We start from the raw sequence: 72,089 nt of genomic DNA on the forward strand, positions 1-72,089 counted from the left end.
CTTCTCCTTGTTTTGAAACACCGGGATACGTCCCTATGTTTTTTCTTTTTTTCCGAAACACTGGGATACATCCCTATGTTTCTCTTTCCTTCCGAAACACCGAGATACGTCCCTATGTTTCTCCTACCATTCCAAAACACCGGGATACGTCCCTATGTTTCTCCCTCTTCGGTTAAAAGTGTTCAGAATACGTTCCAATGCTCACACCATTCCGAAACACCGGGATACGTCCCTATGTTTCTCACTCAATTCGAAACACCGAGATATGTCCCTATGTTTCTCCCCCCTTGGTTAAAAGCGTTTGGAATACGTTCCAATGCTCACACCATTCCGAAACACCGGGATACGTCCCTATGTTTCTCACTCAATCCGAAACAGCGGGATATGTCCTAATGTTTCTCCTTCTTTGGTGACGAGCATTTGGAATACGTTCCAATGCTTATACCTTTTCGAAACACGGAGATATGTCCCTATGTTTCTCCCTCTTTGGTTAAGAGCATTTGGAATACGTTCCAATACTTGAACCACTCTGAAGCACCGGGATACGTCTCTATGTTTCTTCTCCTTTTCTGAAACACTGGGATATGTCCCTATGTTTCTCTCTTTGTTCCTTCCTCACACAATTTCGACGTGTTTGGAATTTGACTTAGGTTGCGTTGTATGCACTCCTAATTGTTTGTTTTGGACCTCCTCTCATGATTCCGGCATGGTTGGAGTTTGTCACCCTTTGCATCTTTACTATCATAGCATTTCATTCGCGCTATCTTGCGCATCTCACCTGTACTTGTTAGTACATTGCATTGTTTTGAATACAAGCCGGCTTCACGAAAACGTATAAGTCCAATTACAAACCGGCTTCGCGTCAGCGTATAAGTCCAATTACAAACCGGCTTCGCGTAGCATATAAGTCCAATTTTCAAACCGGCTTCGCGTAGCGTATAAGTCTAATTTTCAAACTGGCTTCGCGTAGCGTATAAGTCCAATTTTCAAACAGGCTTCGCATAGCGTATAAGTCCAATTTTCAAATCGGCTTCGCGTAGCGTATAAGGCCAATTCTCAAAGTCTTCTTGCATATCATTTGCATCCTGCCCCTAAACTACGCTGGTTTGATTCCTTGCAAAGGGATACGTAGGCAGCCTGCGGGCACAACCATTTATTTATCGGTAGCTTGTACGCTTTGTCTAAGTCTTCGGCCTTGGGAAAAATGGGTCGTCTCTGGGCTTTGACACTCACTCCCGTCATTTTTATGACTTTCGAGTTCTGTCAAAGAGGGGCAACTGTAGACACCCCATTTTTGACCGTCCTCAAGACTTGGACGTCATCGTTTGAACACTCGATGATCATCCCTGTTCGTGTTCATCTTGAGTTCTCGGAGGTTTCGGCTACGCGCCTTGCCTCAAGACCTCTCGACTTGTTTGTTTTGCATTTGGTTTTATATCAAACACTTATTGTTTTGCTTCTGAGGGTGGGAAATAGCTTGTAGGCCATCCCCACACCTCACCGGCCATGGCTTAAGGCCACTGGCCTTGTTTCCTTGCCACCGGCCACTGGTGATGGCCGGTCGGCACTGTTGATGGTCGGTCGGCACATTTTGTGGTCGGTCGGCCAACTTTGTTGGCCGATTAGCCACTTTTTCTGGCCGAGACCTTTTCTTGAGGGGGGTTTGAACCTTTTGAACCCCCTGTTTTAGCTTCTTGAAGAAGCTTGAACCTTTTGAACTCTTGGTTTTAGCTTCGTGAAGAAGCTTGACCTTTTGAACCCTTTTTTAACTTCTTGAAGAAGCTTGAACCTTTTGACCCTTTTTAGCTTCTCCAAGAAGCTTGACCATTTTTTTAGCTTCTCCAAGAAGCTTGATCCTTTTTTAGCTTCTTGAAGAAGCTTGAACCCCTTGACCCCTTTGCCTAGCTTCTCCAAGAAGCTTGGCCCTTTTGCTCCAAGCTTCTAAGAGAAGCTTGGCCTCTTTGCTCAAAGCTTCTAAGAGAAGCTTTGCCCCCTTGGTTTCTCTATAAAAAGAGGGCCTCTCCTCCCCTTTAAGGGGTTATAAAATCTGATATATATCATATATATATCACTCTCTCTCTGTATCTCCCTCTTTCTCTACATTTGTGTGGGTTAGAGGGTGCAAAAGGGTCTAGTTCTTGGCCATTTGAACTACACCTCCTAGCACAACACCTCCATCATCAACCTAAGGAGCTTGGAGGCCATTTTCAGAGGCTAAGGGACTATTTTTTTGGATCAAGAGGCTGCTGTCCCCTTTTGGCTACAAAGGTAACTCCTTTTCCCTCTTTATTCCCCATTGTTCCACACACTTTTAGCCTATCTTTCTTGCTGATTTGAGATTTGTGTATAACATAAAAAAGTTATTATTTTTTGTGTTTAAGTTACTCAATTAAGGTCACTTTTGTGTTTGAGGTTGTTTACCCCCTCTTAGGCCTTATTTGGCCCCATTTTTGTGTGTTTTTGGTGAGCTTCGGGACCACCTTGTTTGGGCCTCCTCACCACTGAAATCTTGAGGGATTTCAGTGGTGAGGATGGTCTCTTAAGGTTCTAAGAAGGAGAGGGCCATCCCCTCTCCTTGTTGTCTTCAAAAAGTGCCATTTTAGCCTCATGTGTGAGCACCATTTTTAAGTTCATGTTGGCCATGTCTTAAGTGCTATTTGTGCTTATTTTGCCATGATATAGCACTATTTTTACTAGGTTTAGACACACCATGCTTAGCTTGTATACATGTCTTGTAATGCCATGATTTGCCTTAACATGTGCCTAGCATTTATACTACCATGATCATGTGTTTTGGCCTAGCTTTGTGAAGCTTTTATGCTTGTTTTAGTATGCTAAGGGACTGTTTTTGGTCATTTGAGTCATCCATGCTTGGCTTTGTATAGCTACCATGCAAACTCTCTTGTATGCCTTGAGCATTGACCCCTCTAGCATTCAATCCTTGCATTATTTCAGTGGTTTGGAACCACTTGTCATGTTATTTCACTCCTTGTGGCATGCCTATATGCTTGCATTTGATATCCCTTTAATGTGTTAAAAGGTTATTCTCTTATGCTCCTTGTTTGGGCCCTTGTGCATGCTTCCATACTTAAGCCATTTAGATGCCATTTAGGTGGGTTTTGAGGCTCATTTTAGCATGTCACATCTCTGTTTTCAGTCACTTAACTCATGCCATGTGTGGTTGCACTAAGTGTAGTTCAATGCTTCTTTGGTGAGCCTCAGGCTTTAGATCATTTGTTGTATGGTATGCTTGTCTTGTTTGCTTGTTTTGGCACCATCATTAACATGATTTTCAGAGCTTACATTGCATGCCATATGCCCATGTTGTTCCTCTTTTAAGTGTGCTTAAAAGTTGTCACTATGTGCCTAAGTGTTGGACCCTGCATGCATGCCTATTTGTTTGTGTTTTGGCTTCCATTCTTGAGCATGTTGGCCACTGTTTTGGACCTAGTAGAGGGCTGTCCAAATTAGTTTAAGTCCATCCTTTTGGCATGTTGTTGCATGCCATACATGTTTGTATTTTTAGGTACTTAGCCTGTTAACATGTTGCCTGTTTAAGTGTCATTGCATTTGGCATGCTTCTTGTGTTAAGTCGCTTTGCATATTTACATGTGTTATGCCTTTCATGTTGTTGCATGTGTGTCATTAACATTGATGTTATATGCCTTGCATGCTTACTTGTTTAGTTCATGTGCCTATTGCACATGGTTTTGTTGTTTGCATGATCATGTTGCACACTTAGCTCACATGCCTAGGTTGCATTACATTGGCATGCATGCTTTGCCTCTTGAATTGAGTATGATAGAGGTTGAGTTCATTGTGTGTTTATGTGCATTATATTTGACATTAAAATGCACAACTTGGTTTCTTGGGCCATCACGCATTGAAATGCGCGATTGGTGGTCCTAGAATCGAGAACCATACCCCTTTGAGTCATAAACATGATAAGGGGTGTGTTGGTGCACACATTTGCTTGAAATGCATTGCCATGCCTTGTTTTGCCCTCTGCTGCTGTCAAAATAGGTTCTGCAGGAAGAATTGGCCGGTCGACTACATACAGTGCTGACCGACCATGTATTGCTGGCCGAGAGTCACACCAATGGCCGATGACCACATCCCCTTAGCCGGTGATCATTTACCTTGGCCGGTGGCACTCCACAGTGTGCAGAGAGCATACCTTGGGACTTGTGTAGTCTTCAAAGGTGCCAAACAGTGAAAACAGAGACAACATGTGTCATGGCAATGGATTTCTGAGCGAAGCCAATCCGAGCATGCATTCATCCCTCTTCCAGAGGCTGTTTTACTGCTTTAGTAGCTTAGTTAATTTGTTTAATTAATTCAGGGTTTGTAATATTTAATTAGCTAGAGTAGTTAATTACTTATTCGGTTTGTATTATTCTTTTGGTCCCTCCGAGAGAGGGCGAATTTGTAATAAGCGTGGGTGCGTGTGTGCATGTCTTCCAACCCCCACTTCTTTCTCCCTTTTACTTACCTGCTTTTGATGGCTAGTATTAGGTCATATTTAAATTAGCATACCTTATGCTATGCATGCGTGCATCCATACATTTGTCTTACATGCACCGGGCTCGGCGCATCATGCTAACTGCATTGTATTTCAATTCCAAGTTGAATACATGCTAGTTGTAGCATCATCATATGCCATCCATAGATTAGCCGAGCCTATTGTAGCTGCATCTTGCATGAGTTGCATTAGCCATCTTAACACGAACCAGGATCATGCACATGATTACTAACTAGTTTCTGTTTTGGCTTGGTGTGCTCGGTAAGCATTTATGTTTTAGCATCCTTACATGCGTGTGAGTGTTGCCACGACAGCATGCTTACCATGAGGCTACTTGCTTATGTGATACAACTGCTTGAATGCCTGTAAGTGGAGGTTAAATTACCTAAATTGGAATAATGCATTAAAACTGTGAGTTTTAAGCCCACTAGATAGTGGCAAAACCATCTTTTCTAAAGCCCATTTGAGGGTGGCAAAACCTGCATTTTAGCCTACTTGCGAGTAGCAAAACCATTTTCAAAACAAACATGCAATGTTTTGTTCCAATTTAGGCGATTTGGCCTGTACTTGTTTGTTGTGCGCATAACATAGTAATTCTAGGCTAATAACCGGAATAAGAACACATAATGCTTTCAAAACAAGATGTCATGGTTTGTAGAGGCCAATCTTTGATCGGGCGAGCGGGGGTGCTCATAGTTGACCTTCCCCAATCGTACCCAAGTTCCCGAGCCGAGGCAACTTTGGTGATGACGGACACGTGGCCTTAGGCAAACGAGTCAGGGTTTCCTAAATTCCCCCAAAATAAAATATTTAGGTGGCGACTCTGTCTCTGGCAAAGCAATCCATGTTTGGCACTTCTTTTCTAAAAATCTGTTTTGTCAAAACGATTTGCCGGATTTGGACTCTTTAGTTCAGATTAAGAACCGACAACAAATCGAGTCCGAACTGTAGAGTGAGACCCTCCCGGGGCGCGTCTACAAACCTACATATGCTTTGCCTAGATACTCTAAACCAAACCTTGAGGGATCTTTGCTGAGGTGCTTAAGCTTTCATTTTAGCACTTGAGAGTGTGAAATTAGTGGTTTGAGAATTCAAGCGATCATTCATCTTCAAGAGGTATACATTCTAGTTCTTTTGTACCATCTATTTCTCATCTTTTCTTGTTGTTTTTGAGTTGTTTCTCACCTATATTTTTGGGCTGAAACTAGTGGTTTAAAGCCATTAAAGGTAAAAGGGGTGGATCACCCTTCTTTGAACCTTGTTTCATAGACTTTTACCCTTATGTTTCCCACATTTTTATCATCTTTTGTTAAGCTTTTTACCACTAATTTTCAGAGGTTTTCAAAGGCTAAAAATCATGTTTTGAAGTCCCAAAAATAGAGGGGGTAACCTCCCCTCCTTGTGCTTGTTTACTAGCTTAATTGCTCATGTTTTTAGCTTACTCTTTTAGCTGTTTTTACTTTAATCCCAACACTGTTTTTGTGTAAATTAGGACTGTTTTTAGGAGTTAGCTTCATTTATGCTTTGTATAGTATGCTTGTTGTGTAATAGTCCTCATAGACTTTGTGGTTTAGGCCTTAGCCACCAACATATTTGAGTTGATAGTATTAATTTCTTGCTTTCCATACTTGTGTTCACCTCTAAGCATCTCTACAATCTCCCTCCTTTATTGGCTTTTTCTCTTTGTTTTAAGAGTTGCTCCGAAAGGAGTGTTGTTTAAGCTTGAAGGGTGATACTGTGCTTAATGGTTTAATCGCTTTGGAGGTCCATTACCAACAGCATGATCTCCCTCTCATGCCTAAAACAACATTTGGTTTGGTACTTCTCTCCTTTAGTGGACTTAAAGCTCATTATTGGACTTAATTGACTAATGAATGGAAGGTAATTTAAAAAGGGGTTATCAATGGTTTAAAAATGGAACAAGATAATAAAATGGTTTGGGTTCAATCGGACGTTAATTGAACCCATTGAGTCTTGAGTCGTTTCATACTTGTTAGTGATGAAAACGGTTCAAGAATCAATGCAAACCTTTTTCCCGTGATCAATCTATGATAGGGAGGAGGTTTTGAGAGTCTTTTATTGTGCATTTATCGAAATTGTATCCCTTGGTTCATAAGTCATCACGCAATGAAATTGCACTGATTGATGGCTTGTGAATCGAGCCTACCTCTCCTTTGAGCTGTTTGATGATAAGGAGAGGCAGTGTGGACAAACATCCCCTGAGAATGCTCTGCTTGTGCTCTGTTTATTTTCTATTGCAGCAGGAGAAATCCAACATCAATGACCGGCAGACCACCTTTACTGGGCGGCAAGCCACTACTTCTGGCCCGCCGATCACTTTTTCCATCGAGGCAATGTACTGTTTCCTGCAGAATAGAGCAGAAACTGAGGTGAAAAATCATTGCAATCTCCTGACTGTGCAACAGAAGCATTCTAGTAGCAAAACGGAGAGCATTTTTGGGCAGAAATCCACATCCATGCATAAACAGTTCCTTGATTCTCAGGATCCGTTAAAATAATGTTGTAATAGTAGTATGTTGTACTTAAAGTAGCAGAATTGTAACTAATTTGTTAGTTTAGTTAGAATAGCTAGTTAGTGTTGTGTTATACTTAATTAATTAGTTAAAGTAATTAGTTAATTTATGGTGTTGTAATAATTAGCTAGTATAGTTATTTTATTTCATTTGGGTTGTAATAGATTAGTAAATTCGTAGTGATTAGCTAGGCATTCATTTGGACCCTCATGTGCGAGGGCCAATATGTAATATTTGTGTATGTCTTCCAACCCCATGTCTTTCTCCCTTTTATTTATTTGCTTATGATGGATAAAATAGAACATTGTGTTTCATTTAGCATATTCTATGATTTGCATCCACTCGTCTTGCATGCATCGAGACTCGGTTCATCATTCTAACAAGCATTGTTGTTTATTACTTCGTTGAATACGTGTTTAAACCGCATGCTATCAAATTGATTCACATGTCATAATTAGTGGCCGAGCCTATTAATTACGTTTTTGCATATGTTGCATTAGGCATCTTTCATTAGTTAGGATCATGCATTTTTCTAACTAGTTTCTCTTTTGGCTCGCCTCGAGAATTGGGGTAAGCTTTTATTTGCTTTAACATATTGCATGAGTGTGATTGTTGCTATGTCAAGCATGATTACTATGAGGCTAATTGCTTAAGTGATAAATTGTTTGAATGCCTGTGGATGAAGGCTAATTGCTTGAATTGGGATGATTTGATCAAATGTACATATGAGATCATTTTTTCAAGTGGTACATATTCAAACAATTTTCAAACAAACATAAAATCAAAGTGTTCTAATTTTTGCAAATTAGCCTATACTTATGTGTAACACATAGTAAATTAGTCTAATAATTGGAACAAGAGCATATGATATAAATAAGAATCACATCATGATTAGTAGATGCCAATCTTTGATCGGGTGTGTGGGGTGCTCAATTCATGACCTTTATCTCTCGTACCTAAGTTCTCGAGCCGAGATAATCTTGGTGATGACGAACAAGTGGCCTTTGGCACGAGTCATGAGTTTCCTAAATTTTTCAAAAATATTTAGGTGACAATTCTGTATCTGGCAAAGCAGTCTATTTTTGGCACTTTGATTCAAAATTGATTTTCCAAAAGAATTACTGGATTTGGACTCATTTATGTTTATCTATTTCACAGTACACTTGTGGAATCAGATTTCGAACCACAGGAGTCCGAACTATAGGGCTAGTCATATCCGAAAGGAGCACAAAAAGTCAAGCTACAAGGACCATCCACGAGGACATGTTAGCAACAGAATCATTGTGAGTAATATCTTAGTAAAGATATTTTCTTGCTACTCTATTTTCTAAATGTCCTAATGTAGTAAGTTTTCTGAATTCGTGATTTTGCAAATGTGAATGAGTTCCTATTTGTCTGATCAACATGATAATTGTAAATGTGATTAATGTGACACAAATGTATATGATGGACCTAAGGTCGTTCTGGATATCTAAATTGGACCCAAGGTCGTTCCGTATATTTGACAAGACAAACCCATGGTCATTCTTGATATCTGATAAGTCTGATTATCTATTATGAGTTGACCAAATAATCATTATATAGCTGTAAATGATTATACTCGAGGTCGTTCTATCACAATTCGGACCTGAGGTCATTTTGTCACATGTTAGACCTGAGGTCATTGTGTAACATGTTGGGCTCAACGTTGTTCTGTCATACATTGGAGCCGAGGTCATTTCGTTATGATACGAAACTATACGAGAATGAGTTTGTTTAATATTAGAACTCATTCGTATAACCCATTTACTTTGATGTTATTTGCTGGGCTTTTGCTCACTCCGTATTTATATGTATGTAGGTGAGCAGCGAGATACACAGCCTTAGTAAACCTGTAAAGGAATCCTGAGTTTTTATGGAGTCAGCCAATGACGCCTCACACACGAAGCTTTTGTCTTTTGACTGTCTTTTACTTTCTTTTGTTGGTTATGTTTGACCATGTTTGTATATAGTTTTGGTTTTGTATGGTTATGATATATGTATGATCTTAGACATGTAAGATCTTTTATATATATGCATGGGTGTGAGTTATTAATATACAAAAATATTTTTGTTCATGTCATTTATGCACAAGCTCATTGGACAAATTTTACATTTTTGCTTATGCTTTTGGCCCCATATAATTAACTACAATTTGATTTATGTCTGAGGTCGTAAGTAATCTCATGATTATTGGCTGGTTATGATCCAAACCTCTAAGGGCGGGTTTAGGTCATGACAAAGTGGTATCAGAGCACGAGTTAATAACTTACACACTTGTCTAATTGAGCGTTAAGGTGTTTAAAAAAGACTTAGAACTGCATTCCAATTCTACAAATATGTGAATATGTGAAAAAATGTATATGAGAATATGTGCTTACGTACAACTACGTCTATGTGTATCTGTGTATATCTCTATACTCGCCATGATATGAGTTCATGTAGAACACGGAGAGAACAAGGATAGATGGGTTGGAAGAATCTTCCACAACCCGACTTGATAGACTGGAAAAAATAGTACAAGAAATGGCAGAGACCTTAAGACGACAACAACAACAGCTACCACTACGGCAAGAACCTCCACCACCACCGGTGCAGGAGCATCAAGTGAATGTTTTGAAAGTAACAAAATATGTTGAGGTGTTAGATCGAGCACTGATATCTGAAGCTAACATGAACCGATCTTTTGAATATAAAAGAAAGAGACAAAGCTCTGATGTGAACAAGGAATTCTTGAAGAATAAGAAATCGAAGTTAGAAACATCTAGGCAAGATGAACTCACTCAAAGAAATGATTCAGCACCAATCTGTTCAGAATGTGGAAAAAAGCACCAAAGAATTTGTTATCAAATTTCTAAGGCTTGTTATAGATGTGTTAAAATAGGTCATACGATACAGAACTGTCCCTAGACTGAACAAAATATGAATAGACCCACTACCTTAGTTGGTTTTGTACCAATGGCAAGACTTGTTACGACAAGAGGAACTACTAGCAATGGTAGTGTAATTGCACTCGTCCCAGAAAACACGCAAAACACTAGGACTGTTGTCCTAGGTACCTTTACTGTTTATAAACGAATGCCTATGTGTTGATTCATTCTGGACTCTTATATATATACACATTTGCTTGGTACGTTAATTGATTCCAAACACACACACACACACACACACACACACACACACACACATATATATACCTATGCTCAAGATGATTTGTTATATTACTTGTTCCCACTAACTAGACCATCAAGACTTGACTCTGTGATTATGTGACTGGGTTGGGCACCCCAAATAATGAACTCTATATTATGTGTGATTGTGTACCTTGCTTGTTTAAGGTTGACTGGACTATTTGATTAGACTATTAGAACCATGATTTTGTGATTATATAACTTGTTTGAAACTCCAGTATAACGAACTCTATATTATGTGCCACCGAGGAACTCTATGTTATGAACAATTGCATACCTATATACGTACATGTGAACTTATTTGGATAATGCCATACTGTATATGACCTGAAACGCTTTGATATGAACCATTATGATGTATGATCTTGAGAACAGATGAAATTAGAACACTGCGAAACTATTGACTATGTACCTAAGTGAATTAATTGTGACCCTCGGAACCAAATGTAGCTTGTTTGAGAATGATGTGGCAGAACCTTTATTTGATTTGATCTGATAGAACCTTTATCTAATTGGATTTAATAGAACCTCTATTTGACTTGATTTCGTTTACGGGGGATTATGAATTGTACCAGATTATATTGCTAAAAGAAATTGAATTATCTAAACGTTTACCTTATGATAAGAATTGCATGTGGATTGCCAACAACAAACCGATCTAATCATGAACACTATTAAGAACCAACCTTCAACTATAGGGGATATATCTATTATAGATGAATTGAATTGTGCAAGTTTAGTAATTGATTGTTTTAGAGAATGACTGCTTCCGTGTTACCGTGTTTTAAACCCGATGCTATGGGAATTGTTAACAACAAACTATTTTGATTATAAACACTGCTTGGGATTGAAAACCTCGACTATCTAGAAGTATATGAATTTAGTACATCTTGTGATTGACTACTTCAGTATTATCATACTTTATAATTAGTGCTATGGGAATATGTGAATTATGTACGTCATGTGATTGATTGCTTTGTTGTTAGCTTTACTGACTTGAGAATTAGTACCTGGATCCACTTTATGTTCCTGATGACTTCCGAATAACCTTGGATGACTGTGATGAATCACTGAACCGAATACTGAATTGAATCGTGAACTATGGGATGATTAAGGAATTGAACTTCTATGACAAAAGGGAAATAAATCGAATAAAGTTAGATGAGATCTGAAGCAAATGTATTGGTGGCCTAACATGAAAAAGGGAATTGTTGAATTGTGTCTGCAATGTCAACAGGTCAAAACTGAACATTAGAGACTGGCAGGGCCACTTTGGACACCTAGAGGTATGAACTCTATCTAGATTATTGTAGATAGACTGACTAAATCTACACATTTCCTACCTAAGAGGACTGGTTATGATGTCTACAGATTGGCTACAATTTACATTAATGAAATTGTTCATTTATATAGAGTACCGGTACCCATTGTTTCGGATAGAGATCCCAAAATTTGTGTCAAGATTTTGGAAGAGCCTTCAAAGGGAAATGGGAACAAAATTGAGGTTTAGTACCGCATTTCATCCGCAAACCGATGGGCAATCAGAAAGAACTATTCAGACTTTAGGGGATATGCGCCAAATGTGTGCCTTGGATTTTCAGGGACGTTGGGAAACCAAATTATTGTTGGCAGAGTTTTCTTACAACAACAGTTTCAATTCTAGTATTGGCATGGCACCATACGAAGCCTTGTATGGCAAGAAATGTAGATCTTCGGTCTGTTGGACAGAAGTTGAGGACAGAGTTTTGCTTGGTCCCAAGATTGTACAAATGACTACCGAAAAGATCAAAATTATTTAGCAAAGGCTTAAAACTGCACAAAGCTGACAAAAGAGTTATGTACATCATAGAAGAAAGGCTCTTGAGTATGAATCCGGTGATCATGTGTTCATTCGTGTGATTCCGATGAAAGGTCAATCAAGGTTTGGCAAGAAAAGTAAATTATCACCTTAATACATTGGGTCGTTTTAGATTCTGGAAAGACTTGGTGAAGATGCATACCAAATTGCTCTACCGCCAAGGATGGGGCAAATGTATAATGTGTTTCACGTATCGATGTTGAGAAGCTACCTCAGAGATTCGTCCCATATTATTGACCATCACCGGATAGCTCTCAATGAGAATATAGAATATGAAGAGAAGTCGATCCAAATTCTTGACCGATAAGAGAAACAGTTGAGAAATAGAGAAATTCCTATAGTAAAAGTAGAATGGAAAGACCATTATAGCCCAAAAGCAACTTGGGAGAAAGAAGATGAAATGAGGCAAAGGTATCCCGAGTTATTTCTGACTCAAGGAAATGCAAGTTTGGAGGACCAAACTTCTTAAAGGAGGAAAGAATGTGACAACCCCGTCACGTATTATGCCTTAATCCTTTAATGTTGCATGTGCTTATGTGCTTAGGGTGAATTTGAATGCTAATTATATGTTTAATGTGATTTTTGGATTCATATCTATTAACTGTAGGAATATCTATTGAGATTTATGTTATAATCTAAAATTGAAAGCCTTAATGGCATCAGAAACCAAAATTGGTTAGCTTATTGAAATGGCATAATTTTTAAAGACTAATGAGAAGTATGGTTAAAATTTGATTCAAATTAAATTAATTAGATTAAACTAATTATAACTAAGTGTGATTAATTAATGCTTAAGTCTAATTAACACCTTAATCTAATTACATGTATATACATGGGTAAGTGAAGTGAATTAGCTCATTTTCAGCTCAACAATTCTGCTAAAAGTCTAAAGGGACAGGGAGAAACTTCATTCTAGAGAGAGAGGAGGCTAGAGGACTTGGAATTTGACAAGGAAATTGGAGAATTGGGTAGAACAAGTCAAGTTCTTGCTAGAATTATTGTTCTTAAAGGCCTTAGATAAGTGTTTAACTCCTAGTTTATGAATCTAAACTATCAAATATGTGAATTCAAAAAGATTAATGTGATTAAATGTAAGAATTGAGCTAGGATTGCTAGAATTAAAGTTAAGTCATACATGCATGCATGATTTTGAAGAGTTCTATCATTTTTTAACATAATTTTGCTATCTCAGGTTGAATTGAAGGTTATTTCATACATGCATCTTTAATTTATAAAGGATTAAAGTTGGATTTCATGTTTTTGAAGTCTTGGTAAAGTATTTGAACTCTATTGACACATGCATGAGAATTTGCGGTTCATTTTGAAGAATTCTTGAAGTTTTGAGCTAAAGATTTGAAATTGAGTACATGATTGGGTTTTTGAAAGAGCTTATAAGTGTTTTTTAAGTTGTGAATGAGCCATGCAGGTTCATGATTTGAAACTATGTGTTAGAAGCTTAACTCTGTTCTGGAAATTCCAGAATTCTGCTTTACCGCTCAAGCAAATAATCTGTAGCTCGAGCACACATTTCATGCATCCAGTATTTTTACAGACAGTACAATTGGCTCAAGCGACGAACTCACCACTCGAACGACCACCTTTTATTTTGCACCTTGGCTCGAGCAAACATCGAGCCTAGATTTGAACCATCCAGCACTTTTGCAGACCATATGGTCCGCTCAAGCGACCAATGTTGCACTCGAGCAAACTGTCCTGTTTCAACATATTTTGAAAAGTCATGTTTTACCCATTTTGGCATTCCCATCCCTCTCTAAACAGTCTTAGACATGAATTGAACCCCCTTAATGAATCTATGAGTTAGAATGAGGCTTAAAAGAATTGAATAAGTTAAAGAACCATCCGGTTAAGTAATGTAATTCAATGTGTATATGTTCATGAATTGTATAGGACCAACCGTAAGGATGTGTCATCAACCAAATCATTGTCAGTAATATCTTAGTTATGATATTTTCCTCTTACTCTATTTTCTGAATGTCTTAATGTAGTAAGTTTTCTGAATTCGTGATTTTGCAAATGTGAATGAGTTCCTATCTGTATGATCAACTTGATAACTGTAAATGTGCTTAATGTGACACGAATGTGTATGATGGACCTAAGGTCGTTCTGTATATCTGAATTGGACCCCAAGGTCATTCTGTATATTTGACAAGATGAACCCAAGGTCGTTCTGAATATCTTATAAGTTTGATTATCTGTTATGAGTTGACTGAATGGTCATTATACGGCTGTAAATGATTGGACCCAAGGTCGTTTTATCACATGTTGGACCTGTGGTCATTCTGTCACATGTTAGACCCCATGTCATTCTATCGCATGTTAGACCCGAGGTCGTTCTGTCACATGTTAGACCCGAGGTCGTTCTATCATATGTTGGACCCGAGGTCATTCCATTATGATACAAAACTATTACGAGAATTATTTTGTTTAAATTAGAACTCATTCATATTAATGTTATTCATTGGGTTTTCGCTCACTCCGTATTTATATGTATGTAGGTGAGCAGTGGAATACCCAGCCTTAGTGAACCCATAAAGGAATACCATGTTTTTATGGAGTTAGCCAAGGATGCCTCATCCACGAGGCTTTTGTCTTCTGATTTTCTTTTGCCTTCTTTTGTTGGTCATGTTTGACCATGTCTGTATATAATTCTTGATTTTCGTATGGTTGTGATATATGTATGACCTTGGACATGTGAGATCTTTTATATATATGCATGGGTGTGAGTTATTATTGTACAAAAATACTTTTGTTCATGCCATTTATGCAAAAGCTCATTGGACAAATTTTATATTTTTGTTTCCACTCCTAGGCCCATATAATTAAATACGATTTGATTTCTGTCTAAGACCGTAGGTAATCTCATAATTACTGGCTAATTATGATCCAAATGTCTAGGGGCGGGTTCAGGTCATGACAATCGTCGTTGTTTGTTTTTCTTACAATGGTATCAGAGAAGTGTTAAACTGAGTATGCAAGTGTCGAACTATAATTCCTAGGAGAGAAAATTTTCAAACTTAATTTTGTCCAACATTAAGAGAGGAAATTGATAGACAGTGTCTTGCTTTGGTGACTTCCATTCGATTGTTCAATTACTACCAACGCATAAACAACCCAATAGTGCATCCAAAGTTATTGTGGTTTGAAACGACAGAAGATCAATTGCCGAAATCAAGTTTAAATACCGTCAAGTAGAAGAAGTTTTACAAATCAATTTTTTTTTTTTTCCAAGTTGTGAAAACGCGTCTCCATCTCCTTTATCTTGTTCATTTCAAAATTTCAGTAGAGACATTGATTTTTCTAATGAAAAACGACAAGAACAAATTGTTGTTGCAAAACCCATTTCTATTTTTTGTTACCCACCCTGTCACCAGAGAAGAAGAAGCCAACGGTTGTACTAATGTTGCAAAGGTTCTATTTTTGTTTTTTTTTTAATTTGTTTTTGGTCCAGATATTAAGTTAAAAAGAAAAAAGAAAAAAAAAAGAAAAAGAAAAAAAAGGCCCAATAATCAAGTAGCAGCCCACATGCGTGTGGTCTTCCTCTGCTGACCCAGGCGTCCCAATACTTATATTCATAATCTATTAATATTACCTGCAGCAAATTATATTTAATATTATTCTTCCTAATAAACTTGGATCCACAATTGTGTATATATATTTAACATTATTTAATAGTACACATTTTTGTAATGGCAATTGAAAGAGCCATTAATGCTTAAAGAATTGAGATACTTAATGGATACAATTTCTGAGCATAGAAGCGCAACATTTCTTATCTTCTTACACATGAGAAAACTTTGCACACTCTTTCTACTTATAAAACAAATGATGATTCTAATTGGATAAAAAAACAAATGGATAGAGAACGAAGCAATGGCAAAGGCTACTTTGTTACACAACATGAAAGATAATAATATTCCGCTATTTAAAGAACATTAGACTGCAAAACAAATGAAGGAAGCACTAGAAAGTAAGTATAGAGTTCGATTAGTCACTCAAATACAATTGCTCTTAGACGAATACAGTAACACTCGTATGAGTGAAAATGACAGTGTTGGTGATCATGTTAATTAAATAGCGTTAATTACTAAAGAATTATCCCACGCTGATCATCCTTTGTCGAACAAGATGCAAATAACTATCATACTTAATAGTCTTCGATTGACTTGGGATCATATTGTTACATCTTTAACTTATAGCGAAAGAGAGATGTCAATGGTAACTTTGCATGTACTCTTAGTTTTGGAAAAAGAAAGAATGAAACAGAGGCACAGAAAAGGCTTGTCTTCTAACTTGTTTATGGCACAATCTTCAACACAATCACAGCATAGTTCCTATACGCCATTCAATAAGAAGAAGACTACTCATTTCAAGAATAGATGGAAGAAAGGACTCCAGAAATGGTAACAGAAGTAGCAAGGGTGGCAAAAAAAACAAAGCAATAAGAACCAGTCAAGCCCATGCTACAATTGCAGTCAGAATGGTCACATCAAAGCCACATGCCCTAAGAACAAGCAGAGAAAGGATCACAACCCCATTGCCATGATGGTTTTTGAAGCAATGGTAATTGAACCTTCATCAAATTCACAGTGGATTGATTATGCAAAAACTAGACACATAGTGGATTTCACTGAAAAGAAAGTTGGTGAACACAAAGCCTTTATGGGCAACAACCCTTACAGTGATGTTTTGGGCATCGACAACTGTAAATTCTCTGTTAATGGATCTTGTATCGTACTTCATGATATGCTTTATGTACCTAGCATCTGAACAAATTTAATTTCAATTCTGGTTTTAGGACAAAAAGTTTTTGAGATTAATTTTAGGCTTGACACAGTGTCAATCAAGAAAGGAAGTGTGTTAGTGAAAGGTGCAAGAGTGAATAACATGTACTATCTTCCTATTGATAATAATAAAGTATGTATTTCTGATTATTTTCATGTCTCTACTTGTGATAGTTCTTATTTATGGCATCTAAGATTAGATCACATTAATAAAAATAAAATGTCTAGAATGTGCAAAAGTGGACTATTACCTAAAGTGTGTCCCGATGATTTTGATAAATATGAACCATGCATCAAAGGAAAAATGACTAGCAAGCCATTTTCAAAACATTGAAAATCGTCAAAATTACTTAAAGTAATTCATTCTGACATTTGTGGCTCTTTAAGAACTAAGACTCATCGAGGCATGGAATACTTTATTACTTTCACTGATGATTATTTAAGATATGGACACATCTACCTTATTAACACAAATCAGAGGCAATTGAAAAGTTTAAAGACTACAAATTAGAGGTAGAAAAACAACTTGGTCGGTCCATTAAAAACTTGAATAATGATAGAGGTGGCAAATATGAAGCCATGGATTCTTTCTGTAAGGAAAATGGCATATAACATTTGTTTACAATGCCATACACTCCACAACAAAATGGGATTGTAGAAAGACAAAATCGTACTTTAATGGAACTAATAAGGTCTATGATGCCACATGCTGATCTTCCCATTTAGTTTTGGGAAGAAGCCTTGTCCACCGCTACGTACATATTAAATAGAGTTGAAACAAAGGCCAAATCTTTAACTCCTTATAAACATTAGAATAGAACTAAACCTAATGTTTGAAAAAGCACATGTACTTATTCCCAATCCTTTAAGAGATAAATTGGAAAGTAAAACCTGGGAATGTAAGTTTATTGGATATGTTGAAAATGGGAGTGATTATCATTTTTACCATCCTGAACGTGGATTGATAGAAAGTAACGATACTATTTTTCTTGAATCCACTGATCTAGTTACTCCACTTGAACAAATTAAATTTCTCTCCAAGGTATCTCAAGATTCTTCTTTTCCTTATTTGTCTCAAGAACCGCAAGTTCTCCCATAACAACCTAATAGTGGGAGGAAGAGAAAACAAAGTGATGTTGTTTTACCTAAGTAGAATCCTGAGATAAGTGAGAGTAAGAGAGCAAGACGTCGTCCATCTACTTTTGCTATAAGTTGGAAATCGAAAAATAAACCATTATTCCTAATTCAACAATTGAGGCTGAACTTATTGCTTTAGCTACAGCCAGTGAAGAAGCAAATTGGTTAAGAGATTTGTTAAATGAAATCTCTTGTTAGGAAAAACTGATTCCACCTGTATTGACTCATTGTGATAGCACCGCAGTAATTGGTCGAGTTAATAACAGTTATTATAATGGTAAAGCCAGACCTATCAGAAGAAAACACAGTACTATGAGATCTTATATGAATAATAGCATCATAAATGTGGATTATATTAAATCTGGTGGTAATCTTGCAGATCCATTAACTAAGGCCTTAGCAAGAGATGAAGTCTAGAATACATCGAGGGGGATGGGGTTGAAGCTCATTGAATATAGCAGGAGCCATATATGAGGATACTCAACGCAAGGACCAGAGATCCTATAACTGGGTTCAATGAGAAAAACGATCATATGATAGCCGTGAGAAATGCACTAAATTACTCTTTGCCCATCCCTATGATGTAAGTGTATTTATCTAGTAACGTTGTAGATGTTGAGTTATTAAAAAACTCTTAATGAATTTCTGTAGCTCTTATTGAGTGGGGTGTCATAGTTACATGAGCACTCTTGACAGAATTCACCTATGTGAGTGTGGTAGTGGGGCCGCTACCTATGAGATTTAAGCTAATTCTCAAACACACTCATGAATCCTGGGATCGCACAAGGTCGTAACGTGCTGGCTTTTAAAGCTTATGTGAGCATCTGGAATATTATATGTGTGCAATAATTATTTATTTCCCTTAAGTAATCATAGTTCAATGTTGAGCATATTATTGGCTCTGGAGTAAATATTATTGTTTCACTAAAGGAGGTTCAATGCAGAGCACACCTACTATGATGCATAATATCCTTATTTGCCTAGTAATCTCAGTTTTTGTTACCTATAATATTAAAATAGGTGGGGGAATGTTAGCATATATTTCAATATTATAATGTGCTACTGGTTTGATTTGTTTTATTTTCCTCCAAGTTAATCCTTTCTTGGTGTTCAAGAATCCTTCAAGTCTTCCAAGTCTTTGCCTAGTCAAGTCTTCTTCTAAGTCTTCCAAGGGTCAAGTCTTATCCTCCAAGCTACTTCCAAGGAGCCTCCAAGCAACTTCCAAGAATCCTCCTCCAAGAAACTTGTCCACCAAGCTTTCATCTCCTATAAATTGATCTAACTTCTTATCTTGGATGTAAGAAGAAGTTTTTGTTGCTTTATTATGTTTGTGTGAGATTATCAGGCAAATAAAAAAGGGTGTATGTGATAAAGTTTGGGTTCAACCAATTGTGCAGTATTGGTAAACCATACGACTTAGTCAGGCTGTTGTATCCTAGGAGGGATAAGTCAAGGTTTTTTCTGTTGCACCGGTGTAAGGCTTTGCCTAACCGCAGAGGGCTTGAATGTCCTTAAAGAGAACGAATTTCCTGCGCCTCAGCCCTTACAATAATTATTGTAATTTTTATTATTTATATTTTCTGATGTTTTATTTATAATTATCACCAACAAAATGCAAACCACCAGGGGTTATGCAGTGTATAAGAGCCCAACCATAGTAATTGTTTACAATTCTCTATCTTTGAAAATTCAGTTATACTACAAGTAACTGTGCAACTTGTAAGGGAAGAGCCGAGTCTTACACTTGTTTAAGTATAGTTCAAAATTTTAATAAGTTTTAAAATTGTGTTGAATCTTTAATTGTTTAAGTTTAGTTCAAAATTTTAGTAAGTTCTAAAATTGTGTTGAATCTTTATTTATTTATTATCGAGTTTAGTTTAATTAGTTTAATATTTTATAATTCGCATAAACATAATCAAGTTGAGTTTAAAAATTTAACCAACTTCATAATATTTTACGTAAGAAACATATCTCAAATTGAATATGCGAGTAAAGGAGAAGTGTAAACGAATGACAAAGATTCAAGAACAAAAATACAATCTTCATAAACAGTTTGAGATCACATTTAAAAGATTACAACTTACAAAAAAGAACCATAAATGTAATGTTCACATACACAAATTTATATATGATGGTAATATTAATTAACAATTTAATTAAAACATCCTAATTAACTAACTAGCAAATTGGAAGAGGAGCTCCATTCCATTCCTTCAAACACTCCATCAATGGATCAACCAACTTCCCTCCACAGAGAGCCGTGAAAACCTTGTCAAACTCCTCCCCCGGCGACCTGACTTTCTCACCGGTCAACAAACCAGTCCCTAACTCTTCCCTCACAAACCTGTACAATGGGTATGACCTACATTCCTTAATCCTGTTTCCAACCACTGCCTTTCCACTCTCCACATCACGCCTTGCACTCTCAACTTCTTTTGGCAAAAGGGCTTTTAGTTCTTCCTCAAATGCACCTATCTTTTGGAAGATTGAAGTGCTTGAATTCTTCTCTCTTTCACCGTTCAAAAGAGCGTGCTCCACAAGGACTTGCCTCAGCTTCTGCATCAATGGATAGGTACTGCTAATTGGGTCATCGATGTATGCGAAAACGTGTTCTCTATCGACAACTTTGAGCAACTCTTTTTCGCAGAATCTGGATGGGTGAAGCTCTCCATTGAAGCCCATTGTTAGGACTCTTTTGGCTACTTGGCTTACTGTGTTCTTGACTGTGTTCTTTAGGTTCTCTTCTATGTGCCTCAAGTCTATGGCTTGGCATAGAGCTACTAAAAATGAGGATGACATGAGTTTCAATATGTCAATAGCCTCAGCTGTCTTTCTTGAAGAGATCAAGCCTAGGGAGTTCACATCTTGGTTGTGTTGCTCGGCGCTTTGGACGTGGTTGGTCACCGGATTGGCTAGAAATTGGAGTTCAGAACAATAGGCAGCCATGGCTATTTCAGCACCTTTGAATCCGTAATCCAAGCTAGGATTTCGACCACCGGAGAGATTTGAAGGCAACCCATTGTTGTACAAGTCATTGACAAGCTCGGAAAATTGGGCAAACATGAGTTTTCCAATCGAAGCGACGGCTAGGCGAGTGTTGTCCATTGAGACTCCAATTGGGGTCCCTTGGAAATTCCCACCATGTAGGGCCTTGTTCCTCGATACATCGATTAGCGGGTTGTCGTTCACCGAGTTTATCTCTCTTTCAATCATCTTCGTCGATGTGCGGATGACCTCAATTTGCGGGCCTAGCCATTGAGGCGATGTTCGGAGGGCGTACCGGTCTTGTTTTGGCTTTTGAAGGGGGTCAATGTCATGTAATTTTTGGGCTTCTTTGACATAGGAGCTTCCATCTAAAATATGTTCCATAATAGCTGCTGCCTCAATTTGGCCAGGGTGGTGCTTCAATTTATGGGTCAAATGGTCCGTAAATTCGGGCTTTCCTTGCATGACTTCGGCAAAAATTGCTGACAAAACTTCAGAGAGGATGGCAAGGATGTTGGCTTCATAGAGAACCATGGAAGCTAGGGCCGATCCAACTGCAGTGCCATTCACTAATGCAAGGCCTTCTTTGGGCTGCAATTCAAAAAACCCGGTCTTGATGCCAGCTAGCTGGAAGGCCTCGGTTGCATTGAGCGTTTCTCCGTTGGGCCCAACTGCCTTGGAATTGGGCCTGCCCGTCAAAAGCCCAGCAATGTAGGATAGTGGGACAAGGTCACCGGAGGCAGTGATCGTGCCACGGAGGGGCAAGCATGGGGTGATGTTGTGGTTGAGGAACTCAGTAAGGGCTTCTAGGATCTCGAACCGAATGCCAGAGTAGCCTTGGAGGAGGGTGTTGACCCTAACTAGCATTGAGGCCCTTGCTGCTGACTGAGGAAGAGTATGGCATGATTCAGTGCCATTTCCAAATATTCCAGCATTCAAGAATCTGTTGCACCAAAGAGTTTTATAAAAATCGATCAGTAACACAGGTTTGTACATTAACACAGTTAAGAATAATTGAATGATTGACTTGGTAAACTTCCAGTGGCAGAAATCTCTTTGATGGGTTGGGCCCAATTACTTCTTTTGTGAGTCCAACATCACCCAATTACTCGAACAAAGAGTTTCACAAGGAATAAAAAACGGATAATTATTGGGTAGTCGCAAAAAAAAAAAAAAAAAAAAAAAGTGTAGAATTTCTAGCCAATAACATAGATTTTATATTTATCAATAATACTGTGCAAATAATACCATATGATATTTTAGAACTAATTAATAATTTTTTGAAGATAACAATGAATGAAAAAAATCAACCAACTAATGTATCAAAATCAAACACATAAAGTCATTTCCACCATTAACACAAAAACAAATTATTGAATGGTATACAACAGGGGAAGCCGGTTAAAAATTGACTTTTTTAATTTTTTATGATTTTTTTTTTAAAAAAAAAATATGTAAAAAAAATAATATGATCTAAAATAAATTAAAAATAAACTTTTGACTTTCTATGTTATTTCCAAAAGAGGCCATTATGTGAGACTTGCACATTTGTGAGTGTCTATCTCCCATTCTTTGATTTGTTTATGTGCTACTAGTATTTTTGTTACTAAATAGAGAATTGACTGCTCATTTATAAGAGTTTTGACTCCTAGACATTCTACTTTATGGTCAAATCAACACATCCTTTACTTTTATTACCGCCACATCATTTTGGTGGAGGCTTCTCCATAAATTTTTTTTGTAAGACTAGAAGTCAATAAAATAAAATAAAATAAAAAAGAAGAAGTAACCAATACAATTCATATAAAAGTAGTATTTTTAAATCCCTTTAAATCATTAAAATGAATGAAAGTGGTATTTTTAAAATTATAACCTGTTAACAGTGAGTATTTTGATTTAAAAATGAAAGAATTACAAAATGTCACACAATTGAGTGAAAATTTTGTACAAAATTATGTTTGTACTTAGTATTATTTTTGGTCAAACTGAATTTTATTTATTTACTTGTTTTTGGGAGGAAGTGAATTTTGTTTTTTCATATATCCTTTTGTGATTCCCAATCAAATGTGGGCCCAAACACTGACTTTTATTTTAGTGTGTGGCCTAGGACTTGGGCAACTGTCGGGCCTAGTACAAGTTTAAATGGGCCTATTCATCCATTTATTGGACCAGACTCCGTCCTATGAAAGCGGCTATTATTTATTGGGCATACAATGATGGATTTGACAGCCCATATCTAATACAAATCAGTGTGTTTGGTGTCAGTTTGCTGAATTCAATTTTATGAAAACTGAATTTTTTTTTTTTTGTTATTAGTGAGTATTTTTTAAATTTTAAGTTTTTTTTTTTTACTTTTTTAGATACACCTTACTTAGATGTATCTAAATAGTAAAATATTTATGAAAAAATATTTTTAAAATCTAATAAATACACAAAAATATGAAAAATGTACTGAATATTTGTAATTTTTTTATATTTTTTGGTATTTTGTGTATTTTTTAAAGATTTTTTTCACAAATATTATGCTTTTAAAATATATTTATGTTAGGTGTGTCTAAAAATTAAAAACAATTGCTTAAAGTATTAAAAAAAAAATCATTGAAAACATTAAAATACAAAAAATAAAAAATAGAATTTTTTGAAAATTATTTTCTGAAAACTGAAACCAAACAAGCTTGTTCCTCTCTCCTCCTAAGTTTTTATTTATTTATTTAAAGGTTAAAAAATTTAAAATCTAAAATACTTAGTTTAAGTATCAGAGCATATTCGGAATTTAATCACAAGGTTTTCAACTAGGTACAAATTAGTTGGATTCTCCGTCATAAAAAAAGAAGTATTGGGGTGTGTTAGTGATATAAATAATAAAATAATAATATTATATGTATTAATTAATATATTGATAGATAATGTCACATAATTTTAAAAGTATGAGGTCTTTGTAATTTGTATAATAAGTGGGATCATAATTTTAAAATAGTAATGTCATAACATATATTAATACACTAATTGATATATCAATTGATACATGTAGTACTACCGAAAAAGTATCTACCTTTATAACTATTTAAACTTTTAGAAGAATTAATAGTTAATCATTTAATAATTTGATTTTTTTTAAATGTTGGTAGTTGGAATGTCATATTTACATAATTATGAAATATTTAGTAAATACCATGATGTTCTAATTAATAGTATAAATGTTTGTTTGTCTGTTTGTTTTTTTTTTTGTTTTTTTTTTTCAAATTTTTTTGGCTTATCGTTAATTATAATAATAATAAAAAAAGGATTTAGTGTGGTCTGTAATTTTTTTATTTTGAAATGGGGAAGAGTGTGATTTGTATTTTAACATTAACATTTACCACCTCTAAAAGTTTGAACCTCATAATAATTATTATTTTTTAATCCATCGTACCTTTGAATTAAAAAAAAAAAAAAAAAAAAAAAAAAAAAAAAAAAAACTAAATAGAGGTCTTGTTTGGGAACATTTTTTTTAAGATTTTTTTTTTTTATTTTTTAGCTAAAATATGATGTAAAAAAAACTAATATATTTGAGATGATTTTTTTAAAAAAAATTTACGAAAAATGTTCAAAAAGTAGAAAGAAAATGAAAATTTTGACTTTTTAATATAAGTTATTGATTTTTTTATTTTTTTAACAACTTTTTTGACTTTTTGATTAAAAAGTGATATTGACAAACGAGGCCGTGCAACAAAAACAAATTACAGAAACATGAAAAAATTATGCATTTTAATAATTGAAATACTATACTTTTTCATATGTTTGTACTTTTTTTTTTGTAAGTTTTATTTTATTTTTATAATTTCCCCAATTAAGAAGACTTCTGACATACTGCCAAACACTGTCAGTGATAACACCCCTATTTATAAAAAAAAAATAAAAACAACAATTTAACCTACTTTTTCTATTTTAATAATTTTTTTAATAGAAAAACTTCCTTTAAATATCAATCTAAGATAAATTAGTACCTACCACATTTAATACATATATTTTAATGACCTATATTCTATTTATAAAAAATAAAAATAAAAACAACAATTTAACCTACTTTTTCTATTTTAATAATTTTTTTAATAGAAAAACTTCCTTTAAATATCAATCTAAGATAAATTAGTACCTACCACATTTAATACATATATTTTTTATTCAAAAAAAGAAAAAGAAAAAGCAAGTTTAATGCATTTATTAGTGCAAATTCCCTTATTTTTGTTCCAATCAAACAAATATTCCCTAAGTGAGTCTTTTTTTGTAAGCTATTATTTCAGTCTGAATACAAAGTACCTGAATGATTATTTATATCACACAACTGTTAAATAAACGTAAATCCCCATGTATCACTTCTAAATTTTTTCATTACATGAATTATATAAAATACCATATAAACTTTACCAGATGTATTTCAAAAACTACATGATAATAACTCGTCTCTCTAGATTCAATTAATATTATTGATTACTCTCCGCCAAATCATAGAGCTGGAAGATCTTTAAAAGAAACCACCTAATGACCTATACCCTCTTTAATTGGAAAACAGCCTATGCAAATCTATAAAAAGATAATAATTAATGAAGAAAAATAAGCAAAACAAGATAGTTTGATTTCTTACCTAATGAGTTCCTTCTGCAGAGCACCACCCTCTTTGGTCCTTCTATGTGAAGTTGCACCAAATCCAGTTGTCACCCCATAGCTATCTGTCCCCTTATTCATGCTCTCCATCACCCAATCACTGCTCGCCTTGACGCCGGCCCGGGCCGCCTCCGCCAACTCCACCTTCACCCCGGTGTTGACACCGGTCGCTATCGCGGCCACTTGTGATATGGTCAAGGTCTCGCCTCCGAGCCGGACCGCCGGCTTCCGGTACTCCGCTACCATCTTCTTCACCTCCTCAAAGTGGCTGCCCTTTAGCGACTCGGCTGCCATCACCCAGTTCAATGGGTCTTGGGCACATAAAGTGTGACCATTACTTGTACCATTGTGAAATTCCATAGGGAAATTAATGTGAAAAAAAAAATTAATCTAATGACAACACGATCAAAATACGAGAGAAGGAAGAATTTTTAGCGATCAGAATAAAATGATTAGTAAGCTTTAAAATTTAAAAAAGAAAAAAAAAAAAACTTAAATGTATGTATGTATATGTATATGTTGAATCCAATAAGCTTAAGCTAAGAGGTAAAGGAAATTGCAAAGCCTTTTGAAGGGTTGAATTTCCTGAGTTTTTGGTGAGCCATTTTTGATTGCTTAAATAGATGAGCGTGTTAGTTGAGAGATGCACGTGGCCGTTGGATTTATATGGAGATCAGCGATGGAGGATGGAGACACGTGGCAGGAGGGTGAATGAGTGTGATTGATATCTGTACTCGTGGTGGTGGTGGCATGAAGGTGAGAGAGAGGAAGGGTTGGGGGTCCAAGAACGCCGATTCTTACTCGTCAAAGCCCCAAACCAAAAATGATTTTAAAAAGAGGGAATGGAGGTTGGTGAGATGAGGGGAGCCCATTGGGGATTGGACGCAAGCACCACGTCATCAACCCATTTCTCCTACAAAAATTAAAAGGAAAACTACAAATCAGCCTAATTTTTCCAAAAATAATTACAAATATATGAAAAATTTTATAATTTTAATAATGAAAATTTATAATATTTACTATTAATTTGTAATTTTTTTTCATTTTTCAATTGATATGTTATTTCCCCAAAATTAAACATGGGTTTGGTAAATTACCCAAATTTCTTTTTTATCAAATGGTTACTTAGTTGTGGATAAGATTGTTCGGCTCGTTAAAAATTTATTAGGAATACATATATTATTAATCATTTCACAATTTACATCTATTTCGCTTCCAATCATCCAAAAAGAAATAATTTTTAATGTCAAATTTCATTTAAACTAAGTATATTCTAATCTAAAATAATAATTCCATACAAAATAGAGAATTATACAAAAACCATTATATTCGTATAAACTCTAAGGATGATAGTCAACGTTTGAAAAGTTAATGGAGGTCGACAAGCCCACATTTGAAATCCTGAACATGTAGATTTTTCCTGAAAAGCAAAAGAAAGTGAACCAATATTAATCAAGTCCTTCTTTCTCTTTTCCGACATGATTAAAATACTTGGAAATTGTTTAAACATTTTCCAATAATAAAAATGATGGGGCGGACCTTGATCACCACTAAAGGTAGATTGAGTTTTCCCATTTATAAGGATGCCATTAGGAAAGGGAAGAGATTTTTCTGAATTCAAAAATTACTGCAATGCCTGCAAACATCAAGAATTGAAAAATTAATTATAATTTATTGGAAACCATTAGAGCATGACAGGCATGTAAATTTCATGTAGGCACCGTTCTTGTAGTCACATTTCAAAGTAAATTGACTCACTAGTATTAGAAAAGGAGATAGACTTTGAGATAATATTTTCATTATCTTTAAAAAAAAATTGTTGAATTGGTTTTAGAACACAAACATTATCTAAAATAATGTATTCCTAGTTATTTAACAAATGCACACTGCCAATGCTATTATTTTCAAAAAAATTTCAAACAGATTCTAAAAACTAAAATACTTTAGTAAACATCACTACAAGAAATTAGACTTTCGCCGACCAAAATCTTAGTCGCCAAAGGTCACTTTTTTAGTCGCCAAAACCAATTAGCGACTAAATTTTTTTGTCGCCAACTTAGTCGCCTAAACCCTGTCGGCGAATGTTTTAGCGACTAAACACGAGTTTGGTCGCTGAAAATGCAACATTTGGCTACTAATCTGTGTAGTCGGCAAATGTTACCCTTTGGCGACTAAAAAAATAGTCGCTGAAAAGGTAATTTTTAGCTACTAAATCATTGGTCGCCAAACGTCAACGTTTGGCTACTAAAGTTGGGTTAGTCGGCAAAAGTGATATTTTTGGTGACCAAAATATTAGTCACCGAAAGTTATAACAAAACTAATTTGAACTATTTAGAGACTAAAGTTTTAGTCACTAATTGAACTATTTGCCGACCATGGCATTTAGTCACCAAAGGTTGCCAACTTTTATTCATTTTGCTACTACATTATTAGTGGCCAAAACATTTGAAAATAATTTTTGGCTACCAAAATAGTTAGTAGCCAAATGCTATATTAGAATTTTTTTTTTGTTTTTAATTTCTGAACCACCTGTATCCATTATTAGTACAACCTATACAATGTATAAACAATAAAATCCATCAATACTAAATATATATTATCAACCATCAACAATGTGCATGCCAAAAATTCCATTCGACATCCAATTCCATTCCATTCCACATATGTAATACAAATTCCATACGACCCAAGTCTATTCCAACCTCAATAATTTAGTAATACAAAATATGTAATACAAAATATATTCCCTCCATTCGACATATGTAATACAAAATATCAACCTGATAATCAATCCTAATATTAGTAAATAAAATTGGAGTGTAAAATATACAATTCTGGTGCTGCATTCTTAAATATACATTCGTTTCTGAGGTTCCACAAGGACCAAAGAGTTATTGTTAGGATGGCTCCCCCCACCCAACACACACACACTACGGATAGCCCATTGTGAACTCCACCAACTCAAAATGGCAGACACACCCTCCAAACAAAGGGACAATGCTGTAGCACGTGAAGTGATGATTCCTCCTCATTCTTGGACAAACCACAAAGTGTAGATGCATTGCCATTAAGGACTCCAATTCTCTGCAAGAACACTACAGTTTTGACCTTATTCTTCCAAGCAAGCCACCTAAAAAACTAAACTTTAGAAGGAAGAGTATTATAGATTGCAAGCAATATGAATTATCAACAACTTAGGGCCTGTTTGGACATCTCTTCCCTCAACATACCAAACACATTAAAATTGATTGTCATGTTGTCTGGGATAGAATTCATGGTCCAAACTTGAAGGAGCGTGTTAGAGATACAGCTGCATATGCTTGAAGACAGCCCCTAATTAGCAATTTTATTCAACAAACATGGGCTTTGATTGTACATTCCTTGTATCTATTCTGGCAGTTATGTATTCCTGGATTCAACCCCTTGATTTCTCTGCTAATTTGACCTACAATGACATGGCATGCTAGGTGTCAATTTTTTATTTGTAACAAATTCAACTATGTAAGGCTCCACTCCCTTCCCACATCATTATGGGTGAATTTAGCAATCTAAATTGTGGGTTTTAACATTTCTCTTACATATAATGAGAAAGTGAGATGCTGTATTAATTCATGCTGCAGCAATTTCATGTCTTTTACTCTGTTCTAATCAGAGCAGTATGAGAAAAAACAAAAACATACCCATGTGGGGACAAAGAAGGAAGCAGAAAGAACCAACATGCCTGCAGTGGGAAGGGAAATAGCAGGTGCACCTCACTCTCCTGATTCTCTTCTTGTCCTTCTTCCACACCATATGGGTCCTGACCAGAGCTTGTGAAGGAGAGTACAATTCATTGTTGCTAGAGCACAGCTGAAATGAGTAAAGACATAAAATGAATCCCACTGGGTTGAATTTGAAATTAGGTGATTATAAATATGATACATACACATTTATATATTTTTTTGATGGTGAATTAATTTAAATAAATCACATAAAAAACTAAATGCTCAAATACTTCCGAGATACTTGCCATCAACAATCCCCATTCTTTGTTGATTCCAACACCAGTTACCTTCAGACAGCAAAAGAGTTTATTATATTCATGATGAAAGCATAACCAAAATTGATTATATTATGAAAAAGCATAGGAAATTATTCCAAGACCGAAAATTAGGGTATAAAATATGTTCTTTTGACATAAAAGTATATATAGAGAGAGAGCAAGAGAGGGAAATAGAGAGTTAATTTCCAGATTCTGCAAATGCATGAATAGGATGTTCATTCAACAATAAGACAAGACCAACTGGAAATTAATAAGACAAAATAAATAACAACAGAGGTCCAATATTGCATACATCAGGAAAATTACATGCGTAGGTACTTTACCAGCATAGTTTCAGCAAAAATGGTACTTTACCAACATAGTCTTACATATATTTCATAACAAGATCTAAATAACTTACAATCTTGCTTTCCCCAGTCATGCTAGATTCATCGATGGCAAGAGAATGACCAGAAATTATGATTCCATCTGCTGGGACCTTGGAAAAATGGAAAGGTAACAACCTATTTTTTCTCGTGTTCATAAGCAGTAATATCTACAGTTGCAATAGTGGATTCATAAAAACAAATTTGTATGTCCGACAAATCAAACCCACTTAAATAGGCTACACTCACCTAATCACCAATCTTAAGAGGTATAACATCACCAACAACAATGTCCTATATTGAAATATTTTCTCTCCTACCACCTCTTACAACCTGCATAATAATTCATAAAAATAACAATGTAGCGTCCTAAGGTTAATAGATTAAAAATAAAGTAAATGCTTCATGTTGTAATTGCACACCTCCAATTGTATATTTCTCTTCTCTTTTTTTTTAAATAACAATTTTCCTATCCCACTGCTCAAATAAATTATGAAAATGCTCTCCACGAGGAAGAAATTCTGCACATTATGAAAGTAGTGATAAGGAATGGAAACATCTATATAATTGCTTCATTCAAAGCCCAGTGGTTTTGCCAACTGATACATACTGTGAGTTTTTACCATTATTTGTATGTGTTGTTTATGTATAAAGCAAAGATCAGAAGGAAAAATTTGAAGGAAGAGAGAGTTACCTGACAAAGGGTAGCAAGGGATAGAGTAATTTGATCATAATACCGTGGATTCATTGTGACAATGACGACCATCGAAGACTTCGTTGTAGCAGGGAGCTCTAATGTGAATTAAGTTTGATATCAATGCAAAGCAAACATAGATGAAAGAGTGACAAGCAACCTTATCAGAATATTAGAGAGAGCATTTGGACCAGTAGGAACATTAACAATGTGACTGCTGTCATTATTGTTTACAGCAGCAAGAAGGGCTTCTAGCTTTTCTGCTTTCCCCTTATCTTCTTCACCAAAATTAACAATATCAAGGGCTACACTGTTCTTTTTTAACTTCCTTCCAATCATGCAAAAATCGAAAAATGTTGCTTTGCTAAATTATGCAAAAATGTTTCTTTGATACATTTCACAACAACATAATGGGTAAAGATTAACACACTCGAGATTAGAAAAGTTCAAAACAAATAGGGTCAGCATTTTCTTCTTCCTTTTTGGAAAAAAAGAAAAGAAAAATGGGTTTCAGACCGATGACAAGAACAACTTTTTCAAAAAAAATTAAAAAATCAATAAAATTGACCAAAGTCCTGAAACTGACAATGAAGCATTGCAACCTTTTTACTTCATAAGAACAGAGGTTCACAGACTCAGCTTGAATCAGAAAGTGCAAGATCATAGACCCAATTAGAAGAAATAACAATACTTTAATAATAGAGAGTCAAGAGTCTTACTTTCCAAACTTCAATGCCTACATATTTCATTGGCTTCAATACATAAAGGTGAGGATTATCTTCGAACTCTGCAGGGAACAAACAAGTATTGTAATTAAACCCAGAGATCCAGTTGTCATGGTCTTTGAAGCAAACATTTCAAATATGAAATAATAGAACTAATATGATTAGTACCAAAAATCCTTCACTAAACAGTAATGAGACATTGCATTAGCTTGGGAAATGGATTTGTGATTGGTTCCATTCATAACTGGGTTGCTTCGACATACCTTCGACATACCTTTTATCCACATTTGTATGTCCAAAACCATCTGCAAGAAAAAATAAAATTCATTAGTTTGGTGCCTATAAAATGTTAAGAAGGCTTAAAAGCTTCCCTGTTAATGACATAGATAGTCTTACATATCAAATATTTTCCAATAAAATAGATCCTCGTTAAAACAACAAGGTTGTAATAAATAAATAAAAATGTGGGAAGAATTATCCAAAGCCAGTCTTCAGGGCATCGTATAAATGTTTTGAGTGATTCTCACCTCCTTTTTGTCTCCTCCCAATTTCTCTTTTTGTTCCCTATGTCAGTAAATCATTACTCCGGTCTTAAGTCTAATTTTCCTTGAAAGATAATGATCCATTGATAACCGGGTTGCTTCGACATACCTTTTATTTTTAATTTCCACCTCATTAGCTTACATTCCCAAACAATTAGTGATAAGCATAACTTAAAAAATTAACAAATTCACAGAAATTTTCAAAAGTGCAAACCTAACCCATATAAACCATGCAATGCCATTGCCACTATGTTGGTCATTTCAGAATCTAAATTAACAGTATCTTCTGAAAACTTTCTCTAACATTGATCAATGAACTTACTTTATGACATTACTATCTACAGTTTTCAGACACACAGGGCTGTACATTAACCATGAAAACTTTCTCTACTATTGACCAATGACACATCTAGCACTGCCCATGTTACCAGTTAAATTTCTTCACAACAGGACTGTACCTGGGTTACCAATCCATGAGGTTTTCCACTTGCCCTTATAGTTGGGGTTCTTGATTTTCTGAAGCACCACAAATTACAAATACTTCAATCTTCATTGTAGCTTCAATCAAATAATCACAAAACTTTATTTTCACCACCCAACTGCACCTACTAACAATTGACTCTGCTACCCCCAAAACCACAACAAAACTTTGATTTTGAGTTCAACTTCAGCCAAACTATCACAAAACTACATTCCCTGAAAACTACACAGAAACCCTGTAAACCCACACACTCAAAAAAGAAGAAGGCAAAAACCCCAGTAACCCATACTGCAGATGATCAATCCACAACCAAATCATACAAGTTCTTTTACTCCATGCTTTCAATCATATAATCATAACAAAATTTACTCTTTTTCATCCAATCATAGTAATTAACTACAATAAATACTTTGTATTCAATTTCATCTGATTCAATTTCCAATTTTTTCAACTGGGTTTTCAACTACAGAAAACATAAACCTAGTGATTTAAGAGTAGAACCTCAGCGAGATCAGCCTGGTGACCAGGGTTATGCTGTGACTCGGGTCGAATCTCGATATCTGCGGACTCGTCAACAATTTCTTGCATAGTGTTCTGAATGAACTCATCGAAGGAATCGAGCTGTTGACGAACCAGACCCTTCTCTTCGAAGTAAGCACTGATTACAGCCCAAGCGGGGTTCCGTCGAAGAGGTCTCTGATCTCGGCTGGCGCTTCGGCTACTGTCGGCTGGCCCTCATCTGCCGCTGCTCGCCGTCGATCTCGAGAGAGAGAGAGAGAGAGAGGGGGGAAGAAGAGATTAGGGATTTTTTGGGTTTGCGATTTAGGGATTTCTTTTTTTTGGGGAGGGGGTGTGGAAGCGGGAATGGGTAAAAAATAAAGGGGGGAGCGGGAATGGAAATCAATTTAGGGGCGGGGATGAAAAATAAAAAAATAATTAAATAAATTTATTTTTTGTTAAAATATATATATTTTTTGGAGTTAATGAATTTTTTTTAAATTTTTTTTTTTTTTAGTTATTAAGATTGAAAATTTATTTGTTTCATTTTTATTTTAATGAAAAAAAATATTATTTTTTTTTATTTTGTAGAAGTAGGGGTAATATATATTTTAATGAAAAATATTTTTCACTAAAATAAAAGTTAATTTTCTGTAGTCAATAAAAAATATTTTTCTGCGGCCTTTTTTTTTTATTACTAAATATCATGAACTAATTTTTTGTGGTAGAGGAAAAGGAGCGGCAGCAGTAGTGAACGTGGTGGATAAAAGATGATGGTGGTGGTGGTGGTAATGGTGATGGTGATGGCGAAAGAGATTAGTGGTGAAGCTGTGGCAGTGGTAGTGTAAATAGAGTGGCAGGGGTGAAAGAGAGGTAATGGTAGTAGTAGTAGCAGTAGTAGTAGTGGTGGTAGTGGAGTGGTGGCGATAGTAGTAGTAATGGTAGTCGTAGAGGTGAAGTGGCGACAGTAGAAGTAATAGTGGTGGTGGAATGGTGTTTGCAGTAGTGGTGAAGGTGGTAGAGGAGATGGGTGGTGAGAGAGAGTGATAGACAGAAAAGAAACATAGAGAGAAGAGAGCTGAATGAGAGAGACAGAGAGAGATAGAGAGAAGAGAGATGAGCAAGAGAGACATAAAGAGAAGAGAGATGAACGAGAGAGACAGGGAGAAAGATAGAGAGAAGAGAGATGAGCGAGAGAGATAAAGAGAAGAGAGATGAGCGAAAGAGACAGAGAGAGAAAAGAGATGAGAAAAGAGATGAAAGGAGAGATAGATGAGTAAGAGACACAGAGAGACATAAAGATGAGGGAGAGAGTGAGCAATGTGAACACAATGGAGGAGAGAGATAAACAGATAGATAGACACATAGAAAGAAAGAGAGAGAGAGAGAGAGAGAGAAGAGTGAGAGACAGACAAACAGACACAGAGAGAGAAAGAAAGAGAGAAGAGTGATAAGTGAGAGAGAGAGATAAAGAGATTTAGAGAGAGAGAGACAGAGAGACAAAGAGAGAAAGAGATAGGGAGAGACATATAGAAAAATTGAGAGAAACAAGAGATGAGAGAGATATATAGAAAGAGAGCGAAAAGAGATGAACGAGAGAGAGAGTAGAAAAATAGAGAGATAGAGAGAACATAGATGAGTGAGAGAGACAGAGAGAGAGAGAAAAGAGAGATGAGCGAGAAAGACAGAGATAGAAAAGAGATGAGCGAGATAGAGAGAAGAGAGATGAGCGAGAGAGACATAGAAAGAAGACAAATAAGAGAGATAGAGAGAAGAAAGATGAACGAAAGACACACAGACAGATAGACAAACAGACAGAGAAAGAAGAGTGATGAGTAAAAGAGAGAAAGAGAAGAGTGGTGGTAGTTGAATGGCATTTGCAGTAGTGGTAAATGTGGTAGAGAAGATGGGTAGTGAGAGAGAGAGATGAGTGAGAGACGAATAGAGAAAAGAGATAGAGAGACAGAGAAAGAGACAGAGTGATGAGCGACAAAGTGTGCCGTCGCAAATAGTTCCGTCTCATATACCCACTTTTCTTGTAGTGAGGAATGAGAAGGAGTTGTGTGTGAGAGTGAGATGAGAAACAGAGAATGGTTAGGGCAAAATTTTGGGGGGAATCCCCAATTTGAGAGGGAATTTCAAATTAAGATAAAATTTTGTGAAAATATTTGCTGCTAATTTTTTTAGAGATGTGAAAAATAGATCAGGCTTTTTAAATTAATATTTTTTAATTTTATTTATTGTTTATACTTTTTACTTTATTGGAGTTTTATGACTCAGTTTGTGAAAAAAAAATTACAAAATTTAGAAATATTTAGAAAGTATAAATTTAAAAATAAGTCTTACAAATCAGATTTATTTACTCATAAGTCATGAGTGATTTTTTTTTACACACTTAGCCTTCGTTTTGATAATGAAATTTTTTTAAAAGTTTTTAAATATATGTTTTGTGTCTGTAAAATGATTATTTCATTAGTATTGGTAATAATATTGAAAAATTTATTAAAATGATAAATAATTGGGATATTTTGTCTTTTATTTGTGAATTTTGATTTATTCTTAATTTATTAGTGTTATTGAAATATGATGATGTAAAAAGGATAAATAGTTTAATTGTACTTTTTAAAAATAATAAATTTATTATCAGACTGACCTGTAACTATGCCTTTAAATTTTTGCAATGTAAAACTATCGACAAACAGCCAATAACAAGTTGCCCATTTTAGCATACCTTTCGCGTGAGGGCCCAATTATTAAAAGATGTGTTCAACCCATCAAATGAAAGCCGACAACTTCTTCCATCTAAAAATAATAGTCTATTTTCAGAATTTTATTTCTTTTTATAATACAATTATTACATTTTAAAAATATTAATTTTTCAAAATTACCTTTTGATAGTATATTTTTTTAGAAATATCAATTGTCATAATTGTACTTTTTGTATTATTAATGGATTTAAAAAAAAGGACAAAATAAGAAATTCATATTATTTTAATAATTAATTTTTTTTTAAAATTAATATTTTGAGATAATAAAAAATAAAATAAGATATTAATAATTTTGGATGGTGGGTGTACAACCTAAAAATAAAAATAAAAATAAAAATAACTATTTTGTTTAGTCAAATTTTCAAGTGGAGACTAATGGTATTGTTATTAATAAAATAAAATAATTATTTTGTTAATTTTTTCGGCTACCAAAAAATGTAGTAGCCAAAAGTAGGTCTTTGGCGACTAAAAGGAATTTTGTCGCCGAAAGGTAACATTTGGCGACCAAAATTTTGGTCGGCAAAGATTAAAAATTAATTTTTTTATTTTCATTCGGCTACCAAAAAATGTAGTAGCCAAAGGTAGGTCTTTGGCGACTAAAAGGAATTTTGTCGCCGAAAGTTAACATTTGGCGACCAAAATTTTGGTCGGCAAAAGATTAAAAATTAATTTTTTTATTTTCATTCGGCTACCAAATAATTTAGTAGCTAAAGGTAGGTCTTTGGCGACTAAAAGGAATTTTGTCGCCGAAAGTTAACATTTGGCGACCAAAATTTTGGTCGGCAAAGATTAAAAATTAATTTTTTTATTTCCATTCGGCTACCAAATAATTTAGTAGCCGAAAGTAGGTATACAGCGACTAAAAGAAATTTTGTCGCCGAAACTTGACATTTGGCGACCAAAAGTTTGGTCGGGAAAGATTAAAAATTAATTTTTTTTTATTTTCATTTGGCTACCAAACAATTTAGTAGCTAAAGGTACCTCTACGGCTACTAAATTTTTATTTAGTCGCCAATTGTCATATGTTTAGCTACTAAAAATTGTTTTAGTCGCCAATTGTAATATCTTTAGCTACTAAATTTTTTTTAGTAGCCAATAATCAACATTCCCCTACTAAAAAAAACTAGTAGTTAAAAAGTTGACTTTTGCCGACTAATATTATTTTTGGTAGCCAATTCCGTGACTTTTGGCGACTAAATTAGTTTTGGTAGCTAAAAGTGGTCGGCAAAAATGTTTTTTCTTGTAGTGCATGAAGAACATGAACTCGTAAATGCAGAATTGTGTCATCTATATACATTAAAATATAGATTCCTCACCTTATGGCTGGTCTCGTACCAATCACCAATAAGTAAAGTAAAATTTGCTACAGGTGTAGGATATCGTACAGGAATCACAGATCTTGCATATACATTTAGTCCTCCAAACCCTCCAGCAGTTTTATGCATAAAAGTTGATGGAAAGTATGTGTAGGTTCCAATTTGATCTTTGGTTTGGAACTTGTAAGTGGAGTTTGAGTTAGGAGGGATAGGGCAATTAGTCTCCAACACACCATCTTGCCAGGAGTTCTTCCTCTGGTTAATTCCATTCCTAAAAGTAAAAATTTACTGTTATTAGACCAAGTTTTATTCTAACTTCCACATAAATGAAGAGAAATTGCACAAAAGTAACAGTAAATTAGGCATTAATATTGGCGCTGTTTGGGAAGCTGCCAACGAGGCTATTATAGCCTCATTTGATAAATAAGCCAAAAAGTGGCACTGTTCACATCTTTTTTTAAAAAAAAAATAGGCACTGCGCTGGACAGTGTAGGCTGTCACAGCCGGAAAATGATACATCAATGGGAAAATTACCATTTTGCCCCTTGATATCAATTTAAAAAATAAAAAGTTAGGGACAAATTTGTCATTTTAAATTTAAACATCATTTCAACACACTTTCCAATACAAGAACTCAACTAAAAATTCATCTCATCTTCCCAAACACAAAACTAAAATAGCCTACTAAAATAGCCAAAAAGCCAAATAGCCTACTAAAATAGCCACTTCCCAAACGAGGCCATTAACAATACTATTTCTCAAAATTTTGGACATTTTACATTTGACATATGTACCCCCGATGCAAGTGAGAAACACGTGCCTTACGAATAGTTCTCACTTGCACTCCACCAATTGATTTGCAATTAGTTTCTTCGTTTCCCATTTGTCCAATATTTTCCCAAATTAAAATTAGTTAATCAAGCCATATGAATCTTGTGTTTTTTTTGTTGGGTAAATTAGTGCAAATCATCTGTCCCAATCTGTGTTATATATATTTTTTGGGTCCTTTGTCAGAAGTTGGTTCATTAATCAGGTTATTTTAGTTTTAGTTGTTTACATTGTGAAGACCTGAATTTGGTTAATTCAACCATAATTCTATTGCTGGAAGTTATTTATTCATTTGATATGGTCAATAGCATATTAAAAAAAACTCAAGTTATGAAACATATTTTAATTTTTTAAGGTGTTTTGCAATTGTAATGTAAGAATTTTATGATAATTTTCACATTGAATTTCTGGGTACTTGGTTTTTAATTTTTGTATAAAATTAGCTTATTGTTAAAATGGATTTGCTTGAACCATTTACGAATTGGGTTTGTATTATGGGGGGAGAAATGAGTTATTGTTTTGAGTGGGTAATGCTGTTTGACAGACAAAAAAAAAATAAAAAAATAAAAATTCTTCATGTTGGAAAAGTGGGTTTGAATTTGGCTCAATATTGTGTATTAACTTCTCCATTTTGGCTTGATGGATCTATGTTCATTTTGGTTTTGTTGGGTCTATTTTATGGCTATTCTATCCCTTCCAAACCCTAATAATTTTTGTAGAAATAATACTAGATAATATAATTAGACAAAAAATTATGTACCAATAAAAAATTAAGAAGCTGGATCAGTAATATCACCCAAAAGAAAGGAAGGATATTAATCTATGGTGAAACTTATTATTCAGTTCCTTTGATCTCACTCTTTTGGTAACATTTGGTAAAAAATAAAACAGCAATTGCTAATCAAACAGATCAATCACACAAAGCACACCCTTATAGTTAGAAAATTGCAAATAAAATGAACACTAAGACAATTGTTCAACAAAAATGAATTAGACTCCCCAATTAACATTCAGTAAAGCACTTGAATCATATACTTTTACTATCTCCTCAAAAGCACGTCATAAAAAATGAGCACATATATTTTCTAATACCAATTGAATCATATTTTGAAAAAAATGAGCTCACATGTAGGAAGAACAATGGGACAACAAAAGAACTACATTATGATTTTGTTTGCTTTTATTGCAATGGGGATTAAAACAAATGCAATAGAGACGAGAAAGGAAAAAAAAAAAAAAACGTTTGCAATTTATAGTTTCTCTATAAATAAAATGTATATAAACCAAAAACCCAAGTAAAATCATAATTAGACATAAATTTCAATATTGACAATATTAATTTCAAAACTTAGCGCAATGTTATTCCTAAAGTAACTCAAAATTTACAAAGATATATATATTATCTTAAGACCTGCAATGTTTTCTATTTTATTTTTTTCTCACGGTGGGAAAGGTCTATGGTGAAAAGTGGACATCATTCTATCATAATATTCAACTTCTAATTGATTATACCAATGTGTACAACTACAGTAGAGTAAGCTTTTCAGATCAGTAACTCAATCTTTCAAAATTAATTTCCATAGGCAATAATATTATATACACTTGCAAAAAAGTACTTTGCAGTAGAAAAATTGGAGTAACAAATTGGAGTACCATGATGTTACTGCTAAAAGAAAGGATAGAATAATAAAGATAATTACCCAAATTTGATCCTAAAAAATGTTTTAGCAAATCCCATAAACTCAATCATCTATAAGCCAAACCTAAAATTAAACCTTAATTTGGTGATAAAAATACATGATCCTACATCACAGAGCATGCGAATTACTATTGTTGTGGTTCTATTTACAAACCCAAAGCAAAGACAATTTCCCATCAAGCAAACACAATGGAACAAAAATCAAACCACTCCCTTTTCTTTTCTTCTTCTATTTTTTCTTTTCTTATTTGAACTCCATTGTTGCTCAAGTTTGAGCTTCGAATGGGAGTCATAACCCAGTTAATGAAAATCACAAACCCAAACCCAAATCTTAGAAACACAAATTGGATTGACTCGGTATCCGGTTTGACTCAGTACATTTTGACGGTGAACCCATCATAGATATATGTCTCATCAATCTATGTATGTACGTATACAATAATACAATTCAATCGTTACTGAATTGCAAATCCAAAAAAGCTCTAATTTGGGGAATTTAGAGTATAAAGAATTGAAGAAAAATACCTCTGATTTGGGGAATTCAGCATCAACAGCGAAGAATGAGGGTGGGTGTCAATGCTGCATTGGGTTGTTGCTGTTTGCTGATCTTCCTCTTCAATGGTGGTAGACAGTCGCAGAGTTGCTATGGCAGTAGACTGATGTTGAAGCAACACCCTTCTCTTTCTCTGTACTACAACACATTGAAGAAGATTATGGGTGATGAGAGAGATCCACCATAGGTGAAGAGAAGATGAGAGAGAGAGAGAGAGAGAGAGAGAGAGAGGGAGGAAGGGAGGGAGAAAGAGGTTGAAAATAAAGAAAGGTAGGCGTTGAAAATATATTTCATTTTACACAATTAGCGACCAAAAATTTTTTAGTTGCCAATTAATTTTATAAACCCTCCAAAATTTAAAATGTCTCCCTTTAAATATTTTAGGTCTTTGGTGACTAAAACATTTTTTAGTCACTGAAAACACACTTTTGGCGACCAAACGTTTGATCGCCAAAGATAAAAAGTAAATTTTTGTTTTACATTCGGCGACTAAATAATTTTGGTAGCCAAAACTAATCATACAGCGACTAAAACATTTTTTAGTCGCTGAAAATACACTTTTGGCGACCAAAGTTTGGTCGCCAAAGATAAAAAGTAAAATTTTGTTTTACATTCGGCGACTAAATAATTTTAGTAGCTAAAACTAATCATACAACGACTAAAACATTTTTTAGTCGCTGAAAACACACTTTTTGGCAACCAAAATTTTTATTTTTTATTCGGCGATTAGCTAATTTTAGTTGCCAAAACTAATCATACAACGACTAAAACATTTTTTAGTAGCCAATTGTGGCATTTTTGGTGACTAAATTTTTTTTAGTCGCCAATAATCAATATACTCCTACTAAAAAAAATTGGTAGCTAAATATTATACTTTTGTCAACTAAAAAAATTTTTGGTCACCAATTCTACAACTTTTGGTGACTAAATTTCTTTTAGTCGCCAAATTTGGTCACCAAAAGTGCATTTTGTTGTAGTGAAGCCAACAATCCCTAAATCCAACAATTACTATTAATTACATATAATTTTCATAATGAAAAAAATAAAATAAATAAACATCACAAATATCAAATTCTTCTCTTGAACTCGGCCAAAGGCTTGATTGTGGTTTGAAATAGGTATTCTGTAAATATTTGGTATCATTTTATGAGCTTATAACCAATTTAATTTCTTGCTACTGTGAAAATGCTATAATGTTAAAAGGGTACCAATTTACTTGTCCTTCCATGTTACGTCATAAATTACTTATTCAATTTGAGCATTTTCAACAATGAATTTTTTTTGTACAAATCCTCTTTAAGTTGTATCTTTAGTTACGATTAGTATCTTTAATTGTATTGTTAGTTATGACACATTGTGACATTAGTTATGATTTTATTTTAGTTATGATTTAAAAGTTGTTTGATTATACCTTATGTGACGTTTAGGTATAACTCATTTTTTTAAATAATTATAACTCTTACAGAATTGAGTTATGACATTTATAGTAATTAAATTTATAAATGTCATAACTTACATATGATCATAGCATTATCCTTCCAACAATATTAGCGAAACAAAAATAATATTTTAACCAATTGAAAAGTCGAATTCGACACAAACAAAGAAAGAAGCCTAACTCACAAAAGCTAGAGAAAAAAACTAACAGACACAAGGAGCTAGTGTAAGAAAAACAGCCAACATAAATAAATAAGATAACCAGTGGCAAACGCACCCAAAAATCTCCCTACAAAAACAAGCCAAAAATACCATCAGAGGCCAAGGGGCGAGTCGGTAATACAAGGACAGGAAAAAAGGAAACTAGGGCCTGTTGTAAAAAAAAAAAAAAAAGTGAGAGAGTTCAGATCTGCAACACCTAAGAACACTACCGAAAGGAAAAATAGGGGAAAAGAAAAGGGAGAAAAATGGTAAGTGGAGAACTGGATCAGTCAGGGAAAGTGGAAGGAAAGATTGGTCAACGTCGACAAAGATGATGCATCAATTGGCTCCTGCTCCCCCCGAGTGACAAGATTGTTAGAAATAGTTAAGAAAATTTTGCACATAACCAGAATTTTTAGTCAACTTTAGGCTACAATATAAATAGGACCTAGGTACCGGTTATGGCGGGTATTGGTGGTCACGGATTCTATGCTGTGTTATGATTCACATAGTATATTTAGTTATTCAAAACCATTATCAGGTGAATGGGAAATTGACGCCAAACTAAGCTCCATGGAAATGGTGTTTTGATGGGTTTTCCAAATTGAAGGAAGAAAAGCTTGTCCCGCATTGGTTGGCTAGGATAACATTGTATGGGTTTATAAGTCTTAAGATTGGACCTAAGGATAGGCCCTATTGGGCACTCAAGTTTTGAAAAAGGGGAGGTTATGGAGAAAGTGGGCTAGACCCATTAGACCCAAAACAAACACACGCGTAAGCTGCCGTTCGGTCAGTCGGGCGAGCTAGGCTTGGGCGCGGGTGCATGGTGTGAGGTTGGGTTGGGCTTATTCGGCCCAATACTAAACTTTTTGGGTGAAAAACTTTTGAAATTTATTTTTTACTTTTGGAAAATAAATTCTGACCCTTTGAATTCAAATTTCGGTTTCGAAAATTTAAATTATGACGGTTAGGCCTTTGCACCTCTTTAGTCCTTTTTGTACAGGTATCATACCTGTAGCTTCAACTTGAACGGGTTCATACCTTCTGTATCTATAAATAGCTAGTCCCTCATTTGGATTTTTCAATCAGATTTTCATTCTTCATTTACTATAAGTTCTTGCATATTTCTACATTTCTTTTCCTTAAGAGAGACTATATACACAGAGTGTGTTCGTTGTGCGAACAGTTTGTAGTGCTACTACTGTTCATTGTAGATCATTTCACCCTGGGAGATAGATGTCCATAATCTGTGAGCACCCTAGAGAGGATGAATCTGTCTTAAGGAGACAATGTAAAACATTGGACTTGATCATTCTCGGAAAATAGTTTTTGTAAATATTTTTCTGTTCTTATTTTGTTTCCTTCCTTCTACTCTATTTCCAATCTAGTCAAAACATGATCAAATCAACCAAGCAAATGTTGAACAAAAGATTTGATATGAAAGATATGGGGGTCGTAAGTGTTATATTAAGAATGAAAGTTACTAAAACATCTGATGGATATGTATTATCTCAATCTCATTATGTTAAGAAAATTTTTGGTAAATATATCAAGAATGATATGAATGTAGCAAGAACACCCGTATACATCAGTCTTTATTTATCGAAAAATAAAGGTGATGCGATGTCTCAGTTAAAATACTCCCAAATCATTAGAAGCCTAATGTACCTAATGAATCGCACGCATCCTAATATAGCTTATGCTGTCAGTATATTGAGTAGGTATACTAGTAACCCCAGAGAAAACCATTGAAAAATGATCATTCGGGTTCGTAGATATCTAAGATTTACCCGTGATCATGGTTTGAACTTTACTCGATATCCTACAGTACTTGAAGGTCATTGTGATGCCAATTGGATATCCGATACTAAAGATTCACAATCCACCAGTGGATATGTCTTTATTCTGGGCGGTGCTGCTGTTTCTTCAAAATCTATGAAACAAACATGCATTGCACGATCCACAATGGAATCTGAGTTCATTACTTTAGACAAAGCATGAGAAGAAGCATAATGGATTCACTGCTTCTTAGAAGACATTCCAATGTGGCCAAAACTTATGCTAGCTATTTGTGTTCATTGTGATAGTCAATCTGTAATAGGCAGGGCATAAAGTCATACGTATAATGGTAAGTCATGACATATTCATCGTTGACATAATACCGTAAGGCAATTGCTCTCAAGTGGAATAATCTCAATAGATTATATAAAGTCTAAAGAGAATATTGCGGATCCGTTAACGAAATGTTTGGCAAAAGTGCAAGTGTATAGTTCATCAAAAGGAATGGGATTAAAGCGTATTACATAAGAGTCATCCTAATAGTAACCATACTTAAATGACTGGAGATCCCAAGAACTAAGTTCAAAGGGACAACTAAGTTATGTGTGGCTCACCAGAAATCACCAATGGATTAAAATTCCCTACTTATTCCTATGGTGAGAGTGATATTGGCAACATGTGTTGTATGCAGGGGTTTAAGGATAAGCGTTACTTTTAATGATTACTTATATCTTGATTTAAGCATAAAAATTAAGACGAGTATAAGAGATACTCACAATAAGAATCACCTATATGAGTGTCGAACTGGGCCCGGTTCTATGAGAATGAAGAGGCTAAACTCTCTAGAAGCACTCATGACCAGGAGCATTCAAGGACAAAATGAACACAACCGTGAGAACCACAATGTGTTAGAGGATATTCTGTGTGAAATCTATTGTCTTGGCTTACAGAAACAGCTGAATAATTCGAGGCATCAAGTCCATTAGTTAGCTGGTAAATCTGATAGGTTATCACTAGGGAGGGTTCAAAGCCGAAAGCTATCCATCCTGATCCAGGTTGATTTCATTGTATATTCTCTCAACAATTTTGCATGTTGTTGCATTTCGTTGTGATCAAATTCCATTCATGTGGGGAATTGCTAGAAATGGTTAAGAAAATTCTACACAGAACCAGAATTTTTGGTCAACTTTAGGCAACAATATAAATAGGACCCAAGTATCAGTTATGATAGGTATTGGTGGTAACACGCTCTATGTCGCGTTGTAATTCACATAGTATTTTTGGTTATTGAAAATCATTATCAGATGAATGGGAAATTGATGCCAAAGTAAGCTCCACGGAAATGGTGTTTTGGCGGATTTCCCAAATTAAAGGAATGAAAACTTGTCCCACATTGGTTGGCTAGGCTAACATTGTATGAGTTTATAAGCCTTGAGATTTGACCTTGGGATAGGCCCCAAGGGGCACTCAAGTTTTGAAGAGGAGGAGGTTATGGGCAAAGTGGGCTAGACCCATTAGACCCAAAACAAACACACACGCGTGCGCGCTGCTGCCCGCGTTCGGTCGGGCGGGCGGGCGGGCTGGGCTTGGGCGCGGGTGCGTGGTGCGAGGTGCGAGGTTGGGTTGGGCTTGTCCATCCCAATACTAATCTTTTTGGGCTAAAAACATTTGAAATTTATTTATTTATTTATTTATTTTTTAGAAAATAAATTCTGACCCTTTGAATTCAAATTTCGGTTTGAAAAATTCAAATTCTAGTGGTTAGGCCTTTTCACCTCTTCACTCCTTTTTGTACAGGTACCATACCTATAGCTTCAACCTGAACAGGTTCATACCTATGTATTCTTCACCCAAACAACCACCTTCTGTATCTATAAATAGCCAATCCCTCAATTGGATTTTACAATCAGATTTTCGTTCTTCATTTACTAAAAGTACCTACATATTTTTTTTTTCTTTTCCTGGAGATAGAATATATACACATAGTGTGTTCGTTGTGTGAACAGTTTGTAGTGCTGCTACTGTTTGTTGTAGATCATTTCATCATGAGAGATAGACATCCATAATCTGTGAGCACCCTAGAGATGACGAATCTATGTTAAGGAGACAGTGTAAAACGCTGAACTTGACCATTCTTAGAAAATAGTTTATGTAAATATTTTCCTGTTCTTATTTTGTTTCCTTCCTTTTACTCTATTTCCAATTTCTTTTTTGTTTATGTGATTAAACAGATTCTAGAAAATCTTTCTTTTCATTTATTTATTTATTTGTTCTGTTTTTGTTGTTGAGTACACAAACAGAGAATTTAGTTTTAATTTTTTAACACAGTGAAGATTGACTAAAAAAGATCTGGAGTGAATAGCTAGAAATCACTTACCTAATCCGTCAAAAATCACCAAACCCTCATAACAACATCTACTTGATGAGTCTTAGTCAACCTTTAAATACTCATTCATTATTTATTTTTTAATTTAAATTATAAAGTACAAAAGAGTAAGGAAGAAATAATAATAATAATAATAATAATAATAATAATAATAATAATAATAATAATAATAATAATAATAATAATAATAATAATAATAAGTGTGATTGCTTAGTAAATCTTAAATTTCTAGAGATATTGTAACACTTAGCCAAAGTAACTAGTGGTAATGTACTGTTTTTTTGCAATAAGGTTGAAATCGTAAATATTAGAAATTGCCCATCAAATACTTGGGGCTGCCATTAGGGGCCAGCCCAAGAAGTAGTAGAACTTGGCTATCAGTGATTGATAAGTGTAAGCAAAGACTTGTTTCTTGGAAGAGAAGATATCTATCCTTTACAGGTCGGCTGACCTTGATTAAGTCTGTCCTTGCTAGCTTAACAATTTTTTATCTTCAATCTTCAAGATGCCTGAGATGGTAGCAAAAAATATGGAAAATATTCAATCTGCTTTTCTTTGGGATGGCTCAGATTTGAGGAGGAAAGTGCATTTGGTTAAATGGGAGGATGTCTCTAAAAGTAAAAACATAGGAGGACTGGGTGTTAAAAGAATCAGAATTATGAATGTATGCCTTTTACTGAAGTGGTAGTGGAGGTTTGGTGCTGAAGAGAATTCCCTTTGAAAGGAGTTTGGGCATGGTTTCCTTCAATTGAGAGGGCTAGCAGGTTGTCCAAGACTTGGGCTGACATAATTCACACTGTGGCTTCTAGGGCAGATCTTCTGCAATTTTTTAGGAGTAATGCTGTGGTCAAGGTTAGGGATGGTAGAAGAATTAAATTTTGGTTTGACTGTTGGTTAGAGGGTGTATGTTTTAGAGATGAGTTTCCTAGACTCTACTCTCTATCAGTTGATAAAGTAGGGTCTGTATTCATGTTTCACAACAATAGAGATGCAAATGGGAATTGGGTGTTTAATTTTAGGAGGCCCCTCTTTGCTTGGGAGGAAGAGGAGTTGAGTAGATTGCTAGTGCATCTCAGCAGTACCCATTTGCTCAGAGCTAATGTTGCTGATTGTTTGTCTTGGAATGCAGATATATCTGGTTGCCTCAGTGTCTCATCTGCCTACCAGTGGTTTGAACTGGGTTTTGGTTCTACTTGTTTGATTTCTAGATCTTTGTGGAAGGCTCCTGCACCACCAAGAGCATAATTCTTTGGTTGGTTGGTTTGGAGGGATATAATCAAGTTTGCTAGTTACCTGCGTAGGATTGGTATCCTAAATGCCAATGTTGATGTCTGTTGTGTGTTCTGCAAAGAAGTGGAGGAAACTATTAACCATGTGTTACTTCACTGCCTTTTTGTGTGGCTGATCTGGTCTTACTTTGTCAGATGGTAGGGGTTGCAATGGGCTTCACCAGGTTCAATATAGAGTATCCTTCAGTTGTGGTCTGGATATAGAATGAGGCAACTTGAAAAGAAATTGTGGAGTGTAATCCCATATGCTATTTTCTGGTCCATATGGAAACAGAAGAATGACTGTGTGTTTAATGGGGTGGAGCCTAATTTTGTAGTTCTGTGTGAAACCATTAAGGTACGAATTGCCTTGTGGGTTAAGTCCTCTGTACCAGCTTTGAATTACTCTGTCCATGATCTGGTGCATAATCTGCACCAGGTTAGAAGGTGCTTGGCTTAGGAGTTTCAGCAGCAGCTTTCACTGGTGGCTTATAGAAATGTAAGGCAATATAGAAATGGAATTTTGGCAGCTTTTTGCAGCACAACAGGTTATCGGCACATCCGGTTCTGGTGTATAAAGTTGAGGAGTTATCATTGATTGATTACTTAGTGATTATCTGCATATTAGCACATCAGATTTTGGTTTTCTGCTGTGAAGTTCTGTGGCTGCTTAGTCTTGGTGACTAATTTGTGGTTTGATTAGTATTATCTTGGTGATCATGGTGATTAATTGGTTGGTTACTGGTAATAAATTGCAGATATACAATTGCAGCCATTGATTGTTGTTTATGTTTGGTTTATTTGAATGGAGATCATGGCAACATTTGCAATGGTTTTCTGTTGGGTGTTTTTTGGTGGACTGCAATTGATGGGTGTTTTTGGTGGACTGCAACTGATGTTGAGGACTATATGGTCTGCTGCTATGTAGCTTTGTTGTATTGGTCTGGTTGCTGCTATGTTGGTATGCTCTGGTTGTATGCTGGTCTGCTATTTGAATGGGCTGCATTTTGATGTGTTAAGTCGTTTATTGGGCTGTTTGCAGGTCTGCGAGTTGAATGGGCTGAATGCTAGTTTTCATTTTATTTTGAGGCAAATCAGGAAGTGTGTGCTGTTATGCTGTTGGGAGCTCTACTGCTTCTATCTAGTTTTTGTGTTTTTTTTTTTCCATCTTTCTCTCTTGTTGTGGCAGCATCTTTTGCTCTCTTTTTTGTTAGTTCCTCACCAACTGGTGCTTGGAGCTTTGTTTTAGCCCAAGCTCCTCTTTATTGATGTAATCTATCATACCTTGTATGTTTTCATTAATAAAGATTTTCTTTACCGATCAAAAAAAAAAAATGTACTGTTTTTTTTTTTTTTTTTTCTTCAGTGTTGATGCCTTCTAGATAGCAAAAATGTCGAAATAGCTAGGTTGTTGGAGATGCTCTTACAATGAATATTGAAGCACTATAGACTCTTTTTTTTAGAGGGGCAGCACTGTAGACTTTAGTTGTCTTTGTCGAGGTCATTTTGTCATATTACAATGTTCATTTGTGATTGTAACTAGTGTCATTATCATTTACAGCTCGTTTGGATTGAAAAGTTTGGTAAATAAAAAATGAAGAAAAAGATAATTCTCAACACTGGTTTAAATTCGAAAAGATTAGAAATAAGAATTAAGGAGAAACAATAAGAAAAGTAATTCTCTTAAAACTTATTGTTCTCACCAAAATTGGTGAAAAACAAAAAAGTTGTTGTATATATAAACATATATTTAAAATACTTAAATTACTCATCTAAATACAAAATACTAAAAAAGAAAATGACAAATGAATTTATTTATTTACTAATTTATCCAAATAAAATGTTAAAAATGTAAGATTATTTCATTTTTTTTCCTCATCTACTATGAGAAATCATATTGTTTTGATTTCTTTTTCACTTGGTTTATCAAAAAAAATTAAGAGTCCCACTCTCTTGTCTATGAAGGTATGAAAGATGATCACACCATAATTTGGTGGACTCTCTCACACCTAATCAAACCTTGCTTTGGTTGGAGAACCTTCCCGCACAAGATGAAGATGTTAGAATTGATTCAAATTCAAATCCTAAAGGACATAACAATGTGAATGAAGGCACATGTTCGAATGATCTTAACCTTTAGGAATAGATGCATTCAACATCTATAAATAGGTGATGTTGTCAGAGTTATTTTTTCACTTCCAACTCTTCCATTATCTTGCTTTCGTTTTGGTTCTGTCCCCCGCCACCTAACGTCAGCACCGACACGTTTCCCAAGGACTCAAAATCATAACTTTTTGCTATCTTCTTCCAATTCCAACAAAACCTTTCCTATTTCGTCTCTATCTGTGTCCCCAAACTATCTATTCTTGCCTCTGCAAATCATCATTGTTGTTCTTGAAGCTTTCATTTCTATGAATACTCCGTTCGTGCCCAAGGTTCAAACTCTACCAGCTGAACCAGACTACCAACCAAGCAATTCATCAACTGCTTCATGCAACAACCCATCATCTCAATGGTAGTGCAAATGCTGAAATAGCAATAATCCCACTGTCAGAACTAGGATCAGGAAACACCAAGGTCCTAAGCTCCTAGCCTACGACCTTGACAAACCTTCAATCGCTCTATCTGTTGCATACTAATGAGTAACCATCACCGTAACCAATGACGACATGTCTCACCGAACGCTTGTCGTAGAAGACCTTCTTGCTGACATATCTAATGTCATAACTATGCAATCCACTCCATCTCCTTATAGTCAATCCAATATCTCATGCCTCCAGCAACTCAACATCTCGGAAGAGAAGCACATGAAGTGAAAGGACGAAGTTGCTACTGCCAAAGCTAAGGCCATTGCTAAGGTCGCTGAAAAGAAAGTTGTCGAAGTTGAGAAGAAACTAGTTAAGGCGCTAACCAGCAAGGAACATATGCCAAGGTCTATCAAGAAGGCCAAGACTTTGTCCGAGATCAATATAAGGAACAAGTCAACATCTCGGATCATGTCATCTCGAGTGCAAGTGTTATCTCAGATACCTTTATCTCATCAATATTTTGTGAAGATTTCACCAAGTATCGCTTTGAAATCACTAACTCAGTCTTTATTAACTCATCTCTGTGAAATTTCTCTCAAACCTCCATTGTCGTTTCTTCAAGCTCACTACAACCGTTTGTTCATCACCTCCGGCGAGCCTTTCACTGTTTGGTACCAGTCATCATCACTGTCTGACTCTGGTGAACTCTATCCCGGTGTCTACTTCTCGGCTTTACTCTGTAAGTTCTTTCGTTTCATTTCTGTCTTTCTTCACTGTTCTTGGACAAGTTCCTTTTTTGCGCTGTCATACATATCTGTGTCTATTCTTGTATGCTTTTGTATGCTTACTACCTTTTGTTTATGCCTTGCTTATGTATTTTTTTTTTTCATACTTTAGAACTGATTAATTATCTCGGATAACAACACTTCGGGTACAGTACATTACAATAATCTCGGATTGACTTATCTCATATAGCAACTCATGTTAATTATCTCAGTTGAATTTATAAACAATTCTTATCAAAATTTTACAAGTGTTGTTTCATCATATGTACTAACTGTCTTCTGGCAAGACTTCACCCTCCCAAATCTAACAACCTGGTTGTTTATCTTGGTGGAAATACCTCGAGTATCCCTTCATTCAATTACCTTAGATAACTTCAACTTGTAAAATTTTCAAAATATGTTATACTCATTCATATTTCCTGCCCCCTATGTGAACTGAAGTACCACTTATGTTCACATTAGCGACGTATCACTTGGTTATCACCTAAGTCATCATGTTTGGCATGAGGCAAAATTCTAGTACCAAGGTAAACATGTCCAACTCAAGTTCTGTCTCATTATTATAGTGTGATCAAGTGGGAGATGAAGGTATGATCACACTATAATTCGGTGGACTCTCTCACACCTAATCAAACCTTGCTTTGGTTGGAGAACCTTCCCGCACAAGATGAAGATGTTAGAATTGATTCAAATTCAAATCCTAAGGACATAACAATGTGAATGAATGCACATGTTCGAATGATCTTAACCTTTGGGAATAGATGCATTCAACATCTATAAATAGGTGATGTTGTCAGAGTTATTTTTTCACTTCCAACTCTTTCATTATCGTGCTTCCATTGTAGTCCAAATCTTGTGCATGACAAATGCCCTCATAGGAACTCTAATTGATTTACCATTGTAAAGTTTATCTTTCAGCTTAATCTTTTTTCCAACTTTTAAGAATTGTACTTATTATATATAGTTTATTTAAAGTGTAGCACCCAAAAAAAAAAAAAAAACCTCAATAAGTCCATTTAATTCAATATATTTTTATTGAAATTAATAAATATTTTCAATGTACTTTCACTACAAAAAAAATGGTTTTTTGCGACGGCAAAACGCCGTCTCAAAAGCTATTTGCGACGGTAAATTTTTTTTTTGCGACAGCAAGTGGGGGTCGCAACAAGGGGGGTTGCAAAAGACCTTTAGCGACGGCACTTGCCGTCGCCATTGTTTTTGCGACGGGAATATTTCTTTTTTGCGACGGCAAATTTCTGTCACCGATAGTGGATGAAGATCTGGGCTTTTTTGCGACGACACAAGCTTTCCGTCGCTAAATAGATTTTGCCGACGGCAAAATTCTGTCGCAAAAAATGCCGTCGCAAAAAATGTGGCGTTAATGACTATTGGCGACGGCAATCTCACCGTCGCTAAAGCCTTGTTTCTCAAATAAATTCCACACCTTTTGCGACGGTATGGCTGCCGTCGCAAAAAAGCCTGGCACAATTTTTTTTTTTTTTTTTTTTTTTTTTTTTTTTGCGACGGGGTGTTCTGCCATCTCAAAAAAAAATTTTAAAAAAAAACCCCTGTTTTACAATTATTTAAAATATAAAAATAACCTGTAATGTTGGCAAATGATATAATAATATAAATATATAAATAAAATAACTAATGTTGGCAAGTGAAAAATAGCTAAAAAAAAATCAAAAAATGACATAATAATATAAATCCATACATAAACAAAAGTTGGCAAATGATAAAAATTCCTAATGTTGGTCACATAAAACATACATAATGTTGGTCACAAATTTAAATAACATAAATCAAAATCAAAACCAAAAGTTTTCGTCTTGATTCTTTCGTGAGTTACAAAAACAGAAGTTGGTCATAATCTTTACGCGCCCACATTCCACACGAAGCAAACTGCTACTCGGGAAATATCTGAAAAAAAAAATAAAAATAATTAATAACAATATAATGGTGGTAATATTTTAATTACAGAAAAATATAAAAAAATTAACTACCATATAATTAGAAAGATAGTTTAGTAAATAATTTTGACTAGAGAAACTAGTTTGCCTAAAGTGAAATCCGGCTCAAACTCCCAAACCGGGAACCCGATTCGAGCCCCATCTTCTCCCAGAAGTCTCTCGTGCCTAGGCGGTCGTGTGTGCCAGGTTTCGTGCTAAACCGACGCCGTTTGGTGATTTTGGGGTGTTAACTCCTCGAATTCAAGTTTCTTAAGGAACTAGTTTGCCTAAAGTGAAATCCGACTCAAACTCCCAAACCGGGAACCCGATTCGAGCCCCGTCTTCTCCCACAAGTCTCTCGTGCCTAGGCGGTCGTGTGTGCCAAGTTTCATGCTAAACCGACGCCATTTGGTGATTTTGGGGCGTTAACTCCTCGAATTCAAGTTTCTTAAGGAACTAGTTTGCCTAAAGTGAAATCCGGATCTAACTCCCAAACTGGGAACCCGATTCGAGCCCCGTCTTCTCCCACAAGTCTCGCGTACCTAGGCGGTCGTGTGTGCCAAGTTTCGTACTAAACCGACACCGTTTGGTGATTTTGGGGCGTTAACTCCTCGAATTCAAGTTTCTTGAGGAACTAGTTTGCCTAAAGTGAAATCCGGCTCAAACTCCCAAACAGGGAACCCGATTCGATCCCCGTCTTCTCCCACAAGTCTCGCGTGCCTAGACGGTCGTGTGTGCCATGTTTCGTGGTAAACCGACGCTGTTTGGTGATTTGGGGCGTTAACTCCTCGAATTCAAGTTCCTTGAGGAACTAGTTTGCCTAAAGTGAAATCCGGCTCAAACTCCCAAACCGGGAACCCGATTTGAGCCCCGTCTTCTCCCACAAGTCTCTCGTGCCTAGGCGGTCGTGTGTGCCAAGTTTCGTGCTAAACCGACGCCGTTTGGTGATTTTGGGGCGTTAACTCCTCGAATTCAAGTTTCTTAAGGAACTAGTTTGCCTAAAGTGAAATCCGGCTCTAACTCCCAAACCGGGAACCCGACTCGAGCCCCGTCTTCTCCCACAAGTCTCTCGTGTCTAGGCGGTCGTGTGTGCCAAGTTTCGTGCTAAACCGACGCCGTTTGGTGATTTTGGGGCGTTAACTCCTCGAATTCAAGTTTCATGAGGAACTAGTTTGCCTAAAGTGAAATCCGGCTCAAACTCCCAAACCGGGAACCCGATTTGAGCCCCATCTTCTCGCACAAGTCTCTCGTGCCTAGGCGGTCGTGTGTGCCAAGTTTCGTGCTAAACCGACGCCGTTTGGTGATTTTGGGGCGTTAACTCCTCGAATTCAAGTTTCTTAAGGAAAAAGTTTGCCTAAAGTGAAATCTGGCTCTAACTCCCAAACCGAGAACCCGATTCGAGCCCCGTCTTCTCCCACAAGTCTCGCGTGCCTAAGCGGTCGTGTGTGCCAAGTTTTGTGCTAAACCGACGCCGTTTGGTGATTTTGGGGCGTTAACTCCTCGAATTCAAGTTTCTTGAGGAACTAGTTTGCCTAAAGTGAAATCTGGCTCTAACTCCCAAACCAGGAACCCGATTCGAGCCCCGTCTTCTCCCACAAGTCTCTCGTGCCTAGGCGGTCGTGTGTGCCATGTTTCGTGCTAAACCGATGCCGTTTGGTGATTTTGGGGCGTTGACTCCTCAAATTGAAGTTTCTTAAGGAACTAGTTTGCCTAAAGTGAAATCCGGCTCTAACTCCGAAACCGGGAACTCGATTCGAGCCCCGTCTTCTCCCACAAGTCTCGCGTGCCTAGGCGGTCGTGTGTGCCAAGTTTCGTGCTAAACCGATGCCGTTTGGTGATTTTGGGGCGTTAACTCCTCGAATTCAAGTTTCTTGAGGAAGTAGTTTGCCTAAAGTGAAATCCGGCTCAAACTCCCAAACCGGGAACCCGATTCGAGCCCCGTCTTCTCCCATAAGTCTCTCGTGCCTAGGCGGTCGTGTGTGCTAAGTTTCATGCTAAACCGACGCCGTTTGGTGATTTTGGGGCGTTAACTCCTCGAATTCAAGTTTCTTAAGGAACTAGTTTGCCTAAAGTGAAATCCGGCTCTAACTCCCAAACCGGGAACCCGATTCGAGCCCCGTTTTCTCCCACAAGTCTCGCTTTAACTTAGAATGTCTAAATTATGCAAAGATACATTTTAGCTTAGAATGCAAAGATACATTTTATACCTGGTCTTCTGGTGGTGGTGTATATGGATTCTCGTCTTCTGCAGATTCCCTAAATGCCCGGTGGCCACTCGATGCATCAGGAACCTATGATAGTCAATACATAATGTGTTAATCATATTCGAATTTTATACATAATCTTGTGTGAAAATTGAACTATCAAACAATTTAATTTATATCGAACCTGTCTGTTGGGATCCACACTTGCCCCTTGTGACACTAAGGCCATCATCTCAGCTCTCATCTGCTGTAAATGTGTAGAGAACTCTGCTCGCAGCTCCTCCCTCAACTCATCCCTTAGCTCTGCACGAACCTTCTGCGTGATCTGATCAATAGTCGATGGCTGGGGTGTTGATTGTGATGGCCTAGCACCATCTTTATACACCGCTCTCCGAGGCACAATTCTCCCGTATGTGCGACAATATCCATGTCCGTCATGACCTATCAACTCATGGAAAATGGCATTCCTAGCCTCCAAAGTCCGACTATCCTCAGGTAGCATAGAGAGTTGACGATTAAACTCATCCTGTATTGAATAAGACATACAAGTATATGCCAAATTAAGATGGTTGACACACAAAAAATAAACTTTAAATACAATCAAAGGTGTTTGGAAACTACCAAGGTCTGAATAACCTCTGGGTGATCTACTCTACGTGTCATAAGCCAAACATTCATCTTATCAGTAGACTCCCCCTTACTGGTCATCTGCATTTTTTTAGAAATATGAAAATTGGAATCTAAATAATTTGTAAATATACAATGTTTATTTATATACAAAAATAAAACAATAAAATGTAAACCTCATGCCGTATCTGAGAGAAAGTAGTACGCCCTGTGGTATGAGCTATGCCATGAGCTTGTCGATTTTTAGCGTTCCTACTTGCAATTTTCTATAACAGGTTCGACAAATGTGAGTATGTAAATATGATTTGTATGTTTACATATCATAAATATAACTTATTTGTATACCTCAGCATCGGAAGTACGCCAATACTCCACAAGTTCTTCCCATTGGCTTGGCACAATGTGTATAGGACCATCATCCTTCAGATTAGGATCAGAACTTCTAGGCTTGAAATATTTAGCCTTAAGCTTGTTCTTGTGATCCTTCCATATGCTGTTGCAGTTTTTCATGCAGATTGGCTTGTACTCCTCTGGACATATATTCAAATTGTCCTATAAAACATAATTTCAAAGTTTAAATAATAATAACACAATTTTGGAATTCGAATTTGTCGACAAAAATATACTTTTACCTTCACATCCTTCCAAATAGCATCAATAATATCATCAAGCACATTGTTCCAGTCAAGAAAAGTAAGAGGAACAATGTTACCATTCCGCACAATAATGCCAAGTTGAGTAGTTAACTTAGCCACGTTATCCCCTATTGGGCAGTAATTTCCATCAAATTGTATGTCTAGCTTTTTACCAGTACCCCACTCTTTAATGCCCTTGGCACATCCTCTACCACGCCTAGTCGAGGTTGATGAAGAACTAACATGACCTGTGAGATACAATAACAATAAACAATATGCAATGGTAATAAACAAATGCAAATTTAAATAATGTGAATACAAATCATATCAAATAAACCTGAGGTGGGCTGTGAAGAAGTCGAAGGGTCTACAAAATACAATGAGACTAAACAAGTTATATATAACGAGCATAAATAAATGTATGTTTAAATAATTTTCATACAAATCAAAGCAAATTTATATACCTGCGGATGGCTCATAAGCTGATGATGATAGCTGCTGTGGTGGCACTAATGGTGGACGCACCGATGGTAGGCGTGGAGGCTGAGTACATGGTAGCTGCTGTGGTGCCACTAAAGGCCCCTCCGATAGTGGCCGATGTGATGCCTTCTCTGATGGTGGTGCTACTGATGTCCTGTTATGTAGCACATCAGACATCATGCGCCGGGGATGATCAGGCTTCCTCTTCCTTCCCATAATAATCTGCAAGCAATATAACATTAATTGACATTAGAAACATAGACAATGGTTTGTTGTCAACTATAATATGACATTAATTGAACTAATACAATTACAAAGACAAAGTAAATTCAGAAATTGATGATTAACTACAACCTTGGCCTTAATTGAATTACTAATGTTTCCACCACTATCAGCCTATTTGAACATCAACTGTTTCCTCTTCTGCGGCTTCCCTCACCCAACCAACTTCTTCATCACGAAGCATTATATTTTCTTCCAATTGTTGGCTCATGTATGGCACGATTTGTGGATCAGTCGAACTCATATCAAATAAACCTCTTTGAGACATCTTCACCACGACTTGCCAGTCTGGTTGTAACGGGTCTGCAACATACCAAACTTGCTCTGCTTGGGACGCCAAGATGAAAGGTTCATTGGTAATTCGATCATCTCGGTACAACAAATGATTGAAGTTCACCAACGTGAAATTGAAGACATCTTCTTTCTTTCTGTGAATGTTGTCAATCCAATCACACTTAAACAACACATGTTTCTTCTCATTGGAATATCGAATCTCAACAATATCTGTCAATTGTCCATAATAGTATACAGACCCCACACGAGGATTCTTGTCTTTTCGACTAGCATAACTTATGGTATCTGCCTTCAAAGCTACACCACAATTTTGTGTGGCTCGACGATCATCCATGGCCTTTACTCGATACCGAAACCCATTCAGTATATACCCATTGAACCTCCTTACCAAGTTATGAGGACCATTTGCCAATAGAATAATCTCTTCAGAAAATATGACATCAGTAGTCCTTCGCAAAGTTTGGACCTATTTTACACGAAAATGTAAAATTTAAAATGTAGTTTGACTTAAGTAACTAGAATCTATGGAGTTAAATACATACATGTTCCTTGAACCAAATGTGAAAAGTTTCAAAATGTTCACGCCGAATATGACTATCGTGGCTCTTAAGACCCCCAATACTTCTATCATGTGAGCGCACACGACGTGATATATTGGATGAATACCCGTCGGGAACTCTTACTTCCTTCAACACTTTCAAGAACAAATCTTTCTCATCCTTGGTCATCGTGAATTGTGCTGCTGGTAAATAGGCTTTATTCGACCCTCTTAACTGCAAATGTAGGGGTTTTCTAATATTCATATCTTGTAAATCACGCCGAGCATTAACACCATCCTTCGATTTTCCTGCAACCCCTAATATTGTCCACAACACATTGTCACAAACATTCTTCTCTATATGCATCACATCGAGGTTGTGTCTTATTAGATTGTGCTCCCAATATGGCAATTCATAAAAGATACTCTTTTTCTTCCAACTGTGGGTGCGATGTCCAGCTTTCTCCTTCTCTACCTGTCTCCTATGCCTCTCCTTAAGGTCATCCCTCTTGTATTGGGTTAAAATACCCTCATATTCTAATTGTAGCAACATCTCAGTTCCAGACAACAATTTGGGTTTGAGTCAGACTTCCCGACTACCATCAAATGATACTTTATCCTTCCGAAATTTATGGCCAGTAGGTAAAAATCTGCGATGACCCAAGTATGATTGTTTCCTACTATCCTTCAACCAACACGATGTAGTTTCCTTATTGCAACAAGGACATGCATATTCGTCTTTAGTGCTCCATCCTGACAAGTTTGCGTATGCAGGAAAATCACTAATTGTCCACAGTAAAGCTGCATGCATTTGAAACATTTGATTTGTTGATACATCAAATGTTGACACACCCTGATTCCATAGTTCTTTCAACTCCTCAATCAACGGTTGCATGTACACATCAATCTTGTCACCAGGTCCTTTTGGGCCGTCAATAAGCACGGCTAAAATTAGAAATGGTTGCTTCATGCACATCCATGGCGGCAAGTTATATGGAACGAGCACAACAGGCCAAATGCTATGAACTATGTTCATCGTTCTGAATGGGTTAAAACCATCAGATGCTAAGCCAAGCCTTACACTTCGGCAATCATTACTAAAGACAATATTCTGATGGTCAAAATCTTTCCATGCAAGGGAGTCAGCAGGATGCCTGAAGACACCATCATCAGTTCGTTCCTCTACATGCCATCTCATTAACTTGGTCGTCTTGGATGACATAAACAACCTCTGCAACCTTGGCTTTAAAGGAAAATACCTCATCTGTTTTGCAGCTATTCGTTTGCCACCTTTGTTAGGACCATTTGAACCACCATCACCATTTGATTTCCATCTACAACTGTTGCATATGACACATTTATCAAGATTGGCGTCCTCGTTTCGAAACAACATGCAACTGTTGGGACATGCATCCCACGTCTCATACGTGAAGCCCAAATCTGTTGTGACCTTTTGAGCTTTATAATATGAGTCCGGGAGTTTCACACCCAACGGGAACGCCTCATTCAATAACTCAAGCAGTATGTCAACAGACTTGTCTGTCCACTGATTAAGCACCTTCAAATGTAAAAGTCGAACAATGAATGACAAAGATGTGAACTTCTGACAACCAGGATACAATTCACTTTGTGCATCTTGAAGAAGTTTGAAATACTTTGCAGTCTCTGCATTTGGACCGAGCTGGGGTTCAAATGCATGGGGATCAGGCCCCTGTGGTTCATCACCCTCGACACTTGTATCGGCATGTGGATTTCCCATAGCCCCTTGTATCATTCCAATCATATCATCCCCAATGTCTGAATTAGCTAATGTTTCATTCTCTCGATTACCATGCAGAGATACGTAAAATTCCCCATGATTAATCCTATGTTTGTATTTTTTTTAAAAAACCATTCAAAATCAGATGCTCCCGTACACCCTCTCGTACAAAATAGTATCGATTCTCACACTTCCTACACGGACAACTGATCATCGAACCTTCAACCCTATTGGTGTAGGCAAACACAAGGAATTCATCAATCCCATTAATGTATTCGCTCGACATCCTATTTGGAAAATCGATCCAACTCTTATCCATCATCTGTACACATCCACAAAAATATCTCATCAAAGTAACTCTAAATATAATACCTACGTATTCATGTACCATGATACCTATCCATCCAATTTCTCTCAAATAGGTAGGTAGTCTTATCCTAGTTAGTTATTTACCGATTTAATAGGATAACATAAAAAATGAAATACTTATACAACAACACGTGAGATCAATTAATTGAAGAAAAAAATGATATAATTTCATATTTTCTGAGTCATAACTTAAAAAATAAATAAATCATAACCAAACACCACATGAGGCACAACCAAAGATCTTGTAAGTCTTAACTAAAATAATATCATAATTAACGAAGATAATTCATCATAACTAAAGAAAAAAAATATGACATAACTAATGATGCATATGATAAATGGATGTGTATGGTAGAATTCTCCAAATTATTAGTATTCCATAATACTATGCGGCATTATTTATAAACGTGATAGATGAGTTATACAAAAACACACTAATCAAGTATATTGTCTCAAAAATTATTTAATAAAGATGGATCATTATTCTGTATATTATAATTTTGAACATCACATACATAATCTTATGTAACAAAGTAGAATAAGAAAGCCCAGTCCAAGTTTCTTTTCTATCTATATATATGGAGGCCCAATTACTTTCCATACTACAAATTACTTCCACAAACACACCAGCAAAGATCAACCAGGTAACGTAAATACTTAAATGCCTCGCACGCTACATGTTGGGAACATTGTAAGATATGCTCTCCTTGAAAGAAAATGCAAAAATTACATATAATGAAATGATAGCAGAACTGCACTAGCTATGGTTATGAAGTTCACAAACTAGATAGATGTACAGTATAACCAAATTAAGCACAGAACCATTACCTGTCGATAGAGTGGTGACTGGAACTTAAAATCCACCAAAAAATAAAGGCTTCAAGTTCCTGGATCAAGTCCCGGCCTAAATTCCCAAAAGTTTATCAAATGATCAAAAAGACTACTTTTCGATACAGTTGTCTGGAAGAAAAACAGAACAAATGATAGGTACATCAATAACAGTATCAGCAAAATTAAACTCATGATTTATTTTATTATAAGACTTAAACTTTGAGTTTTTTTTTTTTTTTGTAATTTTTCATATTATTTTTTATTGGACACTTCTTATATTATTGAGAATTGCATTACTTTAGTGATTAAGTAGTGTATATAATATGAGAAATTTGTTGGGTTATATTATGAAATTTGAAGTATACCAATGAAGTTTTTTGAAACTCTTCAATCGTGGAACTAAACTAGATTTGAACAAATTTGCAGTTTAGTTTTGGTTCGATTTCTAAAATTTCATAATTTATGATTCCAAAATTTCTCTAAGGATAGGTTTAGTACTTGGATCATCTCATAAACAAATTAAACTAGTATGTAAACACTCCTACTAAAACAATTGATTAATCAGGCTAAAAATGATTATACATCATTCACTTTTATAAGTCATGTATATTTTCATTTCCAACATTTTTAGCAAGTGGCCACAAATAAGAGACCCGTTAACAATATTTTTTTTTTAAATATATAAAAATAGGTTGTGAATTTTTAAAAGTTTATTATTTTTCAAAAAAATAAAATGATTGGAAATAATGAGTGTTTCCATAAATGTTAATATTATTTATTTAAATATACAAATTAAGTGTTATTATTTATTTTCAAAAAAATAAAATGATTGGAAAACAATGAAAACATATTTTAGTTTTAAGTTGGGAATAATATCAATGCAATTAGAATTATAATGTATATATATACAGAGAGAGAGAGAGAGAGAGAGAGAGAGCAAACCTGTCGTCCTCGCCGCAGCACCATCGCACCACCGTTCGCCGTTCGTAGGGATTTGGTTGAAATGATCAATACAGCCGTTCGGCTTCGTAGGGATTTGGGGGAAAGAAATTGGTTTCAAACATTTAGGAATTTGGATTATGTTTTGATCGAGCGGCAAGATGAATAGGGAAGAGCGGGGGCAAAAAAAATTTCACTTTTTGCGACGGTAGGTTTTACACCGTCGCAAATGGCAAGTATTTTGTTCATAAAACGACGCCGTTTAAATTAGACTTTTTTGCGACGGACAATTGCCGTCACAATATGTAAACTATTTGCGACAGCAAACATATGCCGTCTCAAAACATTTTTTTGGCGACGGTAAAAACATCCGTCGCTAATACTGATGCATTTATTCCCCTATCCGCACATTTTTTATTATCGACGGGGACAACGCCGTTGCTAAATCCATCATTTGCGACGGTTTAATCTGCCGTCGCAAAAAACCATTTTTTACGACGGGACAAGCGTCGTCGCTAATGCTTCCGTGTTTTTTACCCCCTTTTCTTGTAGTGTTTTCAGTAAGACACAAGTAAAAACAAAAAAATTGAATAACACAATATACTTTTCACTAAATTTGATATACTTTTATGAAAATCATTAGTGGGTGTTTGGGAAGTAGGTTTTTATGTAAGTTTTTTTAGTTGTAAGATATTATTGGATAAAAAATTTTTGATGTTTGAGAAGATAGTTGAGTTTTTTTGTGATTGGATGTGATGTTTGTGAGAGAAAAAATGAAATAATTATGGGATTAGATGTGATATTTTGTTTGGATTTGTTTTTTTTTTTATTTTGCAAAAATTTTATCATTTAGTAAAAAAAAAAAAAAAAAAAAAAACCCAAACCCAAACCCAAAACTTGCCAAACCCAAACTTTTTAAAATTTTCACATACTTTGAAGATATTTTTACACACTTTCAAATATTAAATAATGCCCATAGAGCACTTGTTATCATTTGTCCCCAAAAAAAGAAAAAGAAATGGCATATTGGTGGTTCAAACATATTACTTACTTTCCTCTTCCTTTTTTTCTTTTTTCTTTTTTTTTTTAAAAAAACAAAAACTATTATAATTATCCACATCACCTAAGCGGAAGACATACCAACCCCAACTGTAATTATGTTTCATGTTTTAGTTGGTAGGATGTTGTCATAGAATCTTGTTTTTTTGGTCTACCCACTAGCTTCCCCTTCATTAATCTCTTATGTTTCTCATTTTTTAAGTGCAGGTTCACTTTCAAGTAAAATATTTTGTACGAGTATTTTGCTCCTTGTTTATTTTCATTCTATTTTCATTAACAAACATAAGGATCATTTCTCTTATATTTTTATTGCATTGCATAGACTTTTTTTGATTTTTCTCGGCCTAAAAAAGATCGATATTTTAAAAAAATGATTTTATGGTCTTATTAGAGAACTAAATATATTGGTTCTGAAAAACAGAAAAAACAATTATATATATGAACTTGGATAAATATTTTAAAAATTGAATACACAAATAAATATTGATGCAAAATTAGGGTTTTTAATCTATTTTAAATATTTAATTATTAACAATAAATACATATTAAATCAGTCAGTGAAGTATCAAACAATGTTTAGATCTTGAATTTGTGAAAGAAAAATAAAAATAAAAAAAGAAAGAAAAACTGAAAAACTTAAATGCTGCATATTTTAAAAATGAAAATTTTATTATCAGTCTGTGAAGTATCAAACAATTGTTGGTCATATTTTAAAAATGAAAATTTTATTATTAAATGCTGCATCAATTTTTAAGTTTTTTTTTTTTTATAACAATTTTTAAGTGTAACATTTTTTTATGGAAGCTAAAAAGAAAAAAACTTGGGACTTAAAGCTCATCTTGTAATTCTTAATATTCAATCATTGGCTTGAACCTCTAAAATCAATAATTTAAAATTCATTGTACCAAAAAAAGAAAAAAGTAAGAAAAAAAAATTGATTTAAAGCTCATTCAGTCGATATGTACAATTATAGGACAAGGCTACAAGTTCAAGAGTATCTATTTTTAAAAAACTTGCAATAATTTAAGTTTTTTAAACATCATCTTTACATATACACATAGTTCCATAGACCAGAAACATTGGCTCTTTTTGGAAATTGGTTATTTTAGTTTTTTGATTTTTTTAGTTTGGTTAAAAATTTGTGTTTGGGATGAAAATTGACCTTTTATTTATTTATTTATTTATTTATTTATCCCTTTTGTAATTGATTTGATGGTTATTAAAAAAAATAAAATGATTATAATTTCCTTATCTTATTAATTATTTTAGTTTATTTTGTCTTTTGTTATTATTTTTCCCGAACACCCATAAATTGATGGATCTATACATGACTTGGTTCTAAAAAAATAATCATAATAAGGAAAAATTACAAATACACTCTTGAAGTTTTTTTAAAATACTGATTACCTCATGTGATTTGAAAAATTATAAATACTCCTTTATTAGAATTTTTTATTTAACATAATTAACTAAAAAAAATAAAATTCATAGTTGTTCTCCTATATAATAATAAAATTACCTAAATTATTAATTAAAATATATTTTTAATATCATTAAAAACTGTTAATTGACTTTATGATTTATTAATAAAATGAGCGATTTGTTATGAAATTAGAAATCTCAGAGGATGGAATATAATTTTTAAAGTTACAGGGATTGCCTCATATTTTAATCAAATCTCAGAATGGTGTATTTATAATTTACTCTAAAGAATAAAGGTTGGGACTCCCTTTGGGGGTCACCCCCTTAACCCCCTTTGCTTTTGATTGGCCAACTTTTTCTTTTTTTTTTCTTCTCTCTCAATTTCCAACCCCCAGTGTGGGGTGGTGGGGATAGGAGTTTTGAGAGGTCTAAATCAATGCCCTAATAATTATAAATTGGTTGATATATTGCTCGAAACCAACCAAAGATAAAATAAATAAATCAACTATTATTGTGTTCATCTGCGATGCAACCTGAGCTAATAAAAAACTTATTTTCCAATGATTGTTGAACATCTTGTTGACTAAGCAATTTTGACCAGGCAGATTGAAGCTTTTTGAAAGGATTAAAAAATTAAAAAAAAAAAAAAAAGACCATTTCATCAATGAATCTATATATACAAAAAGAATACGAAAATGTTCTGGGGTTGTTAAAGCTTACAGAGGTCATGCTCACCACCAACCACCACTTCTACTAATCTCTTGGGGGTAGGTGGGGGTAGGTGAAGCAATGATATGAGATCTTTATCACAAGAAATTGAAAATATATATACATATATATATATTTTGGGTGGGGGATGTATATGGTTGTATTCAAAAGTGGACAAACTAGTCTTAAATCAACAATTTCTTACAGCCGAACCAATTTAATCAACATAATTGAATAATAAGGAGTGGTTTAGGATATCCTAAATAAGTGTATTTTTTATCTTTTTAGACTAAAAGTTGAGAGAAAAAATATGGATGCTTAGGTTAACTTTTTGACTTTTTATGAAAAATTGTGTGATAAAAAATTGTAAAAATTGGTTTGTAGGGAAAAATTAGAATTGAGAGTTGTGCAGCCGTAATTGTTGACTTTTGATGAATAATGTTAACTTTTTAACTTTTTAAGTAACTTTTTGACTTTTTAAATTTTTTCATACTACCCAAACTTGGCCTAAATTGGCCATCAAATAACTTCGTGATTAAGTTATTTTTGGATAAAAATCTACTACTATTTTAAAAAATGTGAAAAACTTATCATGTTTTTTACTTTTTTTAAATTTTAATTTTACCATCTTAAATTTTTTATATTTTTTAAAAGTTATGAAAGATCCTATATAAACCATCTGTTTATTTTTGGAGTTGAATACTCAAAAACAATATATCTGCTTTCAAGAGTCTTATGTAAATATAAACAAACTGTCTTCCTTCTTTAAAAAAAAAATAAATAAGAAAAAAATAAAATAAAATCTTATTTTTTACAACAATGATGATTGAATAACAAAAAATAATTACTCTTTCTTATTTTTGGAGGGGTAAAAACATTGGCCCAAAGCCCTGACTTGTTAGCCCAAGGTCCAAAATTCAAGTGCGGTCCAACAACTCGAATCAAGCGAAAGGCCCAAATCATTGATACGTCTGACGGAAGAAGGGACAGTGTCACGTGACTAAAGCATGAGTAAAATTGCCTTCTACAAAGAGATCTGTAGAATGTAGGGATGCCATTAGATTCATTTACAATCGACGGTAAGGATCACAATAGTTAGAGATAGGTGCATAGGCCTGTCCCACACAAACGAAATGACCATCTGATGAACTTGATCGGATGGATGGGGCAATCGGCAAGTTGGCCCTTAGAAGCCTGACATAATCTAAGCCATATACAGCAAGGTAATCGATGGGTCGTTGAACACACCAAAATTAAATACTAAACTATACCAAATTCTATCAGAATAATGGCAAGTTCAGGTATCGATCCACGGGGACTATTGTGAAATTAAACTAATTTAATTATCAAATTCCTAAATTAATTTTGATAAAAAGATTGGTTGTTTATAACCTAATTTAATAACGAATAAATTAAATTATCAATAATAAATGAAATTGGGTTTACTGAATTAGGGAAAAATCCTAGGGTAGAGAATTCACCACTAACTACATAATTAGGGTTTCCAATTGAAATCAATTATGCTATGGTTTGAACGGATTAATGCTTCGCAACTACAAGCTCAAAGCATTTAACAAGAAGATCATCACATTCAATGTACGAGCACGAACCATCTCAAGTAATATGAACCGTTCACTCTAAACTAAGGTAGTGATACGGCTCGTTCCTCGTAGTATGGTTCGTCCCATACCTTGAATGTGAAGGAAAAGAAAACAATTATATAGATAACATTTAACAATCACAGAAAGTCAAATATTCGAAAGAATAATGAAAATTATATAAAACAAACTTCTAAATCACCATACAAATGTTCAAACCTTTACATAATTAAAAATCAAAAAGAAAACTAAATAATTACATGGCTAGGGTTTCATCAAAACCCTAGAAAAAAAAAAAAAAGAGACTAGCCACTCATGGAGGAGTGAAAGGAGGTAGATGGAGAAGAAACCATCATGGGAGACATCCTTGAAGCTTTTTGTTTCTCTTCCCTTCAAAACCCTAGCCTCCCTCTTTTGGTCAAAACAACTTCCGAACCCTAATCCAGCCTTTTACTTGCCTTTTTATACTTCCAATATCGTCCAAACAGGTTTATAACGTCGGTTTGACTTTCCCAGAAAAAGTCAACGCACGTGCGGAAAAGTCAACGCACGTGCGGGAAAGTCAACTCTGCCCAAATTTTGTCTTTTTACTCATTTTATGCTCCAACGATGTACAACCTGATTGACACTCAACACACGTAAAATATACAGTTTGACCAGCAAGTGAAGTTAAGAGATTCTAGTTAACGGCCTCAGTGACGTACATTTCGGCCTTAATCACATCCCCCAACTTACTACTTGCTAGTCCTCAAGCAAGTAAAATAAAATAAAATTAAATTAAACAAAATCTATCTATTTCCTTTTTCGTAGGAAAACGGTTGCATTTAGCATATGCAACAAGCCTTTAAACCACAAGGTTACCCCAAGTGGACGAGTAAAGTCTCGTGAGGGTTTCCAGAAATGATACCCATAAACATTAACATATTCATATATATTCAACAACAAATGACTACACTACTCCACCTAACAATCAACTTATGTGCCACTTCAGTGTGATATTTAGACATCATGAGTCATTAAAGACATAGTGGACAAGCATGAAGGAACCTATTGAGTCAAAACCACAATTCAGTTAATACAAAAGTAAAGTTCCCTATACTTGTGCATGCTAGTAGACAAGTCATGAGTACCCTCGGTGTAAAGTGCAATCTCCATATTAGTTAACTATCCACTATAATAGCCCAGTGTAACTCATAATAACACCCATCATATACAGAAAAACTAACCTGTTGCAGCCAAGATTTTCAAAAGTTGTTTTTTTTTTTTTTTAAATGACTGTGCAATGTCCTGATCCATTAAGCTTTCTAATCGACCCATGTAACAAGTATTGGGCCAATGACTCCCAAACCAGACGGTTTTAGGGCACTAGGTGTAAAGACACCCCTACGGGCTTAATAACTCGAGTTGAAAAGGCTACGAATCCGAACAAGTCATTCTTCTTATTTTTCCTTAACTGTGCAATGTTCATGTCTCTCAAGCTTTCTAATTAACCCATGTAACAAGCATTGGGCCAATGACTCCCAAACCAGACGGTTTTAGGGCATTAGGTGTATAGACACCCCTACGAGCTTAATAACTCGAGTTAAAAAGGCTACGGACCCAAACTAGTCAAGTGGTTTTTTTTTTTTTTTTTTTTTTTTTTTTTTTTTTTTTTTTTAAGAATCTTGGCTCCTCATTTATTCTTTTCTGCAACTCTAGCTATTATCAATGATGTACACCAGGGATTATAATAAAAAGATCACTGCTATGATAGTGTGTTCATGTGAATTAAGGCATACTCATGACAAATGTACTAATACCACAAACATAGACAACTCTCCTCGTGCAAACATGGCATGCAAGTATCTACCCAATAAATCATTTTCATACAAGTCTACTATGCTCTCTAATTAACATATGCAAATATCATCACTCTACTAGCAAAAAGTCACATCAAGTGGAGTAATGCAATCAAGTGAAACATGTATAAGCATGAATTATGAGCCAAATAGCAATGCAAAAAAGAAAATATAACCCTCATCCCCCAACTTGAATATAACATTGTCCTCAATGGAAAAGGAAAGAGAAATGAGAGAAAATTACCAGAATTGTAGGTACACATCCAGGTAGGCAGAGAGTAACATATACACACTTCACCTTTTTTTTTTTTTGAAGAAAAGAAAGAACGAAAAAGAAAAAGGAAAATAAAAAAAAAAAAGAAGAAAAGAGACGAAGCAGTATACAAGCGGGTACTACGGAGAAGCTGGTGGTGGTGGTGGTGGGAAATGCTGGGCAAACAAGGCCTGCATCAAAGCGCGCGTCTCAAAGGCGTTATCCTGACCCTGTTGTCGGATGGCAAGGTTGTCGGCGTGTAGCTGATCGAAGCGCACCTGAGAATAGTCGCGATGTGCTTAAAAATCCGTGCGCAACTCCATGAGACTCTGGTGGTGATCACGAAGAGTACGGTGGACCTGATAGACAGAGTGCTAAAGCTGTAAGTACTCCTCGCGAGTCATGTAGAGTGGGTCCCCTTGGGGAGGCACGGGGGGAACAGGATGAGCTGGGTGGTCATGTACGGGTCCTGGGCCTCATCAACTGGGGCACCTATCGGCTGCGGGATGCGAGATATGCTGTGCTGCCATTCCCGCTGGCCGAATGTCGGATACCCTCTATCAATTTCCTCATCCTCAGCAATGGGGAGGTGGTTCAGCTCAAACACAAGTGTCAACAAATTGGCGAATGGTAGTGGCCAAGTTAGGTTCGGCATAGGAGTAGGCCGAACTGCCTCACGTAGAAATTTCTGCAAATGCATCAAAATGAAATCCTCAAGCGGGACTTGATAGCCAAGCTGATACCTGTGTAAAACCCGCACAAACTCCAAACAACGCTTAGCTCGATGCCCAAGTGGAAGGACATTCTTATGGACCACGAAATCAAGGAAAAGCAAGCGGCTAGGTAGCTTGCTCCGCCGCAAGCATGTGAAACTGGTGTCACCGTGGGCTCCCGAGAAGTATTGCTGGATGAGGCGATGTATGGGTTGTCGATCCTCAACTTCCAGGGAAGGCTAATATTCTGGTTTGGCGAAAAACTCTAACACTGTGACAATCATGGCTGAGGTGATGTGGACAACATGACCATCAATGTTAGAGAGCAGTCCAACCGCGGTGGGTGTCTCATGCAGGTTCAGGTAGAATAGTCGTACCAGACGAGGATAAGTGGGCGCAGTCACAGCGCAAATGCCCAACTGTTGCCGGAGTCGAAGCTGCTCAATAGCCCAAGTAGTGTCCTCGTCACGCTGGAAAAATGGTAGGTTGAACTGCGTGAGCTTGTGAAAAGGGCGTGAAGCCCACTCCGGCCGTCGCAAGTCACCTGGTGGTGGTGGCGAGGATGGTGGTGACGGTGGTGGTGGTGGTGCCGAAGAGGATGCACCCCTGGCCTTTTTGGAGGCCCGAGCAGGGACACGGCGACTCATATCCTGCACACACCAACAATAAATACAGATACCCATGAAACCAGCATGAGAATCAAATAAAATATGAAAGCACAAATTTGCCCACTAATGTACCACATGCAATTCCCACTGTTTTTTTTTTTTTTTTTTTGTAAAAACGAAATTAATTAAATAAGTGAAGTAAAATGTCAGTAAATTAAATTAACTAAGCTATAAAATAAACTAAATTAAACTAAATTATAAAATAACTAAACTACAAAATAGACTAAAGTATAGAATAAAACAACCAGAAATAAACATTTTTTTGTTTTTTTTTATATATATATTTTTCTAGTTTTTTTTTTTTTTTTGCCCGCACGTGCGCCAAAAAGGGCCGCACGTGCGGTGCTCATCTGTCTCCGATGCCGAGTTTGGTTCTAGTTTGCTTCTTTTCTTTTTTTTCTTTTTTTTTGTTTTTAAACTAATAGACATGCATTCTACAACTAAAGGAACACAAATAAAATTAAAAAAATTCATAATGACCACTAAAAATACAAAAAAGAAGTAGATCAGTCATGGCTAAGTTTTTTTTTTTTTTTTTTTTTTAAAGATGAACACCAGATCAAAATAAAAAAAAAATCAAAAAGAATAAAAAAAATCAAAAACTCTACAAATTGATTCCTACCTTCACAAATCTACGCAAAAGAAAAAGAATAAAGAAAAAAAAAATACTTTGAAAAAGTGGAGAAAAAGACAAAAAGAATGGAGGTTCGCCGGAAAAAATGGTGGTCGCCGGAGTTTCGTCGGACAGAGAGGGAAGTGATGCCAGCGGTAAGACGATGGTGGTGAGGAAGAAGAGAGAAAAAGAAAAGGGAAGAAGAAGAAGGAAGAAGAAGGTGGGTTTGTGTGGGGTGCTGAAAGTGAGAGAGAGAGAGAGAGAGAGAAATCTCAAATGGAGTGGGATTGGGATTGGGAGTGTGTAGGTGTAGATAATGTTTGGGTTTTTTTTTTTTTTTTGGTATGAAAATAGGAAATAAAAATAAATAAATAAATAAATAAAATAATTTTTTTGTAATGATTATTATTTTAATATATATATGTAAATATAAAAAAAATCATAAATAAAAGAATTGTATATATTTTGTTTTTTTTTATATTTAAAATTTATTTATGTATTTATTTAAAATTAATTTACTTAAATAAATTAAAAATGAAAAAAAAAAAACGTTTGATTTCCGCACTTGGTCGCACCTGCTTTAATAGCAGTGGGCAAGTTTCAATTCTCACAAGTTTCCCGCACGTGCGGCGATTTCAACTCTGCGCGATTTTTTTTTTTTTTTTTTTTTTAAAATCAGCGTCCCGCACGTGCGGGGCCCAAGTCGCACGTGCGACTTGGTAAACGCAGCTGCCCTCCGCACCTGCTTATTAAGCAGAGTGCAACTTTGATTTTCACCAAATGTCCCGCACGTGCGGGGCTTAGGCCGCACGTGCGGCAATTTCACCCCTTTTTTTTTTATTTAAGTGAACAAGTATAACCATTTTTTTATTATTATTTATTTAAAATTGAACAAGTATAACACCTTTTTTTTTTTTTTAACACAGAAAATAAACATGAAAGCATGCTTTTAAACAGAGAGAATAAACATTTCTACCTTCAATTGACATCTGGAATAAATATAGCACAAAAGAACATATGGAATGCCCACTAAAGGTATAATCTTCACGCGAAAACCACGGGTACTACTTTTCTCCTAACTGTATTTGTAACTTTCCCTATTCTCCAATAGGGTGACAGACTAGGTTGATTTGGTATCCAGAATCGAGGCGCATAAAGCTACCTCAACTTATGGGGCTACCATACAGAGTTCAAGCCGAGGTAGTTTTGAAGCAATCTCCACACCCCTGGGTATTTAAACCAGGCTTTAGTCTCGGAAATCCCAAACCTTTGTGTTCTAGGCTTTGCCATTCGAATTCTAGTTTCCACCGTCTCAGTTGGTCTCCTAGAAACTCACTACAAACACGGTTAGGTGGCTATACCAGACAGTCAGATGCCGTTCGGGCACAACAAACACCAAAGGAATTACACCTTTAGAGGATTTAAAGTCTCCTAGACACAAGTAAAGTATAACGAGAACAAAGAAACACATAATAGCATAGAAGGGAAAGAAAAGAGAATAAGAAATCAATCTATCAATCATAGTAAAATGGGTCCATCAAAGCAATGGACTCAATCATATCCCCATTCCCAATCCCCTCTATATATGGTTTCAATCTTTGGCCATTCACTTTGAAAGTGTGGCCAGGTTTTGGATTTCGCACCTCAACGACACCATGACTAAATGCCTCAACAACCTCAAAGGGGCCATCCCATCTTGATCTTAGCTTACCCGGAAAGAG

The 72,089-nt window shown here is 35.5% G+C and overlaps 5 protein-coding genes across 5 annotated transcripts in view; all 5 read right to left on the reverse strand.

The window, feature by feature from the left end:
• Nucleotides 1-20,082: 20,082 nt before the first annotated feature.
• LOC114262497 (phenylalanine ammonia-lyase G1) lies at nt 20,083-26,494 on the reverse strand. The gene is made up of 2 exons (XM_028202856.2): nt 25,672-26,494; nt 20,083-21,990 (listed from the first exon to the last, which is right to left on the reverse strand). The coding sequence occupies exons 1-2, from the start codon at nt 26,049-26,051 to the stop codon at nt 20,241-20,243; spliced, it is 2,130 nt and encodes a 709-aa protein (XP_028058657.2). The 5' UTR covers nt 26,052-26,494; the 3' UTR covers nt 20,083-20,240.
• A 479-nt stretch (nt 26,495-26,973) lies between these two features.
• On the reverse strand, nt 26,974-40,437 carry LOC145796985 (L-ascorbate oxidase homolog). The gene is made up of 4 exons (XM_082882850.1): nt 40,175-40,437; nt 37,123-37,393; nt 27,231-27,327; nt 26,974-27,111 (listed from the first exon to the last, which is right to left on the reverse strand). Exons 1-3 carry the CDS (start codon nt 40,195-40,197, stop codon nt 27,316-27,318), a joined length of 306 nt encoding a protein of 101 aa, XP_082738976.1. The 5' UTR covers nt 40,198-40,437; the 3' UTR covers nt 26,974-27,111; nt 27,231-27,315.
• An 11,689-nt stretch (nt 40,438-52,126) lies between these two features.
• On the reverse strand, nt 52,127-55,388 carry LOC145796597 (uncharacterized). The gene is made up of 3 exons (XM_082881806.1): nt 54,927-55,388; nt 54,746-54,829; nt 52,127-52,509 (listed from the first exon to the last, which is right to left on the reverse strand). The coding sequence occupies exons 1-3, from the start codon at nt 55,284-55,286 to the stop codon at nt 52,495-52,497; spliced, it is 459 nt and encodes a 152-aa protein (XP_082737932.1). The 5' UTR covers nt 55,287-55,388; the 3' UTR covers nt 52,127-52,494.
• A 147-nt stretch (nt 55,389-55,535) lies between these two features.
• LOC145796598 (uncharacterized) lies at nt 55,536-56,701 on the reverse strand. Its single transcript, XM_082881807.1, has 4 exons — nt 56,469-56,701; nt 56,342-56,371; nt 56,002-56,252; nt 55,536-55,921 (listed from the first exon to the last, which is right to left on the reverse strand). Exons 1-4 carry the CDS (start codon nt 56,698-56,700, stop codon nt 55,703-55,705), a joined length of 732 nt encoding a protein of 243 aa, XP_082737933.1. The 5' UTR covers nt 56,701; the 3' UTR covers nt 55,536-55,702.
• A 12,625-nt stretch (nt 56,702-69,326) lies between these two features.
• LOC145797841 (uncharacterized) overlaps nt 69,327-72,089 on the reverse strand; it is a 6,354-nt gene continuing 3,591 nt past the window's right edge. Inside the window, exons 3-4 of the mRNA XM_082885271.1 lie at nt 72,012-72,089; nt 69,327-69,737 (exon numbers count right to left, since the gene is read on the reverse strand). The exon at nt 72,012-72,089 is cut by the window's right edge and continues 419 nt beyond it. Coding sequence (XP_082741397.1) covers nt 69,327-69,737; nt 72,012-72,089 — 489 coding nt within the window. The remainder of the gene's footprint in view (nt 69,738-72,011) is intronic.

This window comes from Camellia sinensis, chromosome 8, assembly GCF_055761805.1.
Source record: "Camellia sinensis isolate YWXY chromosome 8, ASM5576180v1, whole genome shotgun sequence".
NCBI lineage: Eukaryota > Viridiplantae > Streptophyta > Magnoliopsida > Ericales > Theaceae > Camellia > Camellia sinensis.

Excerpts from the sequence above, each read along its gene's own strand:
- LOC114262497 (XM_028202856.2), bottom strand. The coding sequence starts at position 26,051 with ATGGAATTTCACAATGGTACAAGTAATGGTCACACTTTATGTGCCCAA. Across the intron at positions 21,991-25,671 it reads CTGCAGAAGGAACTCATTAG|ATTCTTGAATGCTGGAATAT; the intron begins GTAAGAAATCAA and ends TTGGTGCAACAG.
- LOC145796985 (XM_082882850.1), bottom strand. The coding sequence starts at position 40,197 with ATGCTGAATTCCCCAAATCAGAG. Across the intron at positions 37,394-40,174 it reads CTGAATTCCCCAAATCAGAG|GAATGGAATTAACCAGAGGA; the intron begins GTATTTTTCTTC and ends TTTTACTTTTAG.
- LOC145796597 (XM_082881806.1), bottom strand. The coding sequence starts at position 55,286 with ATGTCTTATTCAATACAGGATGAGTTTAATCGTCAACTCTCTATGCTA. Across the intron at positions 54,830-54,926 it reads GTGTGGATCCCAACAGACAG|GTTCCTGATGCATCGAGTGG; the intron begins GTTCGATATAAA and ends TGACTATCATAG.
- LOC145796598 (XM_082881807.1), bottom strand. The coding sequence starts at position 56,700 with ATGGGAAGGAAGAGGAAGCCTGATCATCCCCGGCGCATGATGTCTGAT. Across the intron at positions 56,253-56,341 it reads TTCTTCACAGCCCACCTCAG|GTCATGTTAGTTCTTCATCA; the intron begins GTTTATTTGATA and ends TGTATCTCACAG. Across the intron at positions 55,922-56,001 it reads CTATTTGGAAGGATGTGAAG|GACAATTTGAATATATGTCC; the intron begins GTAAAAGTATAT and ends TATGTTTTATAG.